The sequence below is a fragment of the Osmerus mordax genome, chromosome 19 (assembly GCF_038355195.1).
Source record: "Osmerus mordax isolate fOsmMor3 chromosome 19, fOsmMor3.pri, whole genome shotgun sequence".
NCBI classification, from domain to species: Eukaryota; Metazoa; Chordata; class Actinopteri; order Osmeriformes; family Osmeridae; genus Osmerus; species Osmerus mordax.
The window spans coordinates 8,782,097-8,849,050 of record NC_090068.1 but is presented as its reverse complement, the minus strand read 5'-3'; the positions used below and the strand labels follow the sequence as shown (position 1 = coordinate 8,849,050).

The 66,954-nt window shown below is 45.7% G+C and overlaps 9 protein-coding genes across 14 annotated transcripts; 4 read left to right on the top strand and 5 right to left on the bottom strand.

The window, feature by feature from the left end:
* Nucleotides 1-4,512: 4,512 nt before the first annotated feature.
* Nucleotides 4,513-20,839, bottom strand: nectin3b (nectin cell adhesion molecule 3b). Its single transcript, XM_067257359.1, has 6 exons — nt 20,758-20,839; nt 9,662-10,009; nt 8,306-8,605; nt 8,093-8,210; nt 7,849-8,000; nt 4,513-5,200 (listed from the first exon to the last, which is right to left on the bottom strand). Exons 1-6 carry the CDS (start codon nt 20,837-20,839, stop codon nt 4,545-4,547), a joined length of 1,656 nt encoding a protein of 551 aa, XP_067113460.1. The 3' UTR covers nt 4,513-4,544.
* A 2,888-nt stretch (nt 20,840-23,727) lies between these two features.
* diablob (diablo, IAP-binding mitochondrial protein b) lies at nt 23,728-26,524 on the bottom strand. Its single transcript, XM_067256599.1, has 6 exons — nt 26,469-26,524; nt 25,912-26,050; nt 25,692-25,817; nt 25,114-25,224; nt 24,897-24,993; nt 23,728-24,555 (listed from the first exon to the last, which is right to left on the bottom strand). The coding sequence occupies exons 1-6, from the start codon at nt 26,507-26,509 to the stop codon at nt 24,353-24,355; spliced, it is 717 nt and encodes a 238-aa protein (XP_067112700.1). The 5' UTR covers nt 26,510-26,524; the 3' UTR covers nt 23,728-24,352.
* Nucleotides 26,525-30,299: 3,775 nt separating this feature from the next.
* On the bottom strand, nt 30,300-34,816 carry ppme1 (protein phosphatase methylesterase 1). Its single transcript, XM_067256598.1, has 14 exons — nt 34,578-34,816; nt 33,760-33,851; nt 33,433-33,527; nt 33,168-33,225; nt 33,002-33,053; nt 32,331-32,485; nt 32,078-32,168; nt 31,888-31,953; nt 31,665-31,800; nt 31,450-31,576; nt 31,233-31,277; nt 31,051-31,115; nt 30,868-30,935; nt 30,300-30,702 (listed from the first exon to the last, which is right to left on the bottom strand). Coding segments are annotated over exons 1-14 (1,137 nt in total). The 5' UTR covers nt 34,664-34,816; the 3' UTR covers nt 30,300-30,701.
* A 1,341-nt stretch (nt 34,817-36,157) lies between these two features.
* LOC136962734 (TLR adapter interacting with SLC15A4 on the lysosome-like) lies at nt 36,158-37,893 on the top strand. Its single transcript, XM_067256597.1, has 3 exons — nt 36,158-36,281; nt 36,451-36,588; nt 36,674-37,893. The coding sequence occupies exons 2-3, from the start codon at nt 36,459-36,461 to the stop codon at nt 37,321-37,323; spliced, it is 780 nt and encodes a 259-aa protein (XP_067112698.1). The 5' UTR covers nt 36,158-36,281; nt 36,451-36,458; the 3' UTR covers nt 37,324-37,893.
* Nucleotides 37,894-42,340: 4,447 nt separating this feature from the next.
* Nucleotides 42,341-45,117, top strand: LOC136962733 (dicarboxylate carrier UCP2-like). 3 transcript variants are annotated; one of them, XM_067256594.1, is made up of 8 exons: nt 42,341-42,424; nt 42,751-42,846; nt 42,979-43,194; nt 43,317-43,521; nt 43,658-43,855; nt 43,949-44,050; nt 44,150-44,330; nt 44,437-45,117. In XM_067256594.1, exons 3-8 carry the CDS (start codon nt 43,069-43,071, stop codon nt 44,549-44,551), a joined length of 927 nt encoding a protein of 308 aa, XP_067112695.1. In that variant the 5' UTR covers nt 42,341-42,424; nt 42,751-42,846; nt 42,979-43,068; the 3' UTR covers nt 44,552-45,117. The 3 variants fall into 3 exon arrangements, with proteins under 3 accessions (XP_067112695.1, XP_067112697.1, XP_067112694.1); XM_067256596.1 differs by lacking the exon at nt 42,751-42,846 and having other exon boundaries at nt 43,067-43,194; XM_067256593.1 differs by lacking the exon at nt 42,751-42,846.
* Nucleotides 45,118-45,842: 725 nt separating this feature from the next.
* ucp2 (uncoupling protein 2) lies at nt 45,843-48,518 on the top strand. The gene is made up of 8 exons (XM_067256692.1): nt 45,843-45,949; nt 46,052-46,200; nt 46,623-46,824; nt 47,196-47,412; nt 47,501-47,698; nt 47,774-47,875; nt 47,962-48,142; nt 48,242-48,518. The coding sequence occupies exons 3-8, from the start codon at nt 46,699-46,701 to the stop codon at nt 48,354-48,356; spliced, it is 939 nt and encodes a 312-aa protein (XP_067112793.1). The 5' UTR covers nt 45,843-45,949; nt 46,052-46,200; nt 46,623-46,698; the 3' UTR covers nt 48,357-48,518.
* A 14-nt stretch (nt 48,519-48,532) lies between these two features.
* Nucleotides 48,533-51,023, bottom strand: dnajb13 (DnaJ heat shock protein family (Hsp40) member B13). The gene is made up of 8 exons (XM_067256694.1): nt 50,701-51,023; nt 50,444-50,547; nt 50,109-50,270; nt 49,863-50,020; nt 49,668-49,781; nt 49,301-49,414; nt 48,899-48,975; nt 48,533-48,741 (listed from the first exon to the last, which is right to left on the bottom strand). The coding sequence occupies exons 1-8, from the start codon at nt 50,991-50,993 to the stop codon at nt 48,588-48,590; spliced, it is 1,176 nt and encodes a 391-aa protein (XP_067112795.1). The 5' UTR covers nt 50,994-51,023; the 3' UTR covers nt 48,533-48,587.
* Nucleotides 51,024-51,067: 44 nt separating this feature from the next.
* mrpl48 (mitochondrial ribosomal protein L48) lies at nt 51,068-53,061 on the bottom strand. Its single transcript, XM_067256693.1, has 8 exons — nt 52,911-53,061; nt 52,557-52,618; nt 52,339-52,370; nt 52,165-52,253; nt 51,877-52,046; nt 51,645-51,747; nt 51,400-51,489; nt 51,068-51,298 (listed from the first exon to the last, which is right to left on the bottom strand). The coding sequence occupies exons 1-8, from the start codon at nt 52,929-52,931 to the stop codon at nt 51,224-51,226; spliced, it is 642 nt and encodes a 213-aa protein (XP_067112794.1). The 5' UTR covers nt 52,932-53,061; the 3' UTR covers nt 51,068-51,223.
* Nucleotides 53,062-53,650: 589 nt separating this feature from the next.
* rab6a (RAB6A, member RAS oncogene family) lies at nt 53,651-63,870 on the top strand. 4 transcript variants are annotated; one of them, XM_067256953.1, is made up of 8 exons: nt 53,651-54,063; nt 57,272-57,330; nt 57,439-57,492; nt 58,692-58,797; nt 59,746-59,857; nt 60,878-60,971; nt 61,690-61,756; nt 62,104-63,870. In XM_067256953.1, the coding sequence occupies exons 1-8, from the start codon at nt 53,994-53,996 to the stop codon at nt 62,166-62,168; spliced, it is 627 nt and encodes a 208-aa protein (XP_067113054.1). In that variant the 5' UTR covers nt 53,651-53,993; the 3' UTR covers nt 62,169-63,870. The 4 variants fall into 4 exon arrangements, with proteins under 4 accessions (XP_067113054.1, XP_067113056.1, XP_067113057.1 ...); XM_067256955.1 differs by lacking the exon at nt 60,878-60,971 and adding an exon at nt 60,261-60,354; XM_067256956.1 differs by lacking the exon at nt 58,692-58,797 and adding an exon at nt 58,395-58,500.
* Nucleotides 63,871-66,954: the final 3,084 nt, after the last annotated feature.

Here is a 66,954-nt window from a genome sequence, read left to right as displayed (position 1 = left end):
AGCAAAATCAATAATGTGCTGAGACGAGAATCCAAAGTAACATCTCAATTACGATGCAGAACAAACAAGCTGGGACCTTGGGCCGACCCCTGAACGCTGCTCTCCTCTTCACGCCTCTCTCCCTCCTTCCCCCTCCTCATCCCCTTCCTCCTTCCACCCCCTCCCCATGACCAACAGGAGCAGGTATTGGATCTATCTGTAGAGCAGAGGGCGAGTACACTGTACTTAAGAGCTGTTGGGAAAAAAAAACAAGCCCTTGAGCTCTCAAGTGAGACAGGAGAGGCGAACCGTGGACTGTTAGTCATAGAATAACCTTTTCCTTTGATAACCATGACAACAAGCTCTTGGGGATGAGTCAAGCACGACGACCTTAACTAAAGCGTGAGCACTTTGCCTGACGACAGAGGCCCTCTCAGAGACACCTGAGCTAATGGCTTTCCCCACCGCGCACCTTCAGGGAGCCCAGATCCCAAACACAAACAAGATAGAGCCCTCCATCCAGGCGATGCCTCTTAAGACCGGATTGTGGACACAGGTGGAGGTTTAATCCACTGCCAGGGACTCTAAAGCTCCTTCCCTTTCACTATCCGTCCACTGGTCTCAGCACACTGCTGACAGACAAGGCCGAACTCTGATCCCCATGAATGGACAGGAGGAAGCAGAGGGTTGTGTCTCGGCGCGGGTCGGGCCACGGCTAACCCCTCGGAGGTGACAACACACACACCTCCCTGACACGAGTGTCACACCGAGGGAGGGAGGGGTCACATGCTTCCCCTCTTGGGACAATCATCATCCCCAAACCTCTGTAGCAAGGTCAAGGGTCGCTGCAGCGCCACGCCCCTGAGGGAGCAGATGTTCATGTTGTGGCCGGCTCTGGTGAAATCATAGGGTGGAGCCGTGGTGCATGGGTGGTCTGTCATTTCACACAATCCTGGTGGTCTCTTGTAATCCAGCTCCATTTTAACAGTGACTGGTATTGGCAATAGACTATCCTAGACTATTTATCTTTCATTTTAACGATCATCGAACAACACACTGCTGTCGTCACAGAGTGGTTTATCCACCTCCCTCTGCGTTCAATTAGAAACTCTTAGTGTGGGCAGAACAATAAGATAAGATCAGTCAGATCAATTAATTGATTTCTAAATGGAGGTTTTACAGTAATTCATGCATGTCTGACTGGAAATCATTACAGCTGGAGAGCTCGATTTCTCCTTATTTTCCAGAGCAGATCTGCAGAAGAGTCGTCCCCACACGGAATTGAGCGCGCTCCACTTCAAGGTCGACGAAACCTTGAAAAACATTGTCTCAATGAGAGTGACTGCACGTCCGAACAGGCACAGAAACGAAGACTTTCTGGACAGGGCTTGTCACGATGACACGGTGGGCCAAGGTCACCAGTGATTTCTGCTCCCTGCCATGTCCTGTTAGGAGCAGCAGGTTATAATGAGCCATTTGAAACCCCAATGGCTTATTCTCTCATTCTCCTCTGTCCTTCAGCAACCCCTTTTACCTCACTCCTTCAGCCCCCTCCCCCTGCCTGTCTCTACCTTTCTTCCTGCCTGCCTGCCTGTCCCTCTCCCTCTCCCTCCCTCTCGGAGCAGGTAGAGGCGGTATGGTGGAGTCCTGAGGGAGACAGCCTCTGTCACCAGCTCCAGATGAGGCTGTTGCCATGGGGACAGAGTCAATGGCCTGGAGAGAAGGACTCGGGGGCAGACATAAACACAGAGCGTTTGATTTCACCAGCTGGGAGACGCCGGGGGAGAGACGTGGGGGGGGGGGGGAACGCACAAAGGAGACGAGCCGTAGAGGAGAGCGAGGGCACTTTCTGTTCTGTCGCTAAGCCAGTTGAGAGGACAACTGAACCACAAGAGAGGTGGGGGGGGGGGGGTAAAAAAACAGAGTAGAGCTCCTTGATCTCTGCTGACTCGTTAGAAAAGCAGGTGGGGAGAAGGTTGGAAGAGTTGAAATTATCCAATCAATTCCTCAAACGGAACGTCGGAAGGCAGAGAAGTGGTGGAGCAGAGAGGATGTGCAAGAGACCGTTCAGGAGTGTGTGTGCTGTGGGCTTGGAGCGTGTGTGTTTGGAGTGTGTGTGCTGTGGGCTCGGAGCGTGTGTGCTGTGGGCTTGGAGCGTGTGTGTTTGGAGTGTGTGTGCTGTGGGCTCGGAGCGTGTGTGCTGTGGGCTTGGAGTGTGTGTGTTTGGAGCGTGTGTGTTTGGAGTGTGTGTGTGCGCGCACTGATTGAGGGGCGCTCAGTCTGTGAGCGAGGGGAGCAACAGATGACGTCACCTGCGGAGGCACACAGACACTGATCAGTCTGAGGAGCCGTCTGGGAGCACACATTCTCTCAGTCCACGAGCTGCCAATCAGTCCAGGAAGAAAACTCACAGAAAAAAAGGTGCTTTATTGAAAACAAAAGTATCTCGAAAGATTTACAAACAATGTTCGTCGTCATTGATACAGCATATGATTTTTTTTGTACTCTTTTTATTTTTCGAACGTTTTTTTTTCTTCATTTTTTTACGCCTCGCTTGAAATCATTTGAACTTTACAGTACCCCGTCTCTTCTTATATACAATACAAACGTGAACACACGGGAAGGTGCTTGAGAGGACATAAGTGAAAAGTCTCCACCGGAGGCCCCGTGAGCAGGTGGGGAGCCCTCGAGCTCCCCTGTCCGCAGTCCGACCGGACACGGGAGCGCCGTGGAACCTGTGCGTGATCACCAGTCTAGTCAAGCACAGCTTTCTCTGGGTGCTTTGCCACTCGCATGTCGCGAGTGTCGTCGTGCGAGCAAAAAAACAATGCCGTCGTCAAACTTCATGCTGTAGAGAGAAGACAGAACAGAGGATATGGCACAGGAGACAGTCCCTCAGAAGCCAAATGGAGTAAACAGAAGAAGGAAGTCGGCAAACAAAGCCCACCTCTCGCAGCAGGGGGCCGAAGGGCTCGCTTCTTCATCTGGGAACATGTTGACAGCAATAAATAATAGCATCTTATTACTTTCTAACTCATGTTTCTCTGGGATAAGGCACCAGTCACATTACTGAACCCAGAAGAGTGACAGAAAGCTTTCAAAGCCGGGGAGATGGATTCCCATTCCACCCCTCTACTTAACATAACAGATGAACCCCCACCAAACTGACAGCCCGCTCTCCCCCCTCACCGACTCACACAGATTTCATGACATTGAGTCTCACGTCTCTCTGTGAGCAGTGCTGCCTAGTAATACATCAAAAAGCACTTCTAACTACAGTAAGTGTGTGTGTGGAGTGTCTCTACTTGTGGAGCTGGTTTTACAGTCGTCCTACCGTTTCAGGAAGGTCTAGCATTACATCCATTGAACTCTACTTAGGGCTGCACATCCCTGTAATAGGTGATACACAAAGTGATTCATATCAACAAATAATCGAGTGCTATTGATTCGTCAATACCGTTATCTGAGAAAGTGGAACCGCACCAACATACATGGTCCAACTGGAATTCTGCTGCAAAGCCAGCTTCTACTTTAATACCTGACAACACTAAGGAGGTTGGCACTTACACATGTTTAAAAAATAAATAAAAAGGTACTAGCTGACGTCAAAGTGTTCGCTACCCACACGATCTGCTCACTGCTACGTGTGTGTGTGCGTGTGTGCCACGAGCCTGTACTCTGCTCTCTCTGTGGGTACCAGGCCACAGACACACCAAAATGAAATCTGGAATGAATATCGAAATCATTCAGAGAAACAAGTTCTCTCTCTCTATCGTGGCCTCACCCTGCTTTTCTCATCCCTCCCTCCCTCCCTCCCTCCCTCCCTCCCTCCCTCCCTCCCTCCCTCCCTCCCTCCCTCCCTCCCTCCCTCCCTCCCTCCCTCCCTCCCTCCCTCCCTCGGGATGATTCATCCCTCTCTCTGTTCTCCATAGGTGGTTAGATGGCCCTCTCAGGATCTGACGCGTGGGTGACTTCATGGTGTACCAGCTCTCCCTTCTACTCTTACATTATACCCCTTGATGCCATGATCAGACATACGCCTCAAATCCTCCCAACATAGGAACAGATGATGAACTCATGAACTTGAGAATAAAAAAAATAAAATAAAAAAAGACACACTGAAGTGGCACGGGAGTGTTCAGTCTGCTTTGACGAAGCCAAGAACGTGATCTAGTTGACAAACTTAAATTGCCGTGGCGTTCGACCTCAACAACACCACGAGGCAGAGACAGTAGTGCATGAGAAATCAGGCTCGGAACACACATGAAAACAAACGCGACATTTGCCCTCCAGTGCAGAATATAGGCATGCCCACACCACCGACCAGTGTGGCTAGGCGATCCACACAGTCTGTCCACGATGGGGCTCAAACGTCAAGAAAAAAATGCTCTCAGACTAAAGAGTCTTCTTGAGAAAGGGAAGGACGAAAACGCTCAACGTGAGAGGGAGGGAGAGAGAGAGAGAGTTGTCCTTTCTTAAATAACGCACGAGACCCTCTGAGATGTTCTCCTGTGGCGTCTCGTCTCCCTGGCGGAGGAGTCTGACGTGGGGGGGGGGGTCATGGGTCAGACGTACCACTCCCTACGAGAGATGACGGAGCCGTCCGTGTGGGACACGTAGTCCCCCTCCGGCCCGCTATCGTAGCAGTCATCCGACAGGTAGGGGGAGCCGTTGGCCAGGGGGGCGGCGGGGGGGACGTATCTGGCGTGACCGGGCTGCTGGGGGCTGGAGTAGCGCGGGTGCTCCTGGTGCTGGTTGGCTTCCCTCATGGCCCTGGTGTGGCCGTTGGCCGTGTGCCCCTTCTCGTGGTTGTGGTCGTTCAGGTGACGGCGGTCGTGGTTCCGCTCGCGGTCCCCCCACTCCTCGCGGTCACGGTCCTGGCTGTTGGAGCCGTAGTTGTTGCCCGTCTTGGTGGGCTGCAGCTCGTGCTGTGCCGGGGCCTTCTGCATGTCCGAGGGCCCCAGGTACTGCTTCGTGTAATAGTTGCCACGGAAGGTCTGCTGTTGCCGCAGGTAACAGACCCCGCCCAGCGACAGCAGCAGGAGGAGGAAGAGCGCCCCGCCCACCGCCCCGCCCACAATGCTGCCCAGGTTGCTGCTAGGCAGGGCTGCCAGGGTGGGGGAGGTGAAGAGAACCTGCCGCTTATCCCCCCCCGAGGAGGAGGAGGCTGCAGTGAGGACGGGTGCAGGGGTGGTGGAGGGCATGGAGGTGGTGGGAGGATCTAATGGAGGGAGGAAGGAGAGGGGTCGGGGAGGAAGGGGGAAGAGGGAGAGGAGGGGGGGGGAGAGGGAGAGAGGGAGAGGGGGGGAGAGGGAGGAAGAGGGGGAGACGGGTAAAGGAGAGGTTCAGGGAAGGAGGGAGGGATGGACAGACAGAAAAGTAGAGAATGTCAATGCCAACTACATTAGCATTTTACTACAAAAGGGACATGACAAAACAAACATCATTTAAATCTAAATTAGTTCGCAGCAGCCTCTGGTTTGCAAAAAAAATAAAGTATCTCTTGTGGGAAGGTATTTTAAAAGGGTATGAAAGTCACATTAATAGATTGGAAATTGTCATTTTAGATTGTATAAATGAGAATGTGGTGATTTCCTTACAGTCTATAGCTAACTAGATAGAGTCTATAGCTATAGACTGAGTAATAGCAAACCAGTGACTGCTGGGAGGAGAAGGCTGTAGATAAATCACAGAACTATGGAGAAGCAGGGGTGGAGGGGAACTGATGTCACTGTTCTAGAAGGGACCAGGGATGGGGAGGGAGGGTCAGTAGCTATGTCGTCCGGGACCTAAATGTCAGAGTAGAACCTGTTGCTATTTCCTTATTTGAAGTGATGTAGCTTTTATAATGCCCACATAATGCCTAGGGGCAGAGCTCTCTCCTGACCTCAGACGATTCTGTGCAGACCAAACACAGGCTTATATGAGCTTTATGAAGAGCTTACTGTATGTACTGCACATCAGATCAAAACAGGGAGGTCAATGAGAATGTGAAGGTCTACAGGGGACTGATGGAGGAGGGGGAGAGGGAGGTTTCTAATAGGTTAGGATCTACCGGGAAGGACTGGAGAGATGGGGGAGGGATTTACAACAGAGCCAATCAGCAAGCTTGCAGCCCCCTTTTAGACCCCGTCAATGGAGAGCTGGTGACTTCCTGTTTGTGGATCCAAGACGTCCCGTGCTGCTGGCTGGACGGACCATGACCAAGCATGGCCTCGTCTCAGCAGCTTGCTATCACGTCATGGTGTCGAGATCTCAGCCACCCCGGCCAATCTGCTCTCGTCCAGCCTTCAGCTCACAACATATGCTGAGTCTGTCGTTAACCACTGGGGCTCGTTTTGGGATTAAACTGAGAGTCGGGGGAGGATTTTTATCTCGGAATGTCTTCGTCCTGTTGGCTCACAGATGCTCTTGAGAGCGTTCAGGGTGTGCGGGAGGGAGGGAGGGAGGGGGGGGGTGTTCAGCCCCTGTGGCAGGACAGATGGACAGAGGGATGTCTGGACCAACATCAGATTCCCACATTCACATGGTTGACGTCATGGACCCGAGGACTCCAGTGACGGTACAGTGTGTGAATGAACACGGCACCATGCGGAGACGGGGTACGGATGTGTGGGCGCACACACACACACGGCGAAACACACACCCGGGGGGGGGGGGGGGCGCACGAGGAACACACACCCCCGGGGGGCGCACACATGGAACACACACGCGCACAAAAACACGAGCTCCTCTCAAAGGGGAAAAGGAGAAGAAAAAAAAAGTTCATAAATAATGAAGAGGAGTTGAAAAGAACCGGTGAATGTTTCATGAATCTGGGACAACCTCAGCATCATCATCCTCATCTCTCAGTCGAGGCTTGCACGCCTTCACTGCACGACACGCAGACAGGGAGAGAGGGGAGACGGGCACGGGGTGATGCAGTCACCGTTGTAGCGTGGCAGACAGGTAGACACAGGAAGACACAGGCAGACAGGCATGGGGAGAGGTGCGGTGGTCAACGTGGCAGTGAGAGACCCGGTCGGGGGGAGAAGGGGGCGAACACCAAACCCCAGCGGGGGACATGCTCATGTCCCACAGCCCACACACAGCATGCGGGTGGGAGGACGGAGGGAGGGAGGGAGGGGTGGAGGGTGCCGGGACGTAGGGTCCGAGGACGGGGGACGAGCAGATGGGGTTGTCCAGGCAGGGAGCTGCTCTCCTGTTGAACATCTGGAGCCTTAATCCAGGCTAATCAGCCTGTAATTAAGACTCTTACATCTGAGCACCGGAAATAATCGGGCACTAATGCAACGAGCCGTATCCCACGGTGACACACCCTGGGCTCACACACACTGGGATCTGACATGATGAAATGCTGGATAGACTGTGTATTTGTGTGTGTGTGTGTGTGTGTTTATTCTCCTCAGTGTGATTTATAGCACATGTAGCCTCATTGTCTTTCAAGCAAAGAAGTAAGAAAGGTTTTGGGTGTTCCAGAACAGGGTATTAGAAAGCCTTAGAAAAGAGTAAACTGGGTGTTTCCTGCACACTGCCTGAAGGACAGAGAGCAGGAGAGGCTGTGTGTGAGGCCCTGTGAGGCTGTGTGTGAGGCCCTGTGAGGCTGTGTGTGAGGCTGTGTGTGAGGCCCTGTGAGGCTGTGTGTGAGGCTGTGTGTGAGGCCCTGTGAGGCTGTGTGTGAGGCTGTGTGTGAGGCCCTGTGACGCTGTGTGTGAGGCCCTGTGAGGCTGTGTGTGAGGCCCTGTGAGGCTGTGTGTGAGGCTGTGTGTGAGGCCCTGTGAGGCTGTGTGTGAGGCCCTGTGTGAGGCCCTGTGAGACCGTGTGTGAGGACCTGAGGCTGTGCGAGGCGCGCCCGGCTCCTCCCCTCACCTTGTACGAGGATGCGCAGGTCTCGGCTGCGGAGGCTGATGTCGTTGGCCACCTCGCACCTGTAGACGCCAGAGTCGTTCTTCTGGAGGGAGTGCAGGAACAGCAGGGTGTCGTTCACCACCTCTACGCCCTCGGGCATATCTCCGTCCAGCCTGAGGAACACACACAGTTAAATAACAATAAAAGAAACAGAACAGATGTGTCTCATTTGTCCGTCATTTGGGTCCAAATCACAAACACGCACCTGATCCACCTGAAGTGGTGGGCTGGAGGGTTGGAGTTGGCCTTGCAGGTCAGCTGGACGTTCTGGCGGCCCACGTACCAGTCTCCGTCGTAGCCCACCACGGAGATGTCGGGAGCATCTGCGGACAGAGCAGGAGAGCGTCTGGTGAAACACGCCAGGGTGACGTCACCCGGTCCACGGCGTGGCCTCGGCCCCCCCGCTGCGCACACTCACACTGCACGTTGAGCTGGTAGGGGATCCTGAAGTCGGCCTGGAGGGCGGGGTGGCGCACCACGCAGGCGAGGGCCAGGCCCTGGACGTGGCGCGTGGGCTGCCAGACGTAGCGCACCTGGGTGCTGGTGGTGCCGTTGGCCTCGTCCAGCAGCTGCGCCTCGGATCGGCCGGAAAGATCCGACTCCCAGGAGACCTGGGCGGGGGGGCGGGCCCGCTCGGCGATGCAGGTGGCCACCACCGTCTCGTTGCCGCCGTCGATCAGCGGCGCGGAGCCGGCCGACACGTACACCTTGGGCTCCACTGAGACACACACGCACGCACGCGCGCGGCCACAAACACAAAGGTGGCAGTGTTAGTCAATTCAGCAGCCTTGATGGATCTGGGGCAGAGTTGATCCTGAGCTGGCTGAGGTACAGGCACCCAAAGCCCCCCCATCTTTCATTCATTACCCTCTTTTTCCCCCCCCTTCTTTCCACCACTTTCTTTCCACTTATGCCACTCTCTCCATCTTCCAACCCCCCCTCTCCCCTCTCCCCTCTTTTCCAGCTCTGTAGTAGCAGCTCAGGAGCTTCAAGTAACCTTTCAAACACTGCATCAATGTAACCCCCACCCTCAGTCCTCAGGGACCCCTTAAAATAGAGGTCCGACTAAACTGTGCGACCCAAACACACACTCACACCCCTGCCCACACACACACACACACTACCCTTACAGCTCACCGCATTCCTCCTGTTCTAATTATAGTAGTCTGGTTCCTCTACGAGCCTTCATTGCTCCCATTCCCTATCCCCAGAACTCCCCCCGCCCCGCGTCTGACTGGAAACACTACATTATTGTGAAGTCACTTCTATGCTCTGTCCGTCGGCCCCTCTCCGCCTCGTCCTCTTCAAACTTCCATCCTTCACCACCCTTCTCTCTGATTCCTCCGCCCCCCCCCCCCCCTCCTCTCCTCTCCCTCCGGCCCAGTGACGTGGGAAGAGGCTTCCTGCTCACCAGCCACATGCATTATTAATTCATTTTACAAGAGGCTCTTTACAAAGATACAGCATTACATTCAGACTCTTACAAGCGCACAGCCACCCCCACATAAACACACAGTCGACGCGCACACAGTCGACGCGCACACACACACACAACACAAGCACGCTGTTGAAAGTTGTCACAACATTCTCTCTTTTTCCCTCCCTCTCCCCCTCACTTTCTCTCCTCCGCTCACTACCCCTCCTCCAACCCCCCCCCCTCACTTTCTCTCCTCCGCTCACTACCCCTCCTCCAACCCCCCCCCCCCCGCCTCACTTTCTCTCCTCCGCTCACTACCCCTCCTCCCTCCCCCCCGCCGCTCCCGCCCTCTCTTACCCAGCACGCTGACGGTGGTGGAGGCCTGCGTGTTGCCCAGGGGGAAGGTGGCCACCTTGCAGGTGTAGACGCCAATGTCGGCGAAGCCCACGTCCTCCAGGATGATGGTGGCGTCCAGGGAGGAGGGCGAGCGGAAGGACAGGCGGCGGGCGTAGTCGGGGGGGATGGAGATGCCGAACACGGGGTTGTACACGGCCACGGTGACGGAGCCGGAGGGGAGCCGGCGCTCCCAGGTGCTCTGGGTCAGGCTCAGGTTGCTGCCCACCTCCACCCGGCAGCCCAGGGTCACGTTCTTCCCCAGCACGGCGTTGACCTTGTGGGGCACCACCACCTGGCTGGTCCACACACCTGAGAAACACACACATACAGGAAGGCAGGGAGGGAGAGGGAGAGAATATCCATCATTATAGGAATTTGTATCAACACAAAGGACCTCCATCTCCTGTACAACCCAGTGCGCTAACTGAGATGCTCGTTTGAAACACGGTTCGTTATTTGCACGGGGAAACGTGTCTCTGCTGTCTCATGCTGTGCAGGAGGGCCTGGGGTCTGGGAGTGCTGGCGACACGGAGAGCCGCGTGGCGTTCTCCGTGCGAGGACGATCATCGCCGCCTCTCCGTGAAACCCCGTCACGTCTGCCGTGTGGCTGTGCTCGCAAGGCAGCGCGGGTCTGCCGTGTGGCTGTGCTCGCAAGGCAGCGCGGGTCTGCCGTGTGGCTGTGCTCGCAAGGCAGCGCGGGTCTGCCGTGTGGCTGTGCTCGCAAGGCAGCGCGGGTCTGCCGTGTGGCTGTGCTCGCAAGGCAGCGCGGGTCTGCCGTGTGGCTGTGCTCGCAAGGCAGCGCGGGTCTGCCGTGTGGCTGTGCTCGCAAGGCAGCGCGGGTCTGCCGTGTGGCTGTGCTCGCAAGGCAGCGCGGGTCTGCCGTGTGGCTGTGCTCGCAAGGCAGCGCGGGTCTGCCGTGTGGCTGTGCTCGCAAGGCAGCGCGGGTCTGAAGACTGCTGACGTCAGCTGCACTAAGAGTTCCTGAAACCAAACACGAGCTTAGAGCCATAAACCCAAGCAGTCCCACGGCAACTGATCATTTGGTCTTTCCATCAAATCATACCCCGCTGAGCGTGCGTGTTTTTTGAAGATGAGTGTAGCGTAGAGGGGCTCTTTTACAATAGCCTGTCCTATCCCTGACCTGAATCCAGGAATTAAAACCAGCCCTTTGTGAAAGCACTTTGTCCAATCAGAACGAGCGTGAAAGCTTGGTCATCCCCTCCAGTCCTTACCATGGCCTGGCCACACAGCATTAATATCAGCAGGACAGGGGGGAAGGGGGGGGCAGAGAGAGAGAGAGAGAGAGAGAGAGAGAGAGAGAGAGAGAGAGAGAGAGTCTAAGACAGAAAGAGAGAGAACTAGACAGGAATAATTAGAGAGGGAGAAGGGCGGAAGAGAAAAAGAGAAATATGCTGACCCGATGAAGGGACCAGTAAGACAAGAAGAGAGAGCAGAGGAAGAGGAAGGAGAGGCTAATATGAAACACAGATGAGGGGGAAACATATCACCCAGAATGTGGTGGAGAAGAAAAAAGAATCTTGTGGAAGGAATGATAGGAGTCACAGATAAATAAACCCCAAAACATAATACTAGAGTCACCCCGCCAAACCCCTCAACTACATCACTAATTGCATCAAGCTGCAAGGGGGGAAGACGTCATCGTAAATCAAAACCCACCGCATTGCTTGGCAACTGTCCCCAAACATTCTGTTGTTGTCTTGCCAACAACAACGAAGGCCAAATCCCCCACTCTGCCAATCACAAAAGGCAGACAAGTATTCCCTCCAACAAAGGCCCACCCATCAGATCTCAGGCCTCGACATCGTAACAGAAAGACACCCCATCTTTGACAGTCAGGGAGGTACATTCTAATCCAAGTGTTAAACACTGGGGTCCGAGCTACAGGGCTTTCACTGCAGACAGGTGATGTTTTAAAAGGCCAGAGTGCATCCTGGGCCATGCTTTTTGTAGAGGTGTTAGGGTTAGGGTCTGTGGAGGTTAGAGTCTGTGGAGGTTAGAGTCTGTGGAGGTCAGAGTCTGTGGAGGTTAGAGTCTGTGGAGGTCAGAGTCTGTGGAGGTCAGAGTCTGTGGAGGTTAGAGTCTGTGGAGGTTAGAGCCTGTGGAGGTCAGAGTCTGTGGAGGTTAGAGCCTGTGGAGGTCAGAGTCTGTGGAGGTTAGAGCCTGTGGAGGTCAGAGTCTGTGGAGGTTAGAGTCTGTGGAGGTCAGAGTCTGTGGAGGATAGAGCCTGTGGAGGTCAGAGTCTGTGGAGGTTAGAGTCTGTGGAGGTCAGAGTCTGTGGAGGTTAGGGTATTTGAGAAGGTGGTCAGGGAAAGCCCTCCATCCTTGTACAGAAGGGGGCTTAGAGTTAAAATGACAGGTCGTGATTTCCTTTCTATAATGCAGGGGTTTTAAATTGCAATAGATGGGTGGATATTAATAACTCCACCACTAGAGAAATGTTCAGTCTGAGCTTTCATCTTCTCTGCCTGTTCAGCTCGGCCTAAAAATAACAACAGCAGCAGGAGAGAAAAGAGAGTTGCCTTCAATTCAAAAATCGCCTTTCAGTTCTGGGGACAAGGATGGGATGACACACTGTCTCCACTACCTCTCCCTTGATGAAAAAGGTTCAAAACCGCTCTTTGGTGGCTACAGAGGTGGACCTAAACGTCCTTTTCTGCTGTATCAAAGGGGATTCTCCTTGAGGAGCAGCTATAGGCATACACCCAGCTCAAAGATGAGTAGCTTCTGTGATTCTGTCGGCGTGGTTGGCAAATGAGGTGTGCGCACACACACACAGACACACACACACACACAGACACACACACACACACACACACACACACAGTAGCATAGAGGAGTCTGGGTGTCCTGGCAGCAAGGACACAGCGTTCCCAGAGGAGACTCCTCTGCCTGTTCTCCTCTGTCAGCGCTCCCTTCACACGCACAGCTCACGTGGAGGCAGGTGTGTGACGGCGAGCTGGTCCCATACGCCACATGTGTGTGTGTCTGTGTGTCTGTGTGTGTGTGTGTCTGTGTGTGTGTGTGTGTGTGTCTGTCTGTGTCTGTGTGTGTGTGTGTGTGTGTGTGTCTGTGTGTGTGCATGTCTGTGTGTGTGTGTGTGTGTGTGTCTGTGTGTGTGTGAGTGGGAAAGAAATCACCCCTCATCCTGACTAACTACATGGGTACTTCAGTCAGTGCAGTCTACTGTGACATGCACTGGTTCCGAGAAAAGTCTGGTTAGGCACATCTGTGGAAACTATGCGAGCGTGCGGAAGGAACTGTGGGCTGTCGCGATGCACGTGGCGCGTGTGTGGCGTTTGAAGGAAGGCGACGTGGTTGGAGAGCCACTTCAGCAAGCCGAGAGCAGGTGTTCCAGACAGTGAGAACAGACTGGGACTTAACAACGACTGCATCTGTGCATGTCAAACACACGCACACACACACACACACACACACAAACAGACAGTTTCCTCATTACAGTGCTTTGGGAGTGTGCACATGGGCTTGCTTTCACACACAACGCGAGGGCAAAGGTTATATCATTACGGCAGGGGCACTTGCACAGTAGCTGCTAGAGGAGCATCAGGTTTCACGTTAGCGGAGCCAAAGCCCCCTATCATTCATGTTTACACACACACACAGCTGCCCCTGGACCGAGGTCTGGGTAATGGAATGCACAGGGGACTTAAAATAACAAGCCCACCCCCAGCCCCTAAAAACAAAAAAAGGACACATGTCCCGGCTCCGGAGCCCCGATTCTCCGGAGGTGGTTCCCGGTGTCTGGGGTCTGGACGAGGGCCTAAGGAAGGAGGCTGTCCTCCCCCCTCCCCTCCCACCGACGGCCCTTTGGGTGATGGAGGCACCAGACCAGCTGAAGTTCTGCTCAGACCTGAGGTTGTGGTGGCTCTTCTGTTGGTGGAGCCGTAATGCCTTATTAAATGTTGTCGTGACGCCATGGCAACGCAGAAACAGCCTTCGCTTGTGTCCGGGCCGGGCCTGTGGGCTGGGTGGCAGCCTGGGGAGAGGGACTCCATCACCACAGTCAAACTCTGCACGGAGGAGACACACAGGTGTGGTTCTGCTCAGCTCTCACGAGGAGGAGGAAACTGGAGCAGAGTCAGGGGTCAACAGAAGCCCAGGCGCCTCAAACAGCCTCCAGTCTGATACAGTGCTAATGCAGTCCAAATGGCCTTCCATGGTCAACAAGGGATGACAGAGTGTCGAGGAGCCCTGCACTACTTTTCCCAAGCAGGGGTGCAGTAGTGGGCCCTGTGGAGCTGATGGGAGACACACCCTCGCGTGTGAACTGAGAAGCAGTGATGAATTCACACAGCCCCGCTCACAGCGAGAATGTCAGGACCGAGCCAAACGTGTCGGCCTAAAAACACACGGGCGGCCAGCTCGCTTCACACACGGGACCCCGAAGACGGAAAGCTGTCTCGGATATCTGGCCCCGGTACGGAGGGAAAGCCCCCTTCCCAGACCAGTCCCACAGCTCTCCCACACACACACACAAACACAGAAAAGTTATCTCTGCTGAATCTAAGCGCAGGGATACTCCACTAAGACACAGTGCTTGTTCAGTAAAGACAGCTGAAGGATGAGGGAAAACACAAGTCGGGGCTCATGAAGGAAGAGAGGAAGGAGAGGAAGAAAACAGAGCTGTTTTGATGACTCAATGCCAGGCAAAAGGGCCTCGCTAATGAGGCAGGCCTTTTCCCAGTTATTCCTGCATCTCAGTCATGCATCAGACATCAGTAGGTGGGTGCATAATGTTACAGCTTTGTGTGTGTGTGTGTTTATGCACTGGGGGGTTGGATGCCCCTTGTGGATAATTATGACTTCCCCCTTCTCTTCCGCTTCCACTTTTTCAGATCTGTACTTTCATCTAACACAATGTCTGTTCTCACAAACAGAAGCGAGACACACATACACATACCTATTTCTGACTAAATTCCTGTTTACAGTGTGTGCCAGGCAAAACTCTACATTTTTAATTAAAGAGTTGAGCTCTGGAGGACAGAGTGGATTCACTTCAGACGAAAACCGTGGGGGGGAGTTTGGAGAAGAGTCAAGCAAGCAGGAAAGTAGACCACGGAAGTTGAGGTGACGACGACCCTCAGGTGCTGAGAGCGGCTGGTTGTTGATTGGTGTTGATGAATATCCTGTTCTGACAGGCTGTGTTTTAAGCATGTTAAAATATAGAGGCAGAAACACGCCTGTCGCCAGGACAGCCACAGCAATTGCTATTGTGAAAATGAGAGTGCATGCTTGTTTGTATGGCAAGAAAAGTAGAAAGTTAGAGAGAGAGAGAAAGAGAGAGAGAGAGAGAAAGAAAGAGAGAGAGTGAGGGAGAGAGTGTGAAAGGAAGTAAAAGAGAGAGAGAATCAAAGGCAGGGACAGAGGGAGACAGAGAGAGAGAGAGAGAGAGAGAGAGAGAGAGAGAGAGAGAGAGAGAGAGAGAGAGAGAGAGAGAGAGAGAGAGAGAGAGACAGAGACAGAGACAGAGAGAGAGAGAGAGAGAGAGAGGACAGACAACAGGCAACACAAGTTGTATGAGGCTAAGCGTAGCACTGAGGGATTCAGCACGTCATCACCAGATATCTGTGGGTCACCGGGAGGTCCTCCCTCCCACAACCCTCCCAGTCTCTTTGTCTCCACGCTGCTGACAGTTCTGCAACAAGCTTTGAGCCATCTGATCTTGACTAAGGGAATAACCAGAGGAAAATAACTTTGGCTCTCCCCATCTGAGCCTAAGACTCAGCTGCGGTCACCAGTGTGATAGACTACCACCCACCTCGTTACCAGATCCTGCGCCAATGGTTTATTTAGGCCCTAAACAATACGGCTTGGGGAGCTTGAAATAAAAGGATGCCCGGCGCCAACAGATGAAGCTACAGCTTCCTCCTTCTTCTGTAACAAGCAATAAACAACCCTGATGTCTCACCCTCCTCGCCCACCAACAACACAGGCTTCACCTACGACAGAGCAGGCTTGCTATAGGCTTACTCGGCAAAAGTCCATGTCAAACAGCCATCCCTAAGCTTGTGATATTGGCTGATGGGATTACCAGGTCTGGCTAGCTTCCCTCTGAGCCACCTCCAGGTAGAGGTTTAAACTGCTCATGTCAGGACCAGCCCTCTATAAAGCAGTCCACACATCCTTGCAGCAGACCTGCACAGATAAACACACCCTTAAACCTTTGGCCAGAACCTCAGGATCATGGAGCTCATTAAAGCCTTCCAGGGCCATGGGCAGACACAAAGACAGGCTGGGTGAGGGCTGACACCAAGCCTCAAATACACTACAGCTTGTCCCTGTCCCAGAGCTCATGACTGGAGGGGGACACCCACTGCCACAGACAGGATATGACATCACAGATCCCATCTATGGGCCATGAAGCCCACAGCAGCCGGCTGATAGCGTGATGGGACCGTGATGTTCACCCACTCATCACGTACACCCATTCAGCCTCAGGTTCAAACACAAACACTCATCTTATGTAGCCACATTGTTTCGTGTGTCATGAAAGTTCTCAAATCTGAGAGATTCGATTCTGAGAATCGAAAAAAGCCCAAAGAAAAAGATGCACAGCTTCACATTCACAGACTCTTTCAGAAAGAATGCAAGCTCATTCACAGATACAAAGAATGTGCCGGAGCCCACCCATCCCTTTGGACACATGAGGCAGTGAGTGTCCTACTTTCTTACATCACCCCTAATGTAGCAGCACCATGTATACATGGGTGGGAGTTAGGCTCAACACAAGCTCTACAACAACCTCACTAGATCAAGTTAAGTCAGAACGCTTTGGGACAGGATGGATAGGGCAAGAACCTGCGCTGGGGGACTCAGTCCTCCAGCGTAGGAACGAAGTTCTCGTTCCCACACACTAGCTTCACACCTAGTGTAGACAAGAGGGTTGAGTATGTAACACTCAAGGCTGCAGTAGAGTATGCACCCCCCACCCCCCTTTTCTCCCCACAGGCCCTGACACACACACTCCTAGCTCACACATCAGCTGTACCTAAACACCTCAGAGGCATTTTAACCCCTATATCTGACAGTACGGAAATATCAATAATTCAGCACACAATTATACTTTAATGTGGGCCTATTGAAATGCGATTTCATGAAAAAGGTCTATGAAATGGGCTGACGGTTGTCTGAACATGGGGCCTACTACAGTACACCCCACCCCCCATCCCAGGGGACATTAACTGGGTGCTGGGCCCTGCCTCTTCCCCTTCATACCTCCACCATGGGTGGAGACCAGGGTGAAGAAGTCAGTGCCTTCACAGCTCTGCATCCGCCCCAACTACCAGTGATGAATAATAGATAAGAGTGCTGCTATCTGCCATCGGCACTGCAGGTCACACGGAAAGACGGAGGTTGAAGAAAGAACTTGCAGGTTGGGGGTTAAAGGGAGACGGACAGAGGAGTTAGGAGGTGAGGAGAGCAGTTAGTCATGAAGAAGAAGGGGCAGGATTGAGCGATTTGTCACAAGATTGGTTTTCTGGTCAAATTACAGGAAGAAAAAAGAAAAAACTATCTGGGTCCTGTATTTCCTCTGAGGTTAAGGATGTCATTTTCCAAGGCTGCTTTTCCCATTAAAAATAGGAAAAGGTTGACATGGTCAACATGAAAAACTGTTTGGCCGACTGTATTCTCCCTCGAAAAAGTATCCAGACATCCTGGCCATCCATCCTGGCCATCCATACTTCCACAAAGACAAGACCAAACCACAGACACAAAGTGCTAAAGAGCTGTAAATGATAGAAAACCTCTCATTAGAATTCAACTGTGTGCTTCCCCGCCACCCATAACACTTAATCCACACTTCAGCCTCGACAGCCTGAATAGACCATCACGATCACATGCCCACAACAACAGATTTTTTTTACACAAACATTCACTTCAGATTCTTCTAAAGAAACTTTTTCAAATTCAAACTCCCAGACTGTGGGAATGGACGAGCGGGCCTACACTGTTCCAACACAGGCTGTCAAGCCTTAGTTAAACAGTCCCAGTTTGTCATGACTGAGCTTTGCTAAAGCATTGCATTTTTGACTCAGAGCCTAATTATCAACAGCCCCTATCCACATAGCGAGGGGCGCTTTCAAACAAGCAGATAGGAGGCATTAAACGCATAAGCCACATGTTCCAGAATGTTCGAGAGATTTAAGAGCCATGATGACATGCTGTGTGTGTGTGTGCACGCGTGTGTGTGTAAAACAGTGGTTGGGAGTCAGATGGATATTCCCGCGACTGTAGTCATCTTATTGAGACCTCCAAAGGCAGACAGGGAGCATGCTAGAACTGCTCTGCTCTTCTCAGGCCCCCCTCTGTCAGTCCTCCTGGGTTGGGCCAGAAGCATCAGCTCTGAGTGACAAATGAACAGAATGAAGATGCTGAGAGGGGGAGAACCAGCAGCCTATGTGCTTGCTGAGTTTACATTTAATTCAATCTTTCCATGACATTGTGGTGGCACTGAGCATCGACCTGCAGGGTGTCCCAGAGAATACCAATGTGTCAGTCAGGTGTGTGTTTAGTGTGTGCTACGTCAATGCACACTAAACAGACCGTTCCCGGGCCTCCTGTGCCGCAGCATTGGGTGGTGAATATGTTCTCACTCAGAGCCAGAAGGTCAAACAACACAAAACCAAGGACATGCTTTACAAACCTACGCTTTCATATCTGCAGATTTTGCTAGTAAACTATCTGGATCCCACATAATCACATTCAATACGTTTCACTGAGGGACCAATCTGTGGGCTCCTATATGCCATAGTGTCGAGTGGTAGGGATATACTATAGGTCATGTGATTTGCTGTGCTGATTGATTGCAGATTGATTCCCAGTGCGCGAGTTAATTTTGGCAGAAGCCAGTGAGAACACCCAAACTGTTCACTGGAGACATGCCAGTCTGGTAAGTGAAGGGATGTCAAACTAAAAAGGAGCGAATGCAGCCATCACCCAACTACCGTCAGTTTGTTCATTGATGAATGAGAGGATTGGATCCCATCCTCCCATCTTAAGACCCGTCACATCTAGATTTACCACAGCAGTTGGGACTTTGATAGATTTAACACAGGTAAGGAGCATTGGTGGAGTGTAATGCGTTTAACACAGCCGACAGGAATGAATCTCTCTCTCTCATTCTCTTCTCCGGGTCGACCACGCTCCCATATTCTCTGGCTTTGATGTTGTGAAGCAGGAGGGGAGCTGCACCAGGAGACTGGGGGAGTGAGGCTTGTGGTGGGGAAGTGGGTGGGTGGAAGGGAGGTTTTAACTTCACATCAAAGTGAGACTGAGTTTTAGATTGATACGGTCCCACCCCTTGTCACGACCACCCCGATCCCCAAGCCCAGCCATTGGAACACTAACAGGCAGCAATTGCAGCATCTGGCCGGAGCAGACCTGTCCGTTACAGCCAGGTCACCCAGCAACAAATGGACACTGACAGCTCTGAGTGGAACACTCTTCCCTCACTGATACAACACATTACAACAATCACAAAGCCTGTCTCCTGCTTGAGTGCCTGCGTAGTAACGGCATGCACAAACGTCAAGAAAACACACTATCTTTTAGTCAGTTGACTTAGCAGCTTCTGCATTACACTCACAACAGCACATGTGCTGTCTAATAAACAATCTGGATTTACCATTGAATAGGCCTACCATTATAATAAGTATCCTCTATATTTCAGAGAGAGAGAGAGAGAGAGAGAGAGAGAGAGAGAGAGAGAGAGAGAGAGAGAGAGAGAGAGAGAGAGAGAGAGAGAGAGAGAGAGAGAGAGAGAGAGAGAGAGAGAGAGAAAGTGGGGTCAGTAAAAGGATTGAACTACTAATGTTTCAATTCCCAAGTCACATCAGTACATCACATCGATCCAAGGGATGCAGCAGGCCGTGCACAGAAGGGTCATGAGCAGTAGGACACCGCAGCTAACTAAATCTACAGCGAGAGAGAGAGAGAGAGAGAAGGTGGGCAGGAGGCAGCCACACCAGAGTGAACAGAGACACAGAAGACACCAGTGACGGAGGAATGCCCAGGGTAATCCTCCCGCTATCCTGTGGTATTTCAACTGTTCCTCGCCGTCTTCCCCTCTCCCCCTGTTGCAATCAGTCAGGCACAACATGCCGGCCAGCTAATGGACATGCCTGAACCACCTGGGGGGAGGGGGAAGGGGGGGACAGGACACTTCACCGGACCCAAGGTCACAATACACAGATATGTGTTGGTGAATTGGCGTGTTTTTCACCTCTCCCCTCATATGCCTGGCAAACAAACACCTAATTGTTAAATTTACCTTTGTGATTTGCGAGGATCCGTTTTTTATAAAGCACACGTTTATAAGGGAAAAACCAGGTGAAGGTAAATGACATTCCTAGATACACAGTCCTGCGCTCTCGTCATGACTGCAAAGAGCTTTATCACAAGCGAGAAAGCCAATGCCCATTAGTCATTTCCCTGAACAATTGGAATTGTAAGGTAGAATGCAAATCTTACACATGGACAAATTGTGCCAAATTCTCTGGGTCCTTTTTCAAATCTCATTAGAATGTTTCCTTAAAAATAAGTAACTTAGTAACTACCCTTGGTCCAATAAAGTTTTGCGGTCCACCGAGCTTTGTAAATATGCATTGTGTGTACTTTTATAGCTGCTGGTGACAATACTGTTGTTGTGATAACTTGAAGAGCAACAATGTTCGTTTCAAAAAGAAGAAAATCCCTTGCTAATGGTTTCGCGAAAGGTTTCCATGGCAGCCGTGGATCACACCATCATCCGAAGCACCATTCCAGCACTGAAGCGAAGTGAACAACTTCTTAACAACAGTTACTTTTGACAATCTCAGACTTCAGGTAACATACAACTTAATATTGCTTAACAAGTCTTTGAGTGAAAAATAAGTGATTTTTGTTTTAGGTTGCTAGGTTGCTAGACAGCTCGGTGAGACGCACGAGACCCGATTCAACTGCTTCCAAGAGCAAATTCGAAACTTTGATTATTCCTACTGTAGATAGATAACTACATATGAATTGAACAAACAACTTACCTGTCATACTACATAGAAGGATAAAGAATAAGACAGTATGTCTTTGTTGGTGCGGGTAATTCCTGTGTTCAGGCAGCAACATTTTCAAAGTAGAGCGGTCTATTGAACACGTTTGTCTAGTATCCGCCGAACTGCAACCCTCCTCAGCAACAACTCCAAACTGCGTTTGGACTGTACCACTGCAGCATTTAGAACAGGAAGAGGGGAGCTCACCTCTCTGAAGCCATTCAAACAAACGAACTGTCATCTATTACCACCCCCTGAAATATGGTCGAATATATAAATTACGTCATCTTTATTGCGCTCTTATCTGTAGAACATATATTCAAACGCCTGATTGGATTAATGGTCCACAGAGAAAAAATAAGTATCAAAGGCACAGTCCATTTGTTCTTAACATACTTGTGCAATTTAGTTAATAAAACCACTAATATTCCTCATACAAACGACACACTTTAATGCGTTTCAATAGTTGATGGGTTATATTAAACATGATGCAAAGATAAGTCAAATTATTCGACTTGAGAAAAATTAGATTGCTGTTGTTCATTGTGTATACTTCTGTGGGTCTGCTGTTTGCCCCTGCCAAAATGCCCTCTAGCACTTTACGTTTTGGCCACCGCAGACTGTCTTCTGAGTGTTAACTTAGACCCTGTATCAGCGATAATCCCCAGTACCCCTCCACCAGTAATCCCCACATAACCCCTCTCCAAAAACAATCTGTGTCTCAGCCTGCTCCTGCTGTTCTTTAACAACTAGAACAGCACCCCCATACCACCTAAAGTCTAATTGGGCCGTGCGCAAATTAACAAACTAATCCTTGCAAACAGCAAATGTGGGGGGCACCCTCCTGTTGGCTAGAAGCTAACCAGGTCAGTTCTTTAATTTTAGTTTTATATTCTGTATTATGGAGATCCACTAGAGACACAAGTTATCTCCTCTACCCCCATTCATCCTATCCTGTCAGTGTGAGGTAGGACTGCGTGTGCATGTGCGTTTATGAGTGAGGGAGCGAGTGTGTGTAAGTGTGTGTCCTTGTGCATGCATTCCACAGGCTGTACCAGGCAGGCCTTTACAGCATGCATGCACCAACATTAGCATAGCGCATTAATGAGGGTGCGGCTGGTGACTGTGGCATTAAAAAAGAGAATCCGACTGGTATATTTTTGTGATTGCACAACCTAGGTCGTCCCACACTCCTGGTAACGATTTCAAAGTTGAAGAACTCTCCCACAACCTCTTACCATGGGACAGTGAGCTGGAGTCATCATAGGAGTTTCCTCTCAGTGGCCCAAACAAACCAAGGGGAGGTCGATCTGCCTGAGAGCAGAGGCACTCATTCAGCTCAAGAAGAGCTCCCCATTGTGTGCCAAGGATTATACCAACAGACCTGATACATTCCTGATGCAACAGTCCTGTCTTCTCTGTTTTATTTGAAACAATTTTCCCTTTGTCTTTTCCCCCCCAAAGCTGCATTTATAGAGAAATGACAAGTGACACATGTTTATAAACGGTATAACCTAAATTGGTATTTATTTAAGGATGTTGTATTTTCCCACTGCTTCCTCAACCAAAAAGACGTGCTTGGCCATATTCACTCCATTATAAGCCTGTGGAACTTGTTTATGTGTGACTGAAAATCAATGTGTCGTATTTCTGCTTGCCTGTACTGCTAGATCATCTTAGAGATATATAAATCTTTGATAAAGTGAATAAATTGGGATCATACCTAGCAAATGCCTACAACCATCTCCCCATTTGTCATGCCCACTAACTACACCAACACCATGGCTGAATTTGTTATTTTTATCTCTCACCTTCACACAAGTACATGTGCATAAACCCAGACCCCATGTGAATACAATTTACAAGAATCGTGTAGGACTTATGTGTGTTGTCTAATATTGCAAGTTTGACTAAAAGATACATTGATTCTTATTATGATAACTAAACTCCCCTGGTTTGTAAAGGGAAGGAACAACATATACTGCATGCATATCTTTAGCTGAACCTTTCAAAGGCAGTGCCATTAATTAAAGGAAGAGCAAAATAACTTTAAAGGTGAGCCCTTCCTCTATAGGCTATCTCAGAAGATGACAAATGTAAAGGTGTAGAAAAAGGCTGTACCTTATGTAGCTAACTTCTGTTTGGATAGTGACCACAAACCCTAACCCTTGGGTGGATTGATCATGATAACAACAGGTATCAATGTTTTGACATGGAACTGTTGTAAATATCTGTCCTTCTGACTGTGACCATGACAACATCTTCCCCCGCTCACACGTTAGGTTATTTTTCTTTCCTGCGAGCACTTTTCCTCCTGGAGAATGTTGTGCAAGTCCTCAAGTGTTCTTCAGTGAGGGCCATGCGGGACTTGAGAGGGGTTAGTGAATGGTGGCAATGTGAAGCTCAGTCATATCTGTCCCACCCCCGCTCATTTTCACTCTGCCTGCCTCTTTTTTTCCAGTTCCCTACTTGGTTTACGTCCGTACATCTGTCTCTCTTTCTAGCTCGTACATAAATGCCCACCTGGGATGGAGCGTAGGACGTAGTGAAGTAGAGGGTGTCGACATAAAATGCACAGTGTAATGTGTCAATCCATTTTCTCTTTTTTTGAAGAAAGCCCTGGTGATTAATTGTAAAACTTTATACAGATATTCAGCTGTAAGTAGTATTGAGTAAGGTGTATTCCTTTAGGGCTAATCAGTGACTGTCTTTTCAAGCACTGTCTAACTCAAGTATTTCACTTTGCTTTTCCAACAAACTTAAATATAATAAAAAATCACCCCTATTTCTTGCCCATTACATTATTAGCTTCATTTGTTTGTAGACAAGTGTATCTCCCCATTACTGAGTCAAATAGAGTGATGAACTAATCATGAACCTAAAGTGCCACCTGGTGGCCAATAATATCTTGACTTTGGCACTCAACTCTGCAAGCAAATTTGAAACTACAGCCATTATGACATTGTATTCATATTACATTTTAATGTGTTAAAGAACATCAGGCATGTTACTGGTTAGATGTTGCAACTTGTCAAAACATAACATGATACCAAACCAAAGCAACATGAATAAAGAATTTATTCTAAACAGTTTAAAATTCCTCAAGATATTCTGATATAAGCTGGCGCAAAATAGGGCCTTCACAATCAGGACCTTGAGTACAATACCATTATACTAAAATGTTGTCACTACATAAGTGAAAAATGCATATAAAACACTTTACAGATTGTAATACCTTCCTGGAGTCATAATCTTTGAGTTTAGATGTAACCCTTTGTATATATATATATATATATAAAAAAAAAAAAAAAACCTTCACTTTCACCCAATAATCTCCCAAACACAGCATTAAAGCTGACATTTTAAATTGCACTTATCACCTGGAATTCACATAACCAAAAACAGGAACATTTATTTTGCAGTGTAAGCGCTACATTGATTACCATGACTCCGTTAGATCTAGTTCTTCTCCACATTGTCATTCTTCTAGGTTTTTATCCGACTTCCAGAAAGACAGGACCCTTATCCATCCTTAGATTGACAGAAGGAGAGGGCTTATAGAAGAGGCAAGGGACAAACACAACACACACTAGTCTTCTCGCAGATAAGCATCTGGGATATCATCGTCCTCTCCAGTTTCCATGGCAGCAGGCAATGTGACCCTTTGGCTGTTGTCTGCGTTGGATTCCTTTAAGTTGTTCTCCGCTTCCAGAGAAAGCTGTCTGGTCTGCTCAACATGAGCCATGGCTACCTGGAGACTGCCTTTTGCCGTCACACATGCCTGGTCGGCACCTGTACAAACACACAAATCACTAGGTGCAATAATTAACAGCTCTTTGTTTATAAAACATATACCTGGTACCAAACAAAAACCAAAAATGGACCAAAAAAGAGTAGTGGAACCTTCTGGTTAAGATTGACAGGAGCAACATTTCCACTTCCACTTTTAGTCTTAGGTCTGAGCCCTTTACTGTGACGTTTTGACCAAAACGCCCTGCAATACCAGATGTCAGAGTAGACAGAAGCACTTTACATTGACATCCTTCCAAAATCCCATCCACCCCATTTCACCCCAAAACATAACAGTGGAATTGTATCTTTCACAATGAGAGAGCAGGAGCATATTACTGTACCTGCGTTGAATGCTGTTTCAGCTGCCAGCTCTGACAGACCTTTGGCCATCATCCAGTTTGACTCAAACTTCTTACAGTCCTCCCTTAGGTCCTTTATCTTTTAGAAATACGATCACACATTACATGTGAGAAAGATAGTTATTGAAATATGAAACATAAGGAGATGTAAGGGCAAGAGGATTTTTTTTTTTACTGTCCTCTGAGACTTGGCACCTACTTCCTCACGTTGGCGAATAATCACTTGCCAGACTGCCTCCTCTTCTGCTGGGGTTAGTCTGCTGGCTGATGACACATAGTTTCTATGTAGGGTCACGATTGTATTTATGGCCTAAAGAGACAAAATAAAACAACATTGGCCAACTGCATGAACAAATATATATAGCAAATATCCTAAATTACAAAGATCAACCAGTGATGAATGTGTATGCCATCTGCAAGCCAGTTCTAATCACCCATCCTCAGTGCCCAACCTTCCTAATGCTCTCCTGGCTGAATGGAACAAATCCTGTATCGATGTTCCAATGTCTATTTATAAGCCTTGAAAAGTGAAGGCAGTATAGAAACAAAGTGGGAACAACTCTATATTAATGCCCACGATTTTGGAATGAGAGGTTCAACATGCAGATGCTGTGTAATGAGTGGTGTTCACAATACTTATGGCCATATTGTGGACCTTGTTATACTGTTGGGAAAATGTATATGCTTGGATGTACACGGATAAACTGGATTTGAAAATGTGCTTGCCATTATCAAATATTATATATTACTGCTATACTCTTCTGACATGACTATTACCTTGATATACTGTGTCCAGGAATCCACTAGGGCTAGGGTGGTCTGAGAGAGGAAGGTGTTTGTGCTGTCTGTGACCAGTGACGAGGCCCGACGGATTAGCGACTCGTGAGACAGGCCTTCTTGTCTCTACAAAGACAGCAATAGATACAGGATAATAAGTTTAGCAACTGTGTATGGTTTAAGCACATTAAACAAATGTTGACCTATGGGCATTACGTACCACGGCGAATGGCACCGCGCACAGACCGCCAGAGACAGCAGTTAGGGAGAACCAGTTCTTCCTTATTGCAGCAGGCAATTTGACTACTCGTCGGGGTATCAAGGAAACGCTGACTTTCATCAAATTCAAAGCGCAGTTTCTAGGAATAATTGAGAAAGTGGGTTAAGTGACACTTATGGTAAACTGCGGAAATGTTTCAAAAATACATTTACATTTACTAATTTAGCAGACGCTCTTATCCAGAGCGACTTACAACTCAATACGAGTATGTCAAGCGAACCACGGTCACATTTAACATTATAAACATCGATCGTAACAGTGTTGATGGGATCAACAGTCATTTGGAAACCCCCGTGTTGCACTAGTAGGCTACTACGTTACACTACTCGTCTTTACTACTAGCTAGCTAGGTATGATATAGTCCTCAATGAAGATCTCATTCGGTCTCCTGTAACGCCGCACATTTCTGGTGTCGATTAGATGAGTAAAACATTTCACTGTCGCTGTATATCAAGGAACTACAAATGTATTTAAAGACAAGAAGTTGTATATCTTACCTCAAACCAACACAAACAATCCCTGTCCTGAACGCCGCCATATTGGTCTGTCTGGGTTACTTGGTACGGAAGTTGGTCCAACCGTTGTGAATGTTCCCCAAAAGCAATTTCTTAGGCCGCACTCAAACTATTCATACTACTGCAAGCCCCACGAACATTATGACCACAACTTCACTTTATCAGTGTTTTTCAATGTTATTTATTTTTTCATTTAATTTTACAGTAGCTTATTGGTTCAGACTAGGAATGAACTATGGCATGTTTAAAACACAAATAAACAAGGCTATATCAACGTTCCAAGAAAAGTATTGTTTTAACCTTTTTGTAAAACGTAAAAAAGCACGTCAAAGAGATGTTGTTGTCTTATATAGTGACTAAGGCAACAAAAGACAAATATCTCCTTAAAGAAATGTTGACAAAATAAGAATAGTAAAAAAAGAAAAATATGCCAGAGCCTTGTTTTTCTTATGTTGTCCTGTCCTGTGTTACATTCACCCTAAGGACTCACTTGGTCCCAAGGATATGCTGCAGTTAGTGCAATCGCATGTTATGTTGTGAATTATTGATTAACCTTAATGATGTGTTTTTGTGTCATCATCAAGGATAATAATCAAATGGTTCATTGTAATATGGACCTATATTATAGGTCTATTCTTCTAATACACAGGCCTATCACACATTTATATTTTACAGTGAAATTCGATTTGACTAATGAATCACAAGCTTTTAAAGACTTGAGTAAATGCTTAATAATTTTACTACATTAGTGAAGTGGCTGATGTAGTAGCTGTGGTTTGTTCGGGATAGGGATCACATAAGCTTGGGAAAACAGAAATAAACAAATCTTAACAATTTAAAACCAATATCCAAGACTCTTCAAGCATGTCCATAGATTATAGTTCATACTGCATCAACCAATCAAATTAGTCAATGAAGGGGTTGTCTAACCTCACTCTGCGTTGTTCTGTGATTGGTGACTTGACCAACACACAAGGGTGTCATGAGACAAGAGTGTCTTATATTATGAGGAGGATGAATAATCTTCAGACAACTGTCTCCTACCGTTCCACCTCAACTTCAGGAACACAGAAACAGCATGAGCCTCTGAATCACTGTGCGTATGTCTTTCGTAATTGAACTCTTATTGAACTGTTATTACTTGTATTACTTACCTGTGTGCCATATCCTTACAGACTCTTTTTCAGAGAGGTCATGAGTAATACAACGGGATGGAACCAACAGTTGAATGAGCTGCAGGTGAAGGCTGTCCTGTCCATGGCACCTTGCTTCCTTTTTCTTTATGTCAACCTGGTAATGCTTTTCACGTTACTGAATAAGTCTGTGTTTCAGATCCCCCGTTACATCCTGTTTGGTCACTTGCTCTTCTCAGATTCTCTCCAACTTGTGTTTTGTATGGTGATGTACATGCTAGCAGCTACCCAGCTGACCATTAATAACTATGTTTGTTTGATCCTTTGTGTTTGGATGGGAACAAATGCACTTATTTCACCTCTCAACCTGGCAGTTATGTCACTGGAGCGGTATCTAGCCATTTGCTTCCCACTCAGGTACCCTCAGATTGCCACCTTCAGACGGACTGAGGTGACCATTGTTGTGGTATGGATAATAGGCTCTTTTCATTCCCTAATTGAACTCTTTGTTTTTGTTAGTTATAAGGTCCCATCTTTACAAATGCGGGTGTTCTGCTCAAAATACAATCTCTTACAAGGGGAGCTTTATGTAACTTTAAACAAAGCCTTTACTAGTGTCTACGTTGTGATGGTTGGCATTGTCATTATCTACACATACATAGCTATCATGATTGCTGCCAAGTCTGCCTCCTCAAACAAAACAAATGCCAATAAAGCCCTTCAGACTATATTGCTTCACATGATTCAGCTGGGCTTGTGTGTCACCTCCACCCTCTTTAATATAATCAACCTAATGATACGCTGGACTTTGGACCCACAAATAGTTATACAGATCCAGTATGTTTTGTTTTTAGGCCTCATTATCTTTCCCAAGTGTCTGAGTCCTCTCATATATGGCCTCAGAGACAAGGTTTTCAGCGATGTCTTTAAATACTACATATTCTTTGGCACTAAAAACAAAGTGAGGACAGCTCCCATGGCACTGTAGTGTACACAAATAAATTGTACACATTGTCGGTGGCTTTGAAGTTCTGTTGCATGTGGTGTAATAAAAAAAATCTGAATTACTGTGCAGTTTTCAGGGATTTAGACATGAAACTATACATGTTTTGTTCTATGTCAGAACAATAAATGTTTAATGTTGTAATTGACCATTGTTTTGGAGTGAAAGAATTGTTTTGCATAATTTGTTGACACAGAACTTTTATTGAATCTTTCACAGTTTCACTCACCTTTCCTACAGAATGAGGTCCAGCAGCATCAACTTAAAGGATCAATTCAGTGATATACTTTTCCAAACTCTTCCTTGTCGATACACACAATATTTATGTATGTTGACTTTACACTTATGATATTTAATATGAATCATATGTACTTTGCTTGAAGTTGCTCAAAATGTATCAAATGAAAAAAGAAAATTAAGAACATTTTGTGTTTGTCATGTTTAAAAATCCTTAATACACAAACTCAGTGATTTTAGGGGTGGGGTACATGAAATGGAAGGAGATATAATTATTTTAGAGAGGATTATAATCGTAGAAGGGGCCTAATGGTTTGTACTTTACAAAAGAAGTCTGACTGAAAACGTTTGAGAAGCATTGCACTTAATTACCCACAAATGCTATATTTTATTGTGGATTAGAACACAAATCAAGCACTGGTACAGTGCCATGTAAGAGTATTGTGCAGTCCATTGGAAGCCCCACCCAATGACTTGTCTAGTATCTCTATAGCGAGCAGCAGAAGCCACCCAGGTTTAGCAATTAATAAAAGCACCACCCCCTCTTCTGAGAGTCTACTGGCTCCCCAGTAAACACAATAGCTTGTGACACTCAAAGCGTAAATATTGAATGAGAGTTTTAATGATGGCAAAACAAAGTTCAACAATCCCATTAAATATTAATCCATTGTTTATGTGGAAGCGAGGGACATAGTCAAAAGCGACATTTCTCATCCCTGTGCTGTTCCATCCATTCATAGAAGTAGCACATTTAAACACACACATACAGCAGAAACAAAGACCTGATGCAATACACCCCTTACAGTCACGTCAGAATTAAGCGACTCTGTCTTATGTATAATGCAGTAAATATAGGTCAAGATCAAGGTCCAAGGACAGTCCCTCCACTTGTTAAAGAGCATGTTAAAGAAGATCTATTTCAACCCTTTCATCAAATCAAACCAACCTCAAAGCTAACAATATACTTAGAAAACAGTAGGGTACTGCAGAGTTGTATCGTGCACCTTAGCAGGTGAAGAGTCACAAGTGCACAGTTCAAAAGACTGTAACATGTCAACTGTATTGCATCAGGCACCAGTTATTGTTCTGGTGCCATGAGAGGATTGAGCCGTGGCAGCTGTTAAGTTCAGGGATCTGATCAGAGGCCCTTCCTCTCCCCCGTCTCCTCCTTAACTAAATCCCTGATTATGCAATAAAGGGTCTATCACAAAGTGTTTGCCACAGTAGTCCAGGCTAGAGTATGTGCTAGTTTGGCAAATTGTTGTCCTATAGTAGCACATAGTAAAATGCACATGAAGGAGCAAAGAAGGAATCTAGATTAAGGTTTACTAATACCTGTACCTGTTATTGAGAGGAGATTGTGTATGGGACACAATCTCCTCTCAATAACAGGTACAGGCATGACAGAAAATCAAATAAACGTGACAACTTTGACCTTCATTCATTTTTAATCATCATTCTTAAAAGCCAACAATGTTAAACACGGCACAACATGATGCAATCACCCAATGTAGGACACAAAACAGTCAAGGCATCGCAAGAAATGAAGAGAAAAAAAGATTCAAAAAGGATAAGTAAAATCAGGTTTCAACTTAACAAAACAAAAACTATCAAAAGGCAAAGCCATATGTGGCACAAGCTCATGTACAGTAATAATAACAATAATAACGTTATAAAAACTAAATATTTGAATAACTGTCGTACAGTGAATGTTTTGCAGCTGTATAGTCCTGTTTGTTTAATACAGATCTATTTTCGAGTTGATATGCAAAATATGTCCATGAATCTCCACACAATGCCTCCATGACTGCTAGTAGAAGACCAGAGTCAAACTGGGACTTGTCTGAAATGATGCAAAACAAAAACCCTGTTAAATACACTTCATTTTTGGTGATCCATCTGCAGTCTTATTTTGGTCCAGAGTACAAGTAAATACAATGTATAATGGTAAATATGTGTATCCATACATGGTTTGGAGTTCATCGTCGATCATTACAAAATGTCTTACCACAGGAACCCTTCCTGGAATTCAGTGAACTTATGGCGGACCATGAACGTGGCCAGAGAATCTGCTACCTGAGAGAATGGGGCAAAACACAACACCTCATCAAAATCAAGAAAAATGGCACACTACAGCAACGCATGCTACAAGGGAGCACAAAGTGGGTCTCGTTGTTGAGCCACAACTCACTTTTTCAGGGGCATCTTCGTGGACAGCATGGCCACACTGAGGAAGCACCTGCATTTGGAACTTCCCTGCAATAAAAAGTGGAGAGCGTATGTGAGTTATGACATATATACACATTTCAACACAACAACCTAGCTGTACAACCGACTGAAGGTGAACCAGCAGTGTTACTTGTGAGGCCTCACCTTGCATCTGTCCAATTGTGAGATCTTTATCAAGCCTATCCACTCCTGTAGTGGGGAGGAACATGTGATACAACAGTTAGAGATGCCATTCTGGATTGCTGGGTTTAAAAATGTCAGGATCATAAAAAAAAGAAAAATCAAGGGAAAACAACTACAGTCCCTTACTTAACCCCTGAATTCACTGGGTACTAAACAGTTGGCATATAGAGGGTCTCACCTGCTAGCAGCAGTAATTTAGGCACAGGGCATGTGAGAAAGAGGACAGACAGGCCCTTGAACCATCCCTCCCAGTATTTCTCTGTCTTTGACAGGTCCACTCGCCAAGTAAAGAGGCTCTCCTTCACCTGGACAGAAGGGCATGCCACCTAAAAATACATTTCAAAAACTCCTGCAGACACATAGGGGTTTATGTCAAATGCCCTCTTCCCTTACCTCCTGGTCATCTTCCTTCTTTCTTTTATGGTGCGATTCTCCTCCATCTTCCTCCTCCTCCTCCTCCTCCTCCTCTTCAATAATGCCTTCACCGATGCTCTTAGAGACACCAGGGCTACTCAGGGGTTCGTCACATCTGCACAGACCAGGAATGACATGCTAAAGACCACCAGTACTGTACAAACACTCTACTTTCAGGTTCCCCTGAAGGTCCAAAACATACTTTTTCACCTGGCCTCCCATGGACACCCGGGCTGACTCTATGTTTCTGATCTGTCCACTCTTCACGCTGAAGGAGAAAGGACCCACACAGATGATTGACACGACTGGAATTTTGCTAATACAACGTTGATACAATATGCACCTCAACAATTCTACATGGTGATTCCAGTTTATCAGGGTCAGGGCTTTACCTCCACTCGATGGCATTTTCAACAGACTTAAAGGTCTTTGGTCGGCTCCTGAGGAAATTCTGCATACTGTTCAAGGCATCCATGGCTGTGCCTAAAAACACCAAGATGAACACAAAGTAATGACAACCATCCATTCATAGTAGTACCAACCATCATCATTACACAATAATCAAAAACACAAAAAATCAGAACATTTCCATGTGGAGCAGAATATAATTTTGTAATTAAATAAGTAAAGTGTAAAAAGACCCACCTTCTACAACATCAATGACGCATAGGCCAAGTAACGATGGCAAATGATTGGCTACTGCAGTATGAACTGCTATTGCTCCACCCATGCTATGTCCAATCATCATGATGGGAGGTGGGTTTTCACCATAAAGAACTTCCACCACTTTGCCGATATCTCTAGCAGAGAGATAGAAAAGACCAAATTAGCACGTACCATATTCTATAACACTTCTTACCCACACAGCAATCTTACCTAGCAGTGGCCATCTGACAAGACTACCACTCAGACATCAGAGCTGAGATTCAAGGTGATGTTAGGCTCTCACTAATGGCACCATTCCTTTCAGCTTGCATCAAAACCTTCACTACCTACAACCCATCTCTCTCTTTCACTGGGGGATATCCACTATACCCATATAGGCCTACCTGGGTAACGCTCAATCAAAGGGGATTTTAAATATATGCATTTAGAAGATGCTTTTATCCAAAGCCATGTACAGTACAAAAAGTGCATTAGTAAGTGCAGTACATAATCAAGGAAAAGAAGTGCAGTTTTAACAGTAGTGGTTAGTTCGAAGGAACAGTCTGTTTACAAGTCCTACATCAATATAGGACTCATCGGTCATTCGTTCTGACTATCACCCACATACACATATTGTACCCAATAGCACATCAGACATTAACTAGACTCACTTGGCCATAGTTTCCGCTGAAAGGTCATCAGGATTCTTTACTTTGGTGTCACCTGTGTGTGTCACAGATAACACACATGTATTTGAATTATTTTATGATTTGTATTGCTTTCAAGACTGAGGTCACAAGATGGAATGTAACATCCTTGGGGTAATCAGGCCCTTACCGTGACCTCTGAGGTCCATAGCCACCACTCTGCAATGAATCCTGCTGCAAATCACCGCCTAATACGAACACACACAGACACGCATGGACGCAAAAGCACATACACACAGACCAACAGAAGGCCATTTTAAAGTATTTGCGAGCATATCTTGTGTTTTCAAAATGCCTGTGCTCAACTTCAAGACAACCTTGCAATACATCTAAAGCAGTGTGGCTATGCTGAATGTTCTCTGACCCAGCCTACTGAGTGAATGAAGGAGACTCACGGTGAACACAGCCCAGGAGAGGGCAGAGTGGCCTCCTCCATGGAGCAGGAGCAGAACAGGGCCGTGGGAGCCACTGCAGTAGATTCTGAATGTGTGCAGGGAAGTCAAGGAATGGATGATGCCTTTTCTGAGCCAGTGGCACTCTGCAATAGCATTTTACACGGTCAACAACATTCTAAACAGAAGATATAATGTGTCTACAAAACCTGTTGTTTTGTAGTTATCCTGTCGATACTAGCATTTGCCACATTTGTCACTTTTTGTTTTACTGTGAGGTATAAGGATGTGTGTAAAGTGTGTTTCGTGAAAAAGACGTCAAGGATATGTCTTTGCTGCTATTGTTGTCCACCTCCACATCTTCCAGTGTTTCAAAATATTGACTCCAAGGGAGAGAGGTGAAGTCTCGCTTTCGTCCGGGCCTGCAAGGTTGTGAAAGATGACAGTGATGAATGACCAGTCCAAAACCATCTATTGATAGCAAAAGAAAAGTCAGAGCATACAATATTCATGTATTTTTACATTGCTGACACATTTATCCAAAAGTGATCAGGTGATTTGTATCTACAACCATGGTCTGCCTTCAAATCCTCTACCACTGAGCTATAACCAACAACATAGATGTTGTTGTTAAAATAACTATACTCTTTAGTCAAAACAAAAAAAGGGATACAAAATCGAGAAAATTGTGTTCGTGACTATGTTTGAGTGGGCGTGGACATTGATGCTTAGTTACTGTTGAGGAGGGGGGTCCTGTAGCTAATGACGTTTTTACACCCACTGACCTGACCAAATAGGAGTTCTCCCGATGTTAAAAGCTATATACTTTACGCAGACTACACAATTCACCTCCTGAAGTCTGCGTAGAGTCCTACTGTTTTCGCACACTCAGAAGAAGGCCTGATTAATTTGTCAACCACCGAAAGAGATCCGCTCGCTCACTTTGTAATGCTTAACTTCGTCGACTTAGCAGCTAAACAGCAAAAGCTAGCTAGGTAGCCCCAGCTTGTTGCCACATTTCTTGCCATCAAATAACTGAAATAATACCGTCATTTATGGGAAGTCTGATTATGATAGCAAAGCTAACAACTAGCTATCAAACTACGCAGTGCGCATTAGCCATCAACAATAATAACAACTAAACTCACCCCATTCTCATTTTGGACCCCGACTGCAAACCTCCTGGCATGGGAGGTCTGGAACCCAACAAATTCAAATGCAACTGTTTTTCCATGCCTTCAAACAATGGGCCAAGGCTGTTCTCTTTATCAGACTTTCCTCTGAGTTCGCAGCATACGATTTTGATTATCTCTAGCGGCCTTAAAAATAAAAGCAGTAATTTTGCCACAAATGTGTTCTCTCACTCTACTCAAGCTGTCAGTGACAGTCTGCCGCGTCTCCTCCCACAGTATAAACGCGTTTCGCATTGGATCATGGGATATGTATGCAGTCTGTACTGACTTCTCGTTTAAAAACCTAGACTATAAACTCTTACCAAACTACAGGTCCCAAGAAAAAGTCCCTGCATGCAAAAAACCCACAACACAAGCAAAAGATTACGTCACCTTTTACCGTGTATGTAGGGTTCAAACATGATTCATTTCAAAACACACAAATTCTAATTGCTGTTTTACAAAACAAATAAAATAATTAATTGTAATGACCTTCATGTTTATCGTCGTTCCTGACTGAGTCCTAAAGTTAACCCAAGTAGCCTATGCCATCTTTCGTTACCTTCTTTAAATACATTTATAGACATGTATGTGCAATGAAACTATTAGATTTGTGGTTAATTTGTAACCGTGACTGTTGCCCCTACTCTAAAACCCTTCCCCCTGAAGCTTAAGGTTTAGTCTGCAGTGACACCACTTGGCAGTTTCCAGTACTACAGTATTGAGTTAGTCCCAAGAAAATAAAGTTTCAGTTCTTTTTTTTTTTTTTTTTTTATCAAAAGCATTTACTGTATAATGAACAGGCAGCACATGCAGGATATTCTGGCCAGATGCAGCTCTTCTCTGAGCCTGACCCCTCCACAGGGCCTGGAACCACCAGCAGCTCAGCACCTCAGCCAGCATTTCTGCCAGGACTATGGTCTGGACTCCAGCACAGTCTACAGTATCGCGGTACACTATCTCAATGGGTTATGTACTGAATTACGGTTATAATAGTTGTGTGTTTACATAAACATTTGTGTTGGAAAACTGTGTTGGATGCAATATGTTTCAGATAACATTATGTCTGTAATGGTGCATGTCTGGGAGTGTCTCAGCATGTTCCTGTTTACAGTTCCTGTTCCCCTTAGGTCAAAAACAGGTCAAAAACAAATACTAATTAGAGGTGCATTTTGATTTACTTGAAAAGTGTTTTAAGTCAAATAGTTTCCTACTCAGTGCCTCTTTTCACTTTAGTTTACATTTACATTTATTTGTTTAGCAGACGCTTTTATCCAAAGCGACTTCCAAGAGAGAGCTTTACAAAAGTGCATAGGTCACTGATCATAACAACGAGCCCCAAAACATTGCGGGTTGCCAAAACATGAAGCATACATTGTGAAAAGCAAATAAGTGCCAATGTGAAGAAGCATAAGAGCATGTAATTAAAGAAGTTACAATTAGTTTTGATTTATAACAAAGTATTGTTTCTTATTTCATGTCAGTTCATGAAAATACTTTTCCATAGCTAGTATAGTCTCAGTTTCAGTTGTTAATTATAACCATGCCTCTGTATTTATCACTGACCATACTTCCTGTTTCGTCAACGCTTTCTTCTGAGGAATACAACAGTTTTGCATCCGCTTTACAGAAATCGGTTTGATTAGAGAAAATACTCGAAGATCTGTTCTAAAATCAGAGGTAGGGGCACTCAGAGAAATATATTTTATAATGTGATATAATTAATCGAAAAGGCAATACATGTGTTGATGTATAGCATTGACAATTTTGTGTTTGTGAGTGGTTTGTATGTGAAAATAAGTTACTGAAGCGTAGTCCTCTGACTTGCACTGATATATTACGCACTTAGAGCTGATCATGTTGGGAGAAGACTTCATCCGAGGTCTCAGATACAGAGAAGGGGACTTGATGTCCCAGAACGTAAAGGTCAGGGGAAGTCCAGCATGTCCAATACCACCAATCAAAGTAATCCATGAAATAATGACAGGTGAGTGTTGTGAGTTTATTTAATCTATAAGGGGATTACAGAGCATTTGTACAACATTTTGCAAAAAGTGCTGATACTTCCACAGCAAACTCAGAAGTCTGTGTGCAGTCTGTTCCTGGAGTGACAACTCGAACCATTGAGGCCCTCCCCATCCCCAAAAGCCAGAAGCAGAAGAATGATCAGGATCTAGAACTTTATCGCTCTTGTTTTTGCACATCCTTCTGCAAAGACTACCCGGATGTGCAGCTCAGAGGAGACCATGTAGGCGACTGGAGCTTACTCAGTCTCCCAAAACAGGCGAGACAGGTACTGGGGCGAGAGCCCCAGTACCTGGATAAGACCCTGGGACCTGTGGAGCCTGGGCTAAGAGCTGAGTCTATGCAGCCTCTGCATGATGAGGGTTACCTGGTCATGGACGGTAGCATATCTTTGAATAGGGAGCCTCTGTCTAACTCCATGCTGAATAGTTACCTGGAGAGTAAGCTTGTAGAGGTGTACAGGCAGCACATGCAGGATAGTCTGGCCAGATGCAGCTCTTCTCTGAGCCTGACCCCTCCACAGGGCCTGGTACCACCAGCAGCTCAGCACCTCAGCCAGTATCTCTGCCAGGACTATGGTCTGGACTCCATCACAGCCTACAGCATCGCGGTACACTATCTCAGCACATGTACAGTGACCAGCTCTCATTTCAGCTCCCCAGACCTGCGTATCTCCCAGCCTGATCAGAAAATATGATGAGGAGATGCATTCTGAAGACCTCTGCCCCTCCTTCACCGTGCTCCATTCATTTGAATTTGTCTCATGTCTATTTGTGTAATTGTGCTATGAAAGAAATGAAGGATTTAGGAATTCTAGTGTGTGAACTTAGTGCTGAGTTTCCAGAGATAGTATTTTGTACAGCGAGAGTCATTATAACCAAGTAGAAGTAAGAAGGTTTTTCTTTGACTTTGATATTTTGTCCATGTGCTTCAGTATGAGAGTCAACTGTTAGACACTGCTATTGTCTCTGATTCTTCTTCTTCTGTTATGAAAAAGAAATCCACCAGGTGGCGATGTAACTTTGTTTGGATGCTGAGGAAGTGCATCCGAAAGAATTTCACACCAAAGAGAACAAACTGTTCTCAGTTGAAAGAGGTCTGTTGTTGATGATAAAAGGGAGATTGGAATAGCGTTTGTAATATATTGAACATGGTAATAAAGATAAAAATGTTGTTGTTCTGTTCTACTCCAATTTATTAAAGACCAGAAAAGCTGATGTAGTAGATTTTAAACTTCTAAACAGAACAGAACTTTTAAACAGAACATTTAAAGTGAAACTGAATTCCGCTGACCTGACAGTAGAGATGAGCAGCTACACGAACACACACACATTTTACCAGCTTTGCAATTTGGGTATTTGTACAAATGTCCAAACAATCTTTCATTTCAGCACATTAAACTTTTAAGATTAGATTCTTGGTAAATTTTACACAAACCTCTGACAGCCATTTGCTTTCCCATTGTGTCTTTTTACTATATGTATACTATATGCTGAGTCACTGCACATCTGGAATCACAAAGGAACATTGGTACGCAATTTTGGCAAACTCAAATAACCTCATACAATGTACTTCATCCATTCATTTCACGATACCCCAAATCCTCCCCTTCCACACCCCCAACAGTACCCACTGAGGAGAGACTAAGAGCTGTTCTATTTTTTGCCTCCCACTTCATCCTTCCCTCATCTGAAATGTATTCCAGATTGTATTAGTGTGTGTCTGTATGGACTACCACTACGGACACAGGCAGTGTCTCTACTGTGCCACTGGAAAATGTGTGGCTCACACTAGTAAACCCATACAAGAACATGTGACTATCTCCCCCCACTGGTAATCCCTTTATTAGAAACAGGAGACTCCACTGTAGACAACCTATGGCCCCTGTAGTTTGTTTGAATGAACTACCCTAACAACTCCAACAAATGTTCCAGAACAGCATGTTCTACATTGTTCTTTCGATATCAGTTGGTTCTACTAACTTCTCCTAACTCTCCAGAAAATAACCGATTATGCTGATAATGTTGACAAGCTTCAGTGGTTTTCCTCAGAAAGATGGCAGTGGAGGATTCATTTATTCATTCTGTTCCCATTTCGATTGTACATTTTAGAAGGTTACTGCATCTCTTAACCAATCGCCACACACATGTTTTGATTATAAGGATTATTTCATTTCTAATACATAATACAGTATTTTAATGTTGTTGCTTTGTTGAGACAGTATGTGATTTCAGCTGTTTGTCAGGGTTTGACCCATTTCAGAAAGTGGGTTGCATTGTCTTTGGGGTCAAACAGAGACAGGAGTGAATAGACCTACTTGCATAAAAGTCAGACAGGCGGGATTCTCCTGTGGGCAACGGTTTCCCAGGATTCACATCTTGCTGGCATGTGGCAGAGTGCATCTGACCCAGGGTGGTGCCCAGGAAGGCTGTGCCAAGCAAGAGTCCAAATTGAGCACAGAATCACCTACTATTTTCAGTGATTTATTGGAATTCACACTTTCCTCGTAAATGCTGTCAGCTCAGGAATTAAAGATTTCCAGTGTGACCGAACCGTCATATCTCTGACAATGGGAATCCTCCAGGTCATGATACTTAAGCAGTTCACATGACTTTTTTGTCATAGATTAACCAGGTTCATCTGTCAGGGTAGTTCCTGTGTTTCTGGTGCCTCACACTCTGAACCCCTTCAGCTGACCAAGCAGCAAAGACTGGCGGCTAATGGCCCTGGCAAGTACCACAGCACCCAGAACAATTTGGGATAGGGGGGTTTGGACAGTGGGCGGCTTACCCTATTTCGTACACTGGCAGGGCGTGGAGCGCGGAGGGGGCTGGGAGGGCTGTTTATTCAGGCAGGTGCAGCTCAGGGCTGTGACTCCACAGAAAGCACACACCGTCTGACGTACTTCAGCGACATTGTCTAGGGAAAATACAGCCACAGCAATAACATGTCCTCTCAAGTCCTGCCAATCTTCTAATGCTGTTGAAAATCCTTTGTCCTTACTGTGTCAAACTTGTCTTGTTTTGTTAGAAAGACAGACACTCTTCTTTGTCGAACAAATGTGTTGATTTGCTATCCCACAAACACCTCAGCCAAGACAGGATAACAGAGACATGATCAATTCCAGAAACTGGCTATTTTAGTCAACTTTACCACTTGCAAAGATGGTAATTCAATGATATGGCTGGGCATAAGTTTTACTGAGGTATAATTAAACCAATTAGGTTATTTACAACACTTATAGATACTGAAATTGTTGCACATTCTCACCATCAATATTGCAAAACGGAATTTCTATTGTTTTGCTCATAGCTCATTGTGATGTTTTTGTGGCTATTCTGTTGTTATGATCAGTGACCTATGCACTTTGTAAAGCTCTCTCTTGGAAGTCGCTTTGGATAAAAGCGTCTGCTAAATGAATAAATGTAAATGTGTAAATAGTGAAGTACTACAGAAGTTTGTGTCTGCCCACATTTGCATTTTAACTGTCATGTCCCGGAACAGCAGCACAGCTATTAGATGTTCCTGCGAGCTCATCGCTCAACATTCCAGTAAACACACTTGCGGAATGACAAAGTGCCCAGCTCAATATTACAGCACAAGTCAGAAGGAAATAAACAACAAGCACACACGCAGGGACATCCACATACTGTATCTCAGTTTTCCATTGGGTCAGTCTGCTCTATTAACCTCATAGGGATGTACTGACCGGTGTATTTATAGTGTCAGAGTGTCTATTTGACTGCACTCAGCCAGAGCACATGGCAGTTGGGGTGTCTATGTGAGCCTGCCATACCCAGGTTAAGTTTCCTTTTGGGAGGGTGAGAGCAGGGTGGGTGGAGCTGAAAGAAGTGGTTGTTTACCGGAGGGAGAGACACACTGTGTATAAAGGTTATAGATTGAGGAAACTGGTTTTAGCTGGAGGCGAGACAGGCAGGTGGGATAAGCAGTGCCTAGTTCCTTCGTCAGTAAACGTGTCACAGTGTGTCATATCTACACGATTTATATTTTTAAAGCTGTCGTCTGTGCCTCTAACAGAAAAAACAAGGCTATGGTATTATGGTGTGCTACTGCCAGTGAATGCCATACCTATGGAACATTGAGTTCCATACTGTAGTGGAATTTCTCTGATTCTTACAGATTTTCTGTGGATATATTTTAAAGAGACAAAGCATACAACTGATAATGACTGAGTTTAGTATTTCATGTTATCAGTTTATCAAAGGCCAGATAACTGGTCTTTCAATATCTGAAGTATGCTGCATAGCATCCACTGACTACAGGCCAAATCTACTGGACAGGTAAGACTGAAGTAAAGGCTTAGTTAGGGTAGAACTCTGCAGTAGTAGTGGAAGGGTAGGAGGTCAACTGAACAACACTACTGCAGCTGAAAGGCTGAAGGACCAGAGGACAGTATTTGCTTCAGCTCCTTCAGCTTCAGCCAGATGCTGAGTCGGCTGATTGATTACATACAGATGCCCTGCTAATCCACCCACCTCCCCCCAAGGCATGGATTGGCTGAGAGGCATGGCGGTTCCCTTTTTCAGAACGTTTCATAGGTTTATTGGGATACGTGTGTGTGAGGTGTGCAGAATTGGGGAGGGGATGGCAGGGGGCTGGGGGGCAGTGTGGAACCGTCTCATAATAAAAAATAAAAATAGATTACAAGTCATCTGTAATCATCCGTGGACTGTTCTGAGGCTGGATTGATACAGATTGAGGTGGCTCCAACACAAGCCAGGTAAAGGCAAACCTCATCACGCATGCATGGGACAGTGAGAAAAAAATCTGCCCGGATAATCCTTGCCCTGTCAAGTTGTTGTCTGACCCCCTTCACCTGACTAAACTGACAACTGTTTCGATCAATAATTGTTGGTTTATTGTAACTTCAGTTTTGGGGTAGTTACAGTAGACAGTAAGGTTAAAGCTATTCTAAAACATAACCCACAACCTCAATCAGGGTTTAAAACTGAGCTGCTCTGAAGTTCAAGTTGTTAACATGTTTGATGTACATGGAATGGCACTTATGGAATCTAGACCAGCCCCTTCGTCTGATTGGCTATATACACAGACCAATAGGAGAATGACAAGGAAACTAGCAGTGTTCTTGTGCATAAGGGATGTGATCATTTGCACCATCACCTCACGTAATATTGAGTGTGTGATTTGTGGAAATTGAAACGAAAACAAGAAAGCAAGCAAGAAACAACAAGAATGTACAGTACCAGTCTGTACATTCTTGTTGTTTAAATGCAGGTTGCAACACTGTTGAATTTAGTTAACATGCTCAATACTGTTTTTATGTTGCATAAATATAGTTTCATACATATCGTTCATCAATAAAGTAATTATAATTAAAAAGATCTGGAGAACAATGAGAGGAATGTCCCATATGATTCATTATACAATGTTTATCAGATCACACTCCTCACACATGCTGAAAATATTGGCTGAAGTACAGCCAACCTTAAAGAATGAAACAAAATAATATTGTGTATTTGTAATCTATTATAAGAATGGGCATTTCGTTTGACCTGATGTAGGGAAATACTGTTGTCTTTCGCAGATCAACACGCTACCTTGACGTAAACACGTAAACACCGGAGATAAAGATGCAGTCTTGACACTCGTGCATTCTGTGGCAAGAAGTAACTTGACAGTAGCGCGCAAGAGGAGTCTATAAATTGAGGAGCCCAAGGAGCGCTCCTCAGTCAGAGCGCAAAGTATATCTAATGCCTGAGGATCTAACTTTTTGCCATCATAAAACGGATTACATTTTGCGAAAAAGAGCCAAACAGGTAACTGCATTGAATTGAGTGATGAATGACTATCGGATGGACTATTATGTCATTATGCGTAAGAAATTACACAATATTTGACAGGGAAATATGAATGGTGATGTGTGCACTTGAAATAATTAGTATTTCAACTAAAATACTTTTTGATATCCAGAATGATGCACACAAATGTAATTACAGTAACTGCAATGGGGCAATGGTCAGAGTTAAAGTGTGGCTAGATGTATGATAATGATAGCAATAGTATTGTGAGCTTGTAACGTCAGTAATACACTTTGTAAGATTCGACATATCCATCTCATTAAAGTAAAACATATTTTTCGCAGATAGTGACACGCTGCTCTGCTTGTGAATATACATTCAAAAGGCATTCACATATAGTATACCAGTGGGAAACACTTCTACTCGTTTTACTCACACAGGTAAAGAAGCTATTCTCAAGCTGTCATTAACATATAACTGGACCACGTTTGTTATAAGGAATAACTTTATATGTGGACCCGCTGTAAAATACATGAGCTGTAATGCATGTCAATCCTATTGTTTTTCCATAGGTAAACACATTTGGTGGTCAGAGTGGGCTAACTGCTTTTGCTCCATTGAGAGACTGAACTTGCCAGTCATCCTTCTGCTCCGATACAGCCATGGTGGGCATTAAACCTACAGACCTAGCACCAACAGCTACGGTCAAATTCTTTGGTGCCGGCATGGCAGGATGCATTGCTGATCTGGTCACATTTCCTTTGGATACAGCTAAAGTCAGACTACAGGTGAGGGTCTTACTGCATGACAGGCTTTCTGGGCTTCCTAAGATATGATTACATTTGTAACATTGACAGAGTTTACCTGCTAGCCGTCAGCTGTGATCAGTACCCTGTGTCTCATTACCCAGATTCAAGGAGAGTCGGTAGCGCAGGGGGCCCATGTGGTGAAGTATCGGGGTGTGTTTGGCACCATCGCCACCATGGTGCGCACTGAAGGGGCCAGGAGCCTCTACAACGGGCTGGTGGCCGGACTGCAGAGACAGATGAGCTTTGCCTCTGTCCGCATCGGCCTCTATGACTCAATGAAGCAGTTCTACAGCCGCGGCTCCGAGAGTAAGTTTTACACAGCCTCCTTTGTTTTATCATCATAGGTGTCTTGTGAAAACACAATGCATGGTCAGCTGTTTACATTTACTTTCATAAATACTTGGCTGCGAATCCTTGACTAAAGACCCACACCTCTCTCCAGATGCTAGTATTGTTGCTCGACTCATGGCCGGCTGCACCACTGGAGCCATGGCCGTGGCGTTCGCTCAGCCCACCGATGTGGTCAAAGTACGGTTTCAGGCTGAGGTCCGCCTGGCCGACGGTGTGAGGAGGTACAATGGCACCATGGATGCCTACCGGACCATCGCCCGCGATGAAGGAGTGCGTGGCCTTTGGAAAGGTGAGTTAGCAGTTTCCCAGTTATGTTGTAGTCCTGTATAAAAAAGCTGAAATACAATTGGGACACTTTTCTCATGTTTATTTCCTGTTTCAGGTTGCATGCCTAACATCACACGCAATGCTCTTGTGAACTGTACGGAGCTGGTAACCTATGACCTTATCAAGGAACTCATACTGAAGTATGACGTAATGACAGGTGAGAAAATAGCGAAATGAATGGTGACAGCACAGAATGCAATATCAAATCAACATGTGAAAACTTTGACGTGACTATCTTGTTTTTCAATGACTACAGATAACTTACCATGTCACTTCACGGCTGCGATCGGAGCGGGATTCTGCACGACTATTGTGGCGTCCCCAGTAGATGTGGTCAAGACCCGGTTCATGAATTCAGCTGCAGGACAGTATAACAGCGCCATGAAGTGTGCGATCACCATGATGACCAAGGAGGGGCCCAAAGCCTTCTATAAAGGGTAGGCACAAGAGCCGCACGCCTGCACATTTTGTATGAAATTCTCCAAAATGACTACATCTGTTAAGACAGAATTTAATAGAATTTCACTGTCTTCTCTCATCCAGATTCGTGCCTTCCTTCCTGCGACTGGGGTCCTGGAACATTGTGATGTTTGTGTCGTATGAGCAGATTAAACGGGCTATGATGAGAGCACATCAATCCTGGGAGTCACCATTCTGATCCATGTCCTGTTTGAGATTGTTTCTATGTTTCTATTGGACAAAGCTGTGCCGGCATGGCTGAGTAAGTTGTCTCACGAGGTTTACAATGCCTCCGGTACTCCTTAATGCCTCCTTTAAAAATTCAGCAGTGGTCTTTGCCTAGCCTGAGATGGAATGGATTATGGAGTACGTAACGTGGAAATGCAAAGGGCCTCAGGATGGTATTTACCACCTGACTGCAGTTCCAGGGCCTGCACACAGGATAGAGAATGGAGTAGACAGATGCAGCCAGATCAGGTCTGGGAACAAATTACCTCTTTTTAGAGTGTCAGAAAGTGTTTCTTATATTCTTCCATTTATTTCCAATGACTGTGTAAAAGAAATGTTTACAGGTATTTGTGCTGCTTCAATTTTGTAGCATATCTTTTTATGTATCTCTGTGTTTACATGAAATGTTCTCATTAAGATGAGAGCGCTTGGTGCATCACTGGTTGATCATCACAGGGCTGAAATCTATTTTGTAATGCCATACATTGTCTTTACCCAAAACAAATAATGTATATGCATAAAGCTGCAACTTTTCAACTCTGTTGTCATGTTTCTGTTTACAAAAAATGACTAAAAACAAACGAGAAGGAGTGTGTTGCTAATTTGTTTTAAGGCCTAATGATTACCGATGTGCTGGAGAGGTGGTCAGAGATTACAGGTTCAATTGCATGTTCCTTCAGAGTCATTTGTTTCACCAGCTTCTACTATATCTTCTACTAAAACTACTTTTCAAAGATGGATCGTCCCAAAATATTTGGCCCATGGGCATCAGAACTAGATAGGGCAAAGGCACAGTACCATCTGCAGGCCAGTTGACCATGCTCAATAACCTTAACCTGAGATATAATATTTTGCTGGGATGTACACATATGGATCTCAACTGATTATAATAGGTGTTTTATCTCGTCGGATATCTAAGCAAACTGATCACATTAATAATAAACTTGGTGAAGACAATATGTTCAGAGATACGCCATACCACGGCACATTAGAAAAATTCCATGCTGGAACTATATAGGCCTATACACCACCTGATTCGTTTACACAATATACACTGAAACCACCACCATTATTTTATAATGTAAATTAATAATCATAAAAAGTACGGCAATCACAAGTGTCCCGGTGGCAAATGAGGAAGTGTTATTTGTACAACCACGCAGCATATTTTGCGAGGACAAATACAGCTGCTTTGTCATGACGTATCATGGTTTCCGGGGGGTATAAAACACAGCTGTTTCCTTTCCTCGCGACTGTAGTTTGCCAGCAGAAGCTTTCACTCCAGGCAAGTTACGTAGGCCTATAACAATCAGCATCGATACCGTCGACCGTAGTTATTGTGTAAAACCCTTTCACGTTTTAATTGAAGGTAAAGTTTCAACATTGTGTTTTATGTTTCTTCGCTGTAGCAAATGTGCGTAGGTTAATGTTTATGTTGAAGTCTAACCAAACTTTTACTCTTGTTTTTCAGAATTTTTGATATGTTTTTTGGGTATACCGTTTTTGAAGCTTGTTCTATGGAAGAAGGCAAGCAAATTATAGGTGAAAGTAATTTCGACCAGAGGGACACCTTTAGAGAATCCTGATCTCTGACATCCGTCCTGGGTCGCTTTAATAAAGGTTAGTTTTAAGTGTTTTAAACTTTCAGTGGGAATTGTAACTCCAAATGTAAGCTCTATCGTTGTTTCGACACAAATCTGATAGACCTTTTAAAATTGGTTCACGTGCCTTTGTTCTACTGTGGGCTCGTATTCAGTGTAGCCTGAATAGCCACCTGATAACAGCACTGCAAAAACAACCGGGTACAGAACTTCCTTTGTACTGTACTCAGTCACTACTGACCTAGCAACAGGCAGATCCGCCAATGCAAAAGCGGGGGGTGGATGTGGTGGTGGTGGGGGGTGCCAATTGTTCACTTAAGTTACTTTTCACCATAATACCTTTTGCTTGAACAGATTCTGTAGAGAATTGTACAAAATGTATTTTGATGTGATCTTTATTTAATAAACACTGCCTGACAAACCATTTCCTCTTCCCTACAGTACTGGGCAGAGTTCCTTGTCTTGTGTTCACCTCGTCTTCGTACCACCTTCACATTTCACTGATCTTCTAAAGAAAATGGTTGGATTCAGACCCGCTGATGTGCCTCCAACTGCAGCAGTCAAGTTTATAGGAGCTGGAACTGCGGCCTGCATTGCTGACCTGTTCACCTTTCCCTTGGACACAGCCAAAGTCCGACTCCAGGTATGGGTAATTCTATTAGCTGTCCAGAAGTGCTTAGCTTTTTGAATTTTAAATGGGATATTGACATGTCAACACTGCCACCTAGTGGTTAGAAGTGGTACATCCACCTGCCACTTGCTTGGGTAGCCAAAGGGTTGACTCAAGTCTACCTGGTTGTCACATTAATAGCTGACATGTTCCTTTTTGTTTCTCCTCTGCCTGGCTTTCTCACAAACGAGTAGGGTAAGCCCCTAGGATTCTGCGGATACTGGACCTTGCATCATGGCCACTGTTTCCTGGACCCCCCTATCCAACTTATCCAGTGCCCCTCCCCCCAACCTCTTCCCCCGTCGAGTGTCTAAGTGTCTCCATGCCCCTTTTATCCTGCACAGATCCAGGGGGAGGCCAAAGGCACTGCTGCGTCTAGTAATGGAACAGCAGTCAAGTATCGAGGCGTGTTTGGCACCATCACCACCATGGTGCGCACTGAAGGGGCCAGGAGCCTCTACAACGGGCTGGCGGCCGGACTGCAGAGACAGATGAGCTTTGCCTCTGTCCGCATCGGCCTCTATGACTCTGTCAAGCAGTTCTACACCAAAGGCTCAGACCGTAAGTGCATCATACTCCAGCGTCTCCCCTGTCTTCATGGATGTTTGCAGCTCGTCTGTTCATATTCAACGCTTCCCCTTTTGCTCAGATGTCGGGATTGGTAGCCGTCTGCTGGCGGGGTGTACCACCGGTGCTATGGCAGTGGCTCTCGCCCAGCCGACAGATGTGGTGAAGGTGCGCTTCCAGGCCCAGACGAGCACTTCTGGGCTGAGCCGGCGCTACCAGGGAACCATGGATGCCTACAAGACCATCGCAAAGGAGGAAGGCATTCGTGGCCTGTGGAGAGGTAATATTTGCTTAAAAGGGGTGTGGCAATTCTTCAGTTTGTGCATTACTTATGCGTTTTACTGTCAACTTGCAGGTACGGGCCCAAACATTGCGCGTAACGCAATCGTGACCTGCACCGAGCTGGTGACGTATGACCTCATCAAAGACGCCCTGCTGAGATCAACACCTTTGACTGGTGAGTCACAGTTTGTCATGCAGTATGATACTGTTTAACTGCTTGATCTTTTCATTTGTCCTTATTAATATGCATTTACCCTACAGATGACCTACCCTGCCACTTCACATCAGCATTTGGTGCTGGTTTCTGCACTACTGTAATAGCCTCTCCTGTTGATGTAGTGAAGACAAGATATATGAACTCTGCCCTGGGCCAGTATAAAGGTGCCCTCAACTGTGCTTTTGCTATGGTAACCAAGGAGGGACCTCTTTCCTTCTATAAGGGGTAAGTCTGGAAACACATGTTGAATTGCATTGTCAAGTTTATGGAGAATAGGGTAGTATAGACCTAACTTGACATGGCTTTGTCATCCACACACTTTAGGTTCATGCCTTCTTTCCTCCGTCTGGGATCCTGGAACGTTGTGATGTTCGTGACATATGAGCAGTTGAAGCGTGGCATGATGGCAGCCCACCAGAACTGGTCTACTCCTCTGTAGCCTGGGCCACTGGCTAGATGCTGTGTTTACTTTCATTCCTTTTTATAACCAACTATCCTATTTTGCACCACCTTCTCTTCCTTTTGACATTTGACTGAAAAGCTGGTCCTTTCTGCATTTTAAAGCTTCGTAACGTAAAATAAATTTAACAAGTCTCTTTTATTTGTCTCAAGGTCCTTTTGCAGTGACTGGTTTTTGTGTCAAGTCAAAGGGAGGCAATACAACTTAGAATCAGACAGCCAAGGCTTGCTTGATCAGGCGTTTCTTCTCAGCAGAAAGCTTCTGGGGGAATTCAGTGTCAAACTGGATGATGAGGCTTCCCCTCTGAGCAGGATCTTGGGACAGAGGCATACCTTCTCCAGTCACCACTTTGCTGTATTTCTGGCTGGTTAGAGGTGAACAATGTTAAACTTGTACCCTCAGCCCTGTTAACCATGTCTGTTGAATGGCTACAGCCAAGACTCCAATTTTACCCTTTGTTAATATAAAACTCGTGGGAGACTACAATATTAGCCATGACGAACAGTACAATGATCACTCACTGAACAATGTCGTTGACAGGGATGTTGAGAAGTCTGCCATCCAATGTCTCCACATCAATAGAAAAACCAGTCAGGGCCTGAGGAGTTAAAGTAAACTTGTCATATGTGGTAATGGTAGTCTTAACCCAGGTCATCCTTGGGTCATTCTGACCCATCAGTCATTGTGACCCATCGTAGTATTGCGACAACTTTACCGCATACAAAATCAAAGTGAAGCATTTTCATTTTTCAACTGTTGGGCTGACTCAGACCCCCCACATTGCAAAGGTTAAAAGAAAATTATTTTTATTTGTTTTTGTATTGGGCAAACACAACGATGGTTCGTAATGAACCTTTGGGTCATGTGACCCGAAGGTAGCACAAGGGTTAAAGACCAACATTCATATCGACCGAGGTTCTTACCATTTCCAGAGAGATCTGAGCCGTATAGACAAGATCATTGTGAGCCCGTACAAACCGGGGATGATTTTTCTGACGCACAACAAACACAATGTCTGCAGGAATACTATTGGGTCCCTGTGGGGAAAGCCTGGTTATAAAAGCTCAAAATGGTGGGATTGTACCACCATTATGAATATGCATGGATATCATCCCTCATTCCCACTTGGGGCAATTATGGTTACATTTCTAGAGGTCAGCTCATACTACTTGGATAATGTTTGAAGGTGTATAGATGCCATGCAACACCATTTATAGGAATATTCCATATAGCGAAGTGTATATGGATACTGGTAGGGATGTGTGAGAAAAAAAGTTGTTAGCCTCTCACCTGATCACCCTCCTCTGGGAAAGTTATCCTTGTGCCTTCATCCCAACCAGGCTTTACAATAATTGTCAGTATTTTGTCTTTGATGCTAGATGTGTGCCCATCGTCATTCATGACCTGGGTAAAAAGTACTGCATATATGTTTTTTTTTATAATTGGACATGCAAGAATTAAGCAGGGTAGTACTATGGCTCTTACCCTACGGGATATCTTGATCTTTTTGGTGCATCCAAAGAAGAGATCCTCAAGGGCCAAGTGAAGATCTCTTTCAATGGGGGAGTCTTGCGTTTTTACTCCTCTTCCTCGCAGGCCACCAAACCCGATGGCAACTTCATTCCCATCTTTTGTGTGGAAGTCTGAAATATTAAGCCATGCCCTTACTATGGGTGTGATTGAACTGAAACAAGATACTTACAGTGTCTGTCTACAATCTCTTTTGCTTACCTGCAAATGGATTGTCACCTCCAAAGAACTGTCTGAATACTTTGTCAGGGTTCCCATGATAGACGTATCCAGAAGACCAAGCACCATTCTCTCCAAACTCAGGTGGGATACCACCTTTCAGACCTTCTTCCCCAAATTTGTCATACGTTGCCTTTTTTCGAGCTGCAATAGGCTATTATTATTATGGACCACAGCTACCTAAGACATTTGTGTAAACGGTTAGCTCTATAAATAAAAGTCCACCTCCCTTACAGAAAGAATACATCAAACATTCGCCCTCTTGCTATATTGTCGTACAGTCAGTGTGCTCCACCAATCAGCAATGGCTTACTTACGGTCGCTCAAAACGTCATAGGCCTCTGCAAGTTGATTGAATTTTTCTTTAGCACCCGGTTTATGATTTGTGTGAGGGTGGTACTTCAAAGCAAGTTGTCGGTATCTACAAAAATGCATAAACAATCACCGACCAGTCATAATTTATCTGAAATCTTACTAACATTCGTCTAGTGCTCTACGTTGCTCATCGTGCAGACTTAGCTAGTTAACAGTCTACTACTGTACCAGTGCTAGCCTACTGTAGGCCTAAACTTACGCTTTCTTGATGTCTGCGTCTGCGGCACTTCTACATATTTCCAATGCGGTATAGTAATCTCTACCCATTTTTTTTATGTATCTAACAACAACAAAATTAAATGAAACGTTGTGTGTTGTTGCGTTTTCAGCTGGTTTTATCAACAGACTTCTAACTTCTCCGTTGCGGTCTCTAGATTTGGTTGCTATGGACGCACCGAAATGAATACTGGGAAAAAAAAGGTTTTGTAAGCAGGGGCGGGCTTGATTTAAGTTACGCAAATAAAACCATTTCAGAAGTCTCGTGCAATACATGTAATATAATAAAATGTGTTACATGTAAATAAATACCCATATGAAACATGTCCAGAGAGAAAAATAAAAAATGCTTGCCACTTCCCATCCCCTTTTATTCAATAGCATGAACAAAATAATATTTAATATAGACAATAGGATCAACGTTTAACAAGTTGAAAAAAGTAATGTACATCCATTCTTCCAAAGGCGAAAAAAAGCTGTCCAGCCTGTTAATAGTGGAATTGTCTTCAGTTCATCTTTGCTAGAAGCCCTTCCAGCTCTGGACGTGCCTTGAAACGTAACAGGAAATCTGCCTCTGTGTGCTGGGTAAAAACATGAGAGGACAATGTGTTTATCTACTGAAGAATGAAGATGAACCAGCTACAATGGAAAACATTAAGATTTTGTACACTTCTAAGCTTACCTGCTTTACAGAGAGTTTAACCCCCTCTGGCTGATTCTTCAAAAGAACCTCCATAAAGATGGGGCACAGAGCAGCATTCAGTTGGCTCAGCTGTAAATAAAACATTGTAAATTATTAGTTGGAATGAGACACAAAAAAGCTCTTCTCCGACAACAAGCATGTCCTGGAAACCTTTCAATGTTTTATCTCTGGAGGTAAAATGCAATAGTCAATAAGTGAAAAGTGTATTATTTATTCACTTTTACCTGAATAACTCGCTCATGGGTCTTGAGGATGGCATCTACATACATCTTGGTGCCTTGTTCCGGCATAAGCATGACTTCTGTGCTCTTTGTGGGTAAAGCGTAGCTGCGTGGATCAGAGTTAGAACATCCCACCTCATTAACTTAGAAGAAGAAGTTAACTAAAATACTTCTGTGATAATGTAGTTATACTTCTTTAGACTTTCACCATATTCATCGTCACACCGTCTCCTACCTTTCATCCACTTTGATCTTTAGCCGATTGCAGAGGTTGTGAACGTACTGCATGTAGTGCTCCACGAGGACCATGTCATAGCCGGACACTTTTACATTCAGCGTCCCATACTCTGTATCTGTTGGATTTTTGATCTTCTTCATCTGTTTCCTCTCCTTCTTCTTTTTAGGCTACAAGCAACACAGATCAGTGGTCAATCAATTATCCTTAAGCCTTAGATACATAACACACAATACTAGCACACTATACAACCTGTGTCTGAGAATAAGACCAGATGTTTCTACTTACTGCTTCTCTTGGCAACAGGTACTTGTATCTGCCTATTCCATGAGTAGGCATGCTTCTGTATTGTCTCGCATTTGCTGATGCCAGGCTGCCTGTGAACAATAGTTAATTGATTAACTATTAATTGTTAATTGACACTTGACAAAACAACTATTCACTGATGATGTTTTAACCTACCCTGATAAGGATGCTGTACTGAAATGTTTAATCTGAAAATAAGAAGAAACAACTGTGTCCATTAACACATATTCAGAACAGCCTCCAACTGACTTGAAGGAAAGAAGAAAAATGGGAAAGGAACTGCACCAATAAATTCCCAGCAGCCAAAGGGAAAGCTAATCAAATTGGCAATTATAAACATTGTGGTGGTTGATAAAAGGACTATCTTACTGTACCTGCTTAACAAAGATGTAGCTTGGTCCAGTGCACGTGAATGTTGAACGACAGAAATCTGTAACTGAAAAAAAAAAAAAAGCATTCTAAACCAAAAGACAACTGAAAGCAGGCTACAAGGATTTTAACATGTAACTAATTTTTTGCCAGTCGGATGATTTTTGCTTCTTGGCAAAATGTTACTAATAAGCAAGTTAATGTTTTTCTTGGGTCTACTTGGCTGTTTTGGTTTGACCTTTCTATCAAGTAGCTTTCTACAGTATTACACTATTAGTGGTCTGTAGTGGGTACGCTTGCTAACAAGCTAGCTAGCTATGTCCGAGTGGCAAAATACATTTGGACTACAGATACAATACCTTTCGAATGACAGGATTCATTGCTTCAATATTTTACAAAACTAGTTACAAACAGAAGAGGCAAAATGCACAGCAAAACCTTCACTAAGTAAATACACAGCAAAATTTGCACATGCCGTCATCCAAGATCACATACGCAATATCCGTTTAGTCCACCTTACTAAACTGTATCTAAACTGTGGAAAAATAATATTAGTTCCGCACTTTTTTGATTGATCACAGTGGCCCCACAGCATAAATCTACACAGTTGATTATTTTACATTTTATATTTATGTTTGTAAGTTGTATGTGTATCCCATACATATCTGTTATACAGAAAAAGTTACACGATGTAATTAATCTATAATTATACAAAACGAATATCAATACATGTCCATGTTTTTATATAATTGTCACACATCAAGTTCACGTGTAGGCTATATCTATGTTGTGGCCTGATTCACCACACGATAATATAAACGTTTTCAAGTCAAATCTTGCTTTCACCACAAAATAATCTCATACAACCCATGATCCCCATGGCAAAACACTCTTAAAGTAATTTAATTCTGACAAACGAGAATTAGTACTACTGTAAGCACGTCAAAAACATTTTTTAAATGTATCCCCTATTTTGTACGTATTTATGGGCCACGTTTATCCATCGGAATGCCAGAGTCCACTTGGATTGGTCAAAGTTGTGTCAATCAAATTGTTGTGTGGGTTGTGTTCGCAGCAGCTGACAGCTAGCCTAGCCATGTCGATAGAGTAGGAGCACGGACAGAATCAGCAGGGCAATGAGTCTCTAAAGTCTCAACTACGACTCTTAGATCTACGAGTTCATATTATTTTATAAAAAAGGTTCACCAATTGCCTGCTAGATACCTGTTATAATTGTGTTAGCACTAGCTAACTAGCTGGATGACTACGTGTCCCGAACCCTCAACTTGAAAACTAGTCTAGCTTAGTAGCTTGCTAGCTCTACTAAACTAGTTAGCTAAGCTAGCGACTCAGAGTCTCTAGCCTATTAAAAAGTAGGATAGCCAACTGGCTAGCTAGCTAACCTCACTGTGCACGACTGGCATAGCTACACCATTGCAGCCATGTCGGCGGCCGGAGACTTCGGAAACCCGCTAAGGAAATTTAAATTGGTGTTTCTCGGCGAACAGAGCGGTAAGTGTAGCTACCGTTACTTCCTTCAGCTGATGAAGTAGAAAGCTACTGTAACGACGATAGCTAATGTTAGCTAGTTGGCTAGCGACTCTAGCTAAGTAAGCTAGCGTTAGGAAGCTAGGCTAAGGTCTGCCTCCTAGACACGTCAACAGCTCTAGTTACAACATCAGCAGGCTAGTTTAACTACGGTTAGTTTGAGTAGCAAGCGGTGAAACTTGCCATTTGAACGTAATGTTGCCTTGTATCTTTCACTTAGTATGAGTTCTGATTAGTTCACCCCAAACTTTATCTGGCAGATGTAGTGATTAGGTAGGCCAATGGAAGGGCTGTGGTCATCAGGGCCTTTCTTGGCTTAGGTCATACATCTAGCCCATCTAAGCCGTCTTGATTTAATTTAAGTGCAGATGTTGAATGCGAAACGGACAGTGTACAATTCGAGATTATATCCAATTGTTAACTAGTTTGCTACCACTAATAAAATACCTAGCCTACCTATGTGTTTTACTATGAAACAGTAGAGCTACTATTGGATGGATATCGGATGTTGGGCAATATGTTCTCATTGCAGATTAAATCATAAACATGCTTACACACACAATTGGCAGCAAACCTACAGCCATTCATCACGGCCAGTCAAGATTTATGGTTTTGTGGGTGCTCCTGCAATCCTTATGTGCTATGTTTTGTTTTTCTGTTAGGTTCACTACTATTGTGATTTACATGATGTTGCATCCAGAGGAATGCAACAACCTCTTTAGGTGCAATTATGAGTAAAATATTTTCCTGGCAGTGTAGCCTAGAGACAGGCAACAGATGAATGTCATTTTGACAGTGAAAAACATGCTCTGAATGTCACAGAGCCATTACCTTAATCCTTTTTTCCAGGCTGCTGTGTGATACAGTGTGCTTTAGGCGCATTGCAACAAAAAAATGCCCATGAATATTCAAAATGTGTTAAATGGTAGTTACACTAGAGTTATTAAACATATATATATATATATTTATGAATATGACGTGGGAGTGGAACTTTGCCTCTGGGTGTTCAAGTTATGCTTAATAATGGGTTTGAGAAGTTAGCCTAACCTGAAACACTAACTCTACCTAAGCCCTGTAATTAGGAATATCGAAAAGACAGATTTTCTTCTGCTGCCATGGCCTTAGCAGCTGCTTTTGAAATAGAGGGGGAGTCACGACCTCTTAAGACTCATGTTCAGGGGGCAAGAGACAACCTGAAGGAGGAGGACGTGGTCTGTGAAAAGAGGCCTTCAGATGTTAGAGAGGGTGTTCTGGATTCAGGACAACATTTGTTGAAGAAGTAGGAGTTTGAAACAGCCAGCCGATCAAGCATGTGTGACTTGATTGAAGAACTAGGCCTACATTTGAAGAACTAGGCCTATGCATAAAACAATCAAATGGTTGAAGGGAAATCATCTTAAAGGCGAAGACACATTGAGACCCACCCTCACAGCACCTCTCCATCTTCCTCTGTCCTTTTTCCTCTCTTACCCTTGGTTGATTATCTGATGTTGGACTTACATGAACAGCACTCTGAAGCCAACATATTGTGCTAAACTTAGTTGGAGGAGTAGCTCATACACTGTTGTTCGATGACAGTAAATGTGTGTCTCAGCTGTCTAACACTCCCAGTGTCTGCCAGTGACCCCATCTGGCTCTGAACACAGCCTGTGTCACAGGCTGCCCGTTACAAAGGCCTAAAGTCATGGCTCTGTTGAAAAGACACACCCTATACTCCTACCCTCTGAACATGTTGGAGCAGACTGTGTCACAAGGGCACTCACATTTATTCGTCGCTCCTCGGGTGTGCTGTGCACATTATGTACTCTGCGTCTGTGTTCGTTGCCTCACTTGTCGTCACACTGCTCTGTTTTGAAGCAGAAGTGTTCTCCAGACTTCATCTACGTTGACTTGACAGCAGATATTCAGCAGATATTCCTATCAAGATTTAGGACATCTTCTGGCTAAACTCAATCCAGTTAAGGTCTCAACTGTGGGGCCAGCTGCCCCACTGTCCTCCCCTGCACCCCTGATCCACTCTGTCCACATAGATGCAGAGAAAGAAAGGTGAGGAAAGGACCCACATGTCACATTGAGGAGTTCAATAAAGGCCATGTGGGCTCCTAAAAGATTAAAGCTCAACACCCTATATCTTTGAGGATATTGTTTCCTGGTCCAAACTCTTCTTTTTCTTGCTCAGGCTTAAGTAAGCCAAGAAAATACAACACATGTGTATCGATACATAAGGTTTGACTGTTTCATTTACATAAATTAATTTGGAGATGCTTTTATCCAAAGCAGTAGTCATCGATCAGATCTGTCCAGCCATCAACAGCAGGTCAACAACAACCCCATCTCAGTGCCATTGGTGCACATTCACTGATGGTGGGGACATTCACTGATGGTGGGGACATTCACTGATGGTGGGGACATTCACTGATGGTGGGGACATTCACTGATGGTGGGGACATTCACTGATGGTGGGGACATTCAGATTGCATTTTAGATGAGGTTGTTTGTCTACACTGGTGATCAGGTTCCGGGCCTCAACAGTAGCTACAGTGACACAGCTGTAATAGGAGAGATTTAAAGGAGGGTGGGGGTGGAAATGAATACTAGCTCACACATTCTCTGGAGTGGAGGAAGTCATTAAAGGAGCCAGTGGCTTTCTTTTTCTTCTATCTGTCTGTAGTTTGTAACTCCCCAGTTTTAATCTCCCACATATTCTGTATTTCGTGTAGGCTTGTGGGGTCACATACTTCTTGAGGGTGAGAAAGGGGTGTGGCAGGGTGGTATAGCCAGGCTGGGCCTTCCAACTTCCAGGACTGCACCAGTGAAGGGAGAGTCCCCCGGCATTCCTCTTGAGGGTGGGCCCGGCTTGGGGCTACTGAGGGGGTGGGGTGCTGGGGGGCATTACATGACCCTGACATGTAGCCAGATGATGACACCTACGTTGAATAAAAGTTCTGAGAGCCAATAACTTACTCCCTATGAGGTGGCAGAGGTCATTCTTATAGTTTCCTTAATTGTTGGCAACTGGATTGGCCTAACTGACAAGACCTTCCATGTCAGTGTTAACTACTCATCTACACCTAAAGGCCGTAATACCTTGATTATATTAGGAAAATTGTATGAAATTGCTTGGAAATGTAATTAAACATTAATGTTTACTGTGTGTTTTTTGTCTTTTCAGTGGGGAAGACTTCACTGATCACCCGGTTCATGTACGACAGCTTTGACAACACTTATCAGGTGAGCCCAAAGTGTACAAAGTACAAACATTTAAAGCTTTTTGCAAGAGTGGTTCTTAAGTATTTTCCTACTATATTCTCAATCTCGTGTCATCTCATTTTTCCTCAGGCAACAATAGGAATAGACTTCTTGTCAAAAACGATGTACCTTGAAGACAGAACAGTAAGTTTTATTCTTTATACTTAATCCATTCATTTTGGTCGTTTCCTGTTTGTGGGTAGATAACATGTAACATTACTTGCCCTTTACATTTTCAGTTTTAGTTTCAAATAGGATGGTTACTACATGACACTTCGATATCAAATTGTGGGCTTGCTTCTCCACTGTGATTTCAGGTTAATCATATAAGCTGTTAATGACATAAGCCATATCACTCTGTTGTATGTGTGCGCTTCAACTGCTTCACCTGTAGCAGATGTAACAGAACCTTTTCTCTGATGATGTTCACAAGCTGACGAGCTGTCCAATCCTGCTGGAAATGGGTTCCAGCTTGGCGTCTTCCTCCCTAATCAGTTTTTCTCTCCTTAAGACACACTCGACCCACTCGACCCTTCTTTTCTCCTTCTCCCTCCCTCTCCTTTTCCTGTGTTGTTCATTCTCAAGTTGAAGCTTGATTAAGCACAGGCTGCAAATAAACTCTTGATTTCACGGGCCGAGACCGCTCCCTGTCTAGTCACACAGACGTAACGCACACGCCTGCGTGCAGCCTGCTGTCTCACTCTTTTGTTTGCTCTCTCTCTCTCTCTCTCTCTCTCTCTCTCTCTCTCTCTCTCTCTCTCTCTCTCTCTCTCTCTCTCTCTCTCTCTCTCTCTCTCTCTCTCTCAATTCTCTCTCTTTGTCTTTATCTATGTTAAGAAACCCACATTTTTGCATCCAAGAGTTCCACTTTCAGCCAAGTTTGGTTTCTGTAATTGTTCTCGTTCTCACCTCACGTTTTCCCTTTTATTTCTGAGCGATTTTCTTTCCTCATTTTTCTTCTTCATTCCTTCTTTTTTTTTCTTTTCTTCTTTTTTCTTTGTTGTTGCTTTCCCTTTTCTTTGATTTCTCCTCCCGTCCTCTCCCAGATCAGGTTGCAGCTGTGGGATACGGCTGGGCAGGAGCGCTTCCGTAGCCTCATCCCCAGCTACATCCGCGACTCAGCCGCTGCTGTCGTAGTATACGACATCACAAGTAGGTACCCCCCACCCCACTGGCTCACCCGCCGTGCGTGCGTGTGTGCCCCCCCCCCCCCCCCCGTCAACCCCCGTCCAGTTCTCCCTCCTCTTACCACCACCTCTTCCTCTCCCTCTCTCTCCTCCATCTCTCCCCCACCTCCCTCCCGCCCGCCCGCCCTGTGTGCTGGTGCTAACGTGGCTGCTCAGGTGAGGCTCCAGTTGTGGGACACAGCGGGCCAGGAGAGGTTCCGGAGTCTGATCCCTAGCTACATACGCGACTCCACCGTGGCCGTGGTAGTCTATGACATCACAAGTGAGTGGGCGGTCCCTGTTGATGGAGAGGAGGCCAAGAAAGATGTCCCATCTTCGTTTTTTTTTTTTTTTTTTCTCGCCACTGGTTCCATGTTCTTCTTTCTGTCGTCCCATTGGTTCTTTTTGTTCCTCTTCCTGAAGCCCTCCTCCCTGTTTTCCTTTGTCCCGTTTCTACTTCTTCGTTGTTCACGTGATCCTCACACTCTGTATGTGTTTCCACTCTGAAAAGGGTTAATTTCTGATTCTACTTTCTGCATGATTACTGTTTAAGTTTCTGTGTTTGCACTAGATTTGTGTTTTAATATTTGAAAACTGTATGTATACCTGCATGCATGATATGACTATGAATCAGTTCTTTTTAGCATGGCTCGTTTGAATGATCATTAACATTAAGCAAACAGCTATAATACAATGCAGTTACTTTTATTTAAGACCTTTGACACCTTTATATTCACCAAATTCTGTTTTTATTAATACAATGTCAAGAGTTAATAATGAGGATTTGCGATCATAAGGGCACATTTACAAACTTGTTATTGAAGTCAAGCTGCATGAGCTCTCATTCCTTGTCAGACATCAGTTGTTATTTTACAGGGTCACTCTTTTCAAGAGTATTTAGTAAGAGCGTCCGCTAAAGAATGACTAAATGTAAAATGTAGTCTATTATGGCTTTCAAGTTCCCACTAATATCGGGTTGATTAGAAAGCTAGGATGTGCAGAAATGAGAACGATATATTTCAGTGTAAAAATGACTGGGCTGCTGTTGCTAAATATAGAGAAATGGTGCTCAATGGTGGAGTAACAATTAGAAAGGCGTGTTATATGTACAGGTAATTACAACCCAGTGTTAGTGTCCCAGGCTCTCCCTGCCCTCAGGTCCTACTTGTCTGACAAACACAGACCCAGACTAACACCAGTCCTCTCCTCTTTCCTCCCTCTCTCCAACCAGACGTCAACTCCTTCCAGCAAACCACAAAATGGATCGACGATGTCAGGACGGAGAGGGGAAGTGACGTCATCATCATGTTGGTGGGCAACAAGACGGACCTTGCAGACAAAAGGTAGGCCGGCCGGCTCAGAGCTCCGCTCCCCCAGGCCCTGTCAGAGCCGTGGAGGGAAGGCTCCGTAAGTGCATACTGATGAAGCTACTGATTGTTACTGCTGGCTGATTAAGAGTGCACCGGCAGTGAATCCGTGACAACAATGGCTCCCTCAGGGGTGTCTGAGCGGTGACTTGTGGGGAACATTAGACCCTTTCCCCCTGATTCAGCCACTGTAGAGATCAATGTGAAACGGGTTGAAAAGATTAACCACGCTAATTTGTAAGCCGGTGAGGACAAGCTGTGCTGTTGTCGAGTCCTGCGTGATGGGACTGTAATGCAAAAGTGACGGATGACATCCTCCTTTTTTTTATGGAGTTTCGTCTCTGCTGATGTGCATTGTTAACCTTCTTATCTACCACAGGCAAGTATCTATTGAAGAGGGTGAGAGGAAAGCCAAAGAGCTAAATGTAATGTTTATTGAGACCAGCGCTAAAGCTGGCTACAACGTGAAGCAGGTTAGTGTGCGACAAAGACGTGCTCTCTGTCCTGGCTGCCTGTGCTGCCGCCCCCCCCCCCCCGCGCGCGCGCTCCCTCCGAAGGTCACCCCCAGTCAGAGGTCGAGGGTCACAGCAGAATACAGGGTCAAGAGCCCGGTTGAATTCTCATGCTTCAAAAACCGCAACTCACTTTCACTTAGGAAGATCTGATAGCTTGTGCTAGCCCCCTAAGATCCGATTGGCATTTCGCTATGACGTCAAATATTCCTGTCATATCCAAGGCCAGAGTAATTGATGGCTTTCAGTTCCCTGTGCCCTCTAATATGGATCTCCTGATGAGAGGGTCCTCAGCTCATCTGGGCCTGGGAGAGAGGCACTCGGTGGTAGCCGAGGGGGGCAGCAACAGCAGCAGAACGAGACGCACATCATCCCTCCACTTCCATGTGTTCACATTCTGTTTTGTTTCTGTCTTGTGTCTTCCTGTTCATCTGTTATGTGGACGTGTGTGTGTGTGTGTGTCCTGGGTCGTGGATCACTACAGACAGATAACCACAGAGGAAGGGGAACAGAGAGCCAAAGAGCTGAATGTTCTATTTATTGAAACAAGTGCAAAGACAGGCTACAATGTCAAACAGGTAGAGCGCATGCGTGTGTGTGTGTGTGCCGTGCTTAGGATTTCCTCACACGTGTGTGTTTGTGTGTGTTTCGTGCTGGCTTGCACTGCATCTTGCGGGGATTCTGGATTTCTCTGAAAACTTACTGAGGGGTCAGAACCTGTATGGGTCAGAACCCATGACCAGATGACTGTGTACAGGCCTTCCTATGGACTCCAGCCCTGAGCTGGTCCTCTAGCTGGGACAGTCTTCAGAGTAATCCTCGCCCCACGTTTGATTGGAAGTGATTAGAGCCTTGAGATGTGAATGAGTTCATTCTGATTGAACATATTAAGTTACATTTGTAAGTGTTTTAGCTAGTTTTGAAGTTGAAAAGAAAGAAGTGTGTGTTCAAGTTGTTCATGGTCTATCACCCAGTTCCTTTTTAATCTAGCTGAGATGCCAAGGACTTGTGAAATCTCATCATATTTCTTGCCTTCAAATTTTGACTTTGGGAGGTGATTTTCTGATTAATGATTAAATGGATTAATTAGAAGATTTGGTCTGTAGCACCTTATTCTTAACGTACTCTTCTCAAATCAGCTGACACCGTGACTCCTTCTGCACGGCCAATCAGAATTCATGAATCTTCTGTCAAAGCACAAGCTCTGGCCTGTGGTGTTGGGTGGATTGGGATCATTAGAGGTATGAATGTCCGCTCCCTCTATATGCATGTTTATCTCTCTCTCTCTCTGTCCAGCTGTTCAGACGTGTGGCGGCCGCCCTCCCTGGCATGGAGAGCACACAGGACAAGAGCAGAGAAGACAGTATCCTTCTTCCGATGGGAGTGTGTGTGTGTGCGCTCTCGAAGGCAGTTGAACTTGTTTTCAGAAGTTCTGTATTTATATCTAGAAAGGTCAGTCCGGTCCAAAAGTGAGACTTATTTGAGGTCACATCCCCACAATATATTGTGGGGATGTGACCCCATGAGTAGGTGCTCATACCGATATTATTTAACTTGATTGACCGTTTATTCTAGAATGAAAACCGTACCTGTTAATGGTGTCTGTTCATGAGGCTGCTTGGGTAGTTCTGACTGTGTGTAGTTCACAGGCCTTCCTGAGCCCACTCTCTCACTTGTCTCATGGCGATCCTTAACCTCTCTCCCCCTCAGTGATTGACATAAAGCTGGAGAAGCCTCCGGAACAGCCCGCCAGTGAAGGGGGGTGCGCCTGCTAATGCCCCCCCTCCTCTGTCATTCCCCTCTCTCTTTCTCACCCACGTGTTGTTGCTCTAGCTCTCTCACTCACACACAGGCTTATTCACTCGCCTCTGTACTGCACTCGCCCTGTTTCTCTGCCCCCCCCCCCCCCATCCTCCGACCTGCCCCTGCCCCTTTGTCTGCAGATCCGCCCCCCCCCCCCCCCTCCCTGAAGAAGAACACTACCTGTCCATCATCCTTGTTGTTCAAGTGGCAACCTGCTGTCTCACTGAGATGACCTTAAGCTTAACAAGCACAATGTGGACGTGAATGCTATTTTACTTCCTTTATAACTATCGCAAATGAAAAAAGGAAAGTGTTCGTCCGTTTGTCCCCCAGAAATGTTTCCTTTCTAAGCAATGTGTCCCATTTCCCTCTGGTCTATGCAGAAGTGTTTGTCGAGTCGTCAAATATGACAGAGGCCCGGGAGGAGCGCGATTTTGAGCAGTTTAGAAAGTCGACAGAATGTTCTCGTCATGATGGTGTGAACCACCAGTGGCTCGTGTCAGATGTGGTGTGGAAGACCCAGCCCCGCCCTGGAAGCAGTCAGTGTGTCTGGGGACGGTGGGTGAGGACCGCTCCTGACCTGGGGAGGGTGGGTGAGGACCGCTCCTGACCACAGCCCTGCTGCAGGTAGCCCACAGGAAGCCCCCCCCCTCGGGATGTGTCACAACAGAACGCCACCATAATCCCACACCACACCGCACGATGTGGCACGTCCCCTCCACTACCAGATGACAGCAGGTATCAGCGTGAATATAAGGGCTGTCGCTCTATCACCATGGTGACTGTCGTCATCCTCTGCCCTCACCCGTCCTCAGAGATGAGGAAGAGCTCTCCTCGCCTTGGCTGCCATTTTCTACTTTCATTTTTTGTTTGTTTGTTGGTTAGATCTCTTACTTTTTGTTTTTTTTCTAAAGAGTACACTTATCATAGAGGGAGAATATAGTTTGGAGAACAGTAGAGTTTAAGAGAAGATGCTTTTGTATATGGAGAAACGTATCATAATAAACACAACCCAGCTTCAACATTAGAAATCCAGACATGCCTTTAAAAACATGTTAATTATAGAGGGCTTCCATGACTTTGTTTTTTTTCTAGATTTGGTTCATATAACATTGACACTTTAGAGATTTGTTTCTTCTTTTGCTTGTTTGTTTGGTTTTGATTACCGGTTAATTGTTCCATATGTTCATATAATATACAGTGACTTGTAATATTTATTTCTACCAGATCATGTTTCTTTTTTATGGCTAATAATGTCTTCATTGATGGGATGAACCCTTAACTGCTAATACAATATTTTGCACCATCTCAACCACTTTATTTGAAACAATATAGCCCCGCTTCTCTGGTGTCCTCTTCCCTTTTCAGCACCGAACAATGCTGGTCAGATTTAATTGATCAACACAGTGCTGTGGTTTTTGTCTGTCTCTGGAAGAAATCTATGCGTTCACCTTTGTCCCTAACCTTGTATGTCTGGATTGGTTCTAGTTAGAGGGACAGGTAATATGTCACTGCTTTGTACTACAATATTGATGTGCTCCAATGCTCATAAATTGCACTGCTAGAATTCATCTGTGTCTTACTGACATCCCTAAGAAAAGTCTACATTTAGTAACTGAAAATCCTTTTTGATGGTTGAATAATAAATAAATGCTAGACAAGGCAAGCTGGGAAGAGTTTCCTGTCTCATTTTAGAGTTTTTTGTCATTTATTTCTTGTAATTTTCCAACTATTACATCCAAGGAGAATTAATACATTATTAGTCCTGGCGTTACATAAACCAAAGAACAGATTGGTGTAGTTTCCTGCATGAACACTAGAGGGCAGATTCTTCAAGGACGGAACCATGTGGAGCTTCGTCCCTGAGACAGTTAATGGTGAGCTTAATGGTTACAAGCACATATGAACCAGAGTTATGCTGGGAGAATGAGAGCACCAGATGCATCCTTCAGATGTGCTAACGCTGTTGTAGCCATGTTGTCAACACTAGCGTCACAACAGACCAGCAGCCTATTGGCCAAAGATAGACTGCAGAAATCTTTGGGAATCGATTGGGCTACCAGATTATCACAGGTCACCGCTAGATGAGACAAAGGATCTATTCTAAACAATAAGATGGTTCAATAGAGATTTTCCACCCCTTTCACAAACGAGTTGAAGCAGGGACCTGATTCCAAGTCTTGTTATGTTGGTGAAGTCAACACAGCTCAATATTCAACACACTTCAATATGCAGAGGGGGTTACCCCAGTTTAGAGGAAGAACCAAGGTCATTTAACAATATTGCATATAAACGTGGGTGTGTGTTGTCCCTGTGTGTGAATTTATTGCTTGAGTGCATGTGAATCCATCAGCGTGTATATGGGTGCGTGTCAGTGTGTACAGTATGTGTGATACTGAGTGTGTGTGTGTGTGTGTGTATAATCGAACTGGCTGTTCTGTGTGTACAGTATGTGTGTCCCTGAGTGTGTGTGTGTGCATGCTCGAGCTGGCTGTTCTAGGTCACTGATGACACACCTGCGCCTCGCCTCTCTCGTGTGCCATGCCGCTCTGATGTTTCTCCTCTAAGCCTGGGCGGCCCTGGTTCCAGCTCCAGCCGGCTGACGCCAGGCCTCCAGAGGCCCCAGAACTACCCAGGGCCAGCCACACGCCTCCCAGCCTGTCTCCTCCACATGACTCCTTCACCATGTGTCCTTGATGGGCAGAACCTCCAAAGCCCCCTTGCTGAAGATGCTGAACTGACACTATTTCTCTGTCTCTCTCTTACGCACACACACACACACACACACACACACACACACACACACACACACCCAGCAAAGGAGATCAATCATTGATTCACTGCAGAGGCTGCCGTGTTAGGACTGTGGTTGTGGACGTGCTCTCCGCTACTCTGATTGCTTACAACTTGGCTGGTTTTTATATGAGGAAACGCAGTAACACTGACCGTCAGCATGACATCACGCAGAGACACGTGGCCCTCTCACCCCTCACAAACCTGTATGTAACCCTGACCCCCTTTCCTCCCTTCCTCCTCCTCCACATCCCACCCCCTCTCCCCTCCTCCTCATACTGCCATCTCTCCCTCCACCTCTTACCTCACCTCTCCCTCACTGCTCACCCTCACTCCTTACCCTCCCTCCTCACCTCTCTCCCTCCTCACCCTCCTTCCTCACCCTCTCTCCCTCCTCACCCTCCTTCCTCACCCTCCCTCCCTCCTCACCCTCCTTCCTCACCCTCCCTCCCTCCTCATACCGCCACCTCTCCCTCTACCGCCCCCCTTATACTCGGGGGGGGGGTAGCTCTTTCTAATCATTATGTTGGCGTTGGTGTATGACTCATAGTAGTCCTGCACAGGTGTAACACATTGAGGGGGCAATGGTGATGGTGTCTGTGTGTAGGCGGGGGGGGGGGGGGGTAGCTATACGTGTGTGTGGGGAAGAAGGGGGAGAGGCATTGTACAGTATCATACACCACCACAACATTAATCAAATGAATGCAGCTTTCAATGTCACGCCAGAGTACTGTAGTGCTCATCTCTCCTAGGACAAAAAGAGGGTGAGAGAGAGAGAGATGGAAAGAAGGTGGAGGGGCAGAAGTGGAGGAGGGGAAATGGGAGGAGGAGAGAGATACAGTGAGAGTAAGAGGAGAGAGAAAAGGTGGGGGCGGTGACAAATAGGTGAGCTGTCGGATGAATACAATAAGGGGGAGGGGCAGAGCCGTGAATTCTCTCCTGTGTAATCCTCTCCCAGGCAAATAGGAGCAGAATACTCTGTAATAGCATAGGAGAGAGAGAGAGAGTGTTCGCATGCAAGAAGAGAGAGACCCTGTGGATAACAAGGTGCTGAGACAGAGAGCAGTAGTGAGAGCTGGGGAGACATCTGCCTGCCCTGCAGACTGAGACAAAGGACTGCAGAGGGGAAAAGGGGGCAGCAGAGAGGGTTAGCTGCAGTCCCCCATCCCAGACCTGAGAGAAGGAGACACAGCCCTACACAGGGAGGCTCTCCCGCCAGCACTAGTGCGCCAACCCAAGCACCACCCAAATCGGGTCTGAACGGGGAGTGTTGCATGCGTACGGAGTGTGACAAAGATAGAGCGGGTGAAGAAGCGAGGGAGAGAGAGAGAGAGAGACAGAGAGAGAGAGAGAGAGAGAGAGGGAGAGTGAGAGAGAGAGAGAGAGACAGGGAGAGTGAGAGATAGCTAGAGAGAGAGGGAGAGGGAGAGAGAGGGAGGGAGGGAGGAAGAAACACTGAGATCTGGAGAGATAGGTGATCGCGGCGAGAGCGAGCTCAGCACACACATACAACCAGAGGGGGGACGAAGGCAGTGCGGGGAGAAAAAAGAGAGCGAGGGAGAGAGCGAGAGAGAGAGAGAGAGAGCGAGAGAGAGGGGAGCAAAGATGATGGAGCCCAGAAATAGGTTTCACGGGATAGCCACTCATCTCGTCTCTGTGCGGCAGACGTGACTCCGGGCGTCGGATTGTGCCGGAATTAGCCGGGAGGACACTACAGGACAGCAGGTCTGCAGTGATCTATCTCTGCCTCAGCGGATGCAGCAAAAGCAGCTGATTTATTAGCGAGCGTCTCTGTGGCAGCGAGCTTGTCGCTGGCTGTGTGCGCGTGTGTGTGTGCGCTCGTGTGTGCATGTGTGTGCGTGTAGGCGGGAGTGTAACCGTCTCCCGTGGTGATTTGAGCGATAGCAGCGAGCTCTCTTGTGACTATGACATTCAGTGAGCGCTACAACGTGTGGCAGGAGCTTG

What these genes read in the sequence shown, in the direction of transcription:
- mrpl48 (XM_067256693.1), bottom strand. Translation starts at nt 52,931, where the DNA reads ATGAATCCTGTCATTCGAAAG. An exon ending in AAGATCAAAGTGGATGAAAG is followed by an intron (nt 51,748 to 51,876) that starts GTAGGAGACGGT and finishes TGATCCACGCAG; the next exon opens with CTACGCTTTACCCACAAAGA. An exon ending in CCCATGAGCGAGTTATTCAG is followed by an intron (nt 51,490 to 51,644) that starts GTAAAAGTGAAT and finishes TTTTATTTACAG; the next exon opens with CTGAGCCAACTGAATGCTGC.
- diablob (XM_067256599.1), bottom strand. Translation starts at nt 26,509, where the DNA reads ATGGCGGCGTTCAGGACAGGGATTGTTTGTGTTGGTTTGAG. An exon ending in TTATTCGCCAACGTGAGGAA is followed by an intron (nt 24,994 to 25,113) that starts GTAGGTGCCAAG and finishes TATTTCTAAAAG; the next exon opens with ATAAAGGACCTAAGGGAGGA. An exon ending in TGAAACAGCATTCAACGCAG is followed by an intron (nt 24,556 to 24,896) that starts GTACAGTAATAT and finishes GTGTTTGTACAG; the next exon opens with GTGCCGACCAGGCATGTGTG.
- LOC136962733 (XM_067256596.1), top strand. Translation starts at nt 43,069, where the DNA reads ATGGTGGGCATTAAACCTACAGACCTAGCACCAACAGCTACGGTCAAA. An exon ending in GAAGTATGACGTAATGACAG is followed by an intron (nt 44,051 to 44,149) that starts GTGAGAAAATAG and finishes CAATGACTACAG; the next exon opens with ATAACTTACCATGTCACTTC. An exon ending in CCCAAAGCCTTCTATAAAGG is followed by an intron (nt 44,331 to 44,436) that starts GTAGGCACAAGA and finishes TCTCTCATCCAG; the next exon opens with ATTCGTGCCTTCCTTCCTGC.
- nectin3b (XM_067257359.1), bottom strand. Translation starts at nt 20,839, where the DNA reads ATGTTGCTGCCTGAACACAGGAATTACCCGCACCAACAAAGACATACT. An exon ending in CCTTCTATGTAGTATGACAG is followed by an intron (nt 10,010 to 20,757) that starts GTAAGTTGTTTG and finishes TGTGTTTCTCAG; the next exon opens with GTGTGTGGACCAGCCAGGTG. An exon ending in CACCACTTCAGGTGGATCAG is followed by an intron (nt 8,001 to 8,092) that starts GTGCGTGTTTGT and finishes TGTGTTCCTCAG; the next exon opens with GCTGGACGGAGATATGCCCG.
- ppme1 (XM_067256598.1), bottom strand. Translation starts at nt 34,663, where the DNA reads ATGGAAAAACAGTTGCATTTGAATTTGTTGGGTTCCAGACCTCCCATG. An exon ending in GGGTCCAAAATGAGAATGGG is followed by an intron (nt 33,852 to 34,577) that starts GTGAGTTTAGTT and finishes ACAACCTTGCAG; the next exon opens with GCCCGGACGAAAGCGAGACT. An exon ending in TAAATTACTGCTGCTAGCAG is followed by an intron (nt 31,278 to 31,449) that starts GTGAGACCCTCT and finishes TCCCCACTACAG; the next exon opens with GAGTGGATAGGCTTGATAAA.
- rab6a (XM_067256953.1), top strand. Translation starts at nt 53,994, where the DNA reads ATGTCGGCGGCCGGAGACTTCGGAAACCCGCTAAGGAAATTTAAATTG. An exon ending in GTTTCTCGGCGAACAGAGCG is followed by an intron (nt 54,064 to 57,271) that starts GTAAGTGTAGCT and finishes TTGTCTTTTCAG; the next exon opens with TGGGGAAGACTTCACTGATC. An exon ending in GCTTTGACAACACTTATCAG is followed by an intron (nt 57,331 to 57,438) that starts GTGAGCCCAAAG and finishes ATTTTTCCTCAG; the next exon opens with GCAACAATAGGAATAGACTT.
- ucp2 (XM_067256692.1), top strand. Translation starts at nt 46,699, where the DNA reads ATGGTTGGATTCAGACCCGCTGATGTGCCTCCAACTGCAGCAGTCAAG. An exon ending in CTACACCAAAGGCTCAGACC is followed by an intron (nt 47,413 to 47,500) that starts GTAAGTGCATCA and finishes CCTTTTGCTCAG; the next exon opens with ATGTCGGGATTGGTAGCCGT. An exon ending in CCTCTTTCCTTCTATAAGGG is followed by an intron (nt 48,143 to 48,241) that starts GTAAGTCTGGAA and finishes CACACACTTTAG; the next exon opens with GTTCATGCCTTCTTTCCTCC.
- dnajb13 (XM_067256694.1), bottom strand. Translation starts at nt 50,993, where the DNA reads ATGTATTGCACGAGACTTCTGAAATGGTTTTATTTGCGTAACTTAAAT. An exon ending in CTATGACGTTTTGAGCGACC is followed by an intron (nt 50,271 to 50,443) that starts GTAAGTAAGCCA and finishes AGCCTATTGCAG; the next exon opens with CTCGAAAAAAGGCAACGTAT. An exon ending in AGATCAAGATATCCCGTAGG is followed by an intron (nt 49,782 to 49,862) that starts GTAAGAGCCATA and finishes CTTTTTACCCAG; the next exon opens with GTCATGAATGACGATGGGCA.
- LOC136962734 (XM_067256597.1), top strand. Translation starts at nt 36,459, where the DNA reads ATGTTGGGAGAAGACTTCATCCGAGGTCTCAGATACAGAGAAGGGGAC. An exon ending in AATCCATGAAATAATGACAG is followed by an intron (nt 36,589 to 36,673) that starts GTGAGTGTTGTG and finishes ATACTTCCACAG; the next exon opens with CAAACTCAGAAGTCTGTGTG.